Source organism: Amblyomma americanum, chromosome 2 (genome assembly GCF_052857255.1).
Source record: "Amblyomma americanum isolate KBUSLIRL-KWMA chromosome 2, ASM5285725v1, whole genome shotgun sequence".
Classification (NCBI taxonomy): domain Eukaryota; kingdom Metazoa; phylum Arthropoda; class Arachnida; order Ixodida; family Ixodidae; genus Amblyomma; species Amblyomma americanum.
The window spans coordinates 155,659,166-155,731,254 of NC_135498.1; positions in this window are offsets into that span (position 1 = coordinate 155,659,166).

The following is a 72,089-nucleotide window of genomic DNA, read 5'->3' on the forward strand; positions in this document are numbered from 1 at the left end:
GTTTCATTTAGGGCAGGGATGCACGGGCAGCAGATTGCTGTTGTTGCTTCGCAGGCTTAGTTGCTTGCGTCTACGTAGACAACAGTGGATTCTTCAGGCAGGCAAGCATCTTGCTCTTCAAATTTCTGGAGAAGCAACTATGGCGAATTAGCAGATGTTGGTCGCGGATTTTCTTTTGCCTTGTTGTCGCTGAGCTGTATAAAGTTCCCTTGGGGAAAGAACTGGCGCTGGCGGGTAAATAATGAAGTCTGACTTTGCATAAGCCGTCAGTACGTGCCTGCAGATAGATAGACTGGCCTTGAGGTTGCAATAATCACGACGCTGGTGCACCAGCTAATTAATAGTGTTGAGCTGCGCATTCTCTTGTAAAGTTATGACCGGTGTCATGCGTGGAAGCTATGTAATGGTCCTCATACTCTCTCGGTTACCGCCTTCAAGGCAATCGTTTGGGGTCATGTATGATGTTCGAACTGGGTTTTTAAACTGGGTTTGATAAACAATACCTGGCTGCACAGTTGCCCTCACCAACTGCCGTGCAACGAACGAGCTAGCACCACCTGTTTCTGGAGCAATTCTTCTAATCAAACCAAAAGTCTCAATAGCTTGCCTTCTTACCGGTGAAAACAATGCAGTCGCCCATGTAGTATTCGTTTTTTTTTTGGTGCACTGCATGTATCACATTGACCGTTTTTCTCGGACCTGGAAAGATGGAAACAATAGAAACAGCGAACACCGGCGGGAACAAGGCGAAGGACGAACACGAGCGCACACCACAAACTTCATTTGCAAGCAAGCCTTCGAGTTTGACCCCGTTCTTATAGGCGTTTTTCCCCTTTTCACTTGTTGTGTTGTTGCTGATGCTTAACATGCCTCCATATAATAGAAAACTATAATAATATCTTATTACTCGTACATTTAATGTACAATTGCTGCGCGCCCACCTTACAGTGCTTTTGGGTGGGTGGCAGATCAGTGTAGTCGCACCGGGAAAAATGCCTCAAATTCAAAATAAATTGAGAAGTGCTAAAAATACGACCATTGTGTGTCAAAAGCAGCACATTGCAAGAAAGATTACAGTTCAATACATATAATAGTGAAGGTACGTTTCCTAGTGTAGTTTTGTAAGCAAAGGTTTAAATAAATGTGCCGCAGTTATATGCTCGTTATTATAAACAGGACAAAGTAACGAGGAATACAACACTAAGGATATTTGCACAAAGTAGTGAAAACGCGCGTGTAGAAAGGTTACACCTTATGAGCATGAAAACACACACACACACACACACACACACACACACACACACACACACACACACACACACACACACACACACACACACACACACACACACACACACACACACGCACGCACGCACACACGCACACACGCACACACGCACACACGCACACACACACACACACACACACACACACACACACACCACACACACACCACACACGCACACACACACGCACGCGCACGCGCACGCGCACACGCACACGCGCACGCACGCGCACGCACGCGCACGCACGCGCACGCACGCACACGCGCACGCACGCACACACACGCACATGTTTATATATATATATATATATATATATATATATATATATATATATATATATATATATATATATATATATATATATATATATATATATATATATATATATATATGCGCATGCTTATTTAGAGCGCACATCTAATCAACGCAGCTGTAAGGAAGAAAGATATACAGACTTTACTATATAAACAGAAAAACCTGCCTTTGTTGCCTGGAATGAATGTTTGGAGTATATCATGTGTTGGAGTCCTTAATTACTCAATGCTTTTAAGACATATTTCTTTAGCCATATTTTCGCTTGGTTAAGACTATTAAGTCACATGTACAGTTCTCATTGGAAATGAAATAAAAATGCCACAGAACACTTTCTTGTTATTTTACCGTAATTCTTAGCAACTCGAGGAAGGTGGCACAGATTCGTGTGTCCTGAAGTTTTCCTTTGATCGCCGGCGTTTTGTATTGTTCATTGTAACAGCTGGTAGTAATGAAAACATAACTGTTTATCTGTTGTATATTGAGTTTGCTACTCTTTTGTCGATTGTTCTGTTTTTGCGTCTCGTAATTACGTTTGGAAAGCTGAATTTTTTACTTTGTCAGAGTAGTTTATCTATGTCTGGTAGCTGAACATCTATCGTATTCCTTACGCTAAATACTTTCGCCTAAATAATCGTGCACACGTGCCTAATTGGCATACCTGCGCCCTCCAGACGCCTATAATTAAGGGCCGTAAGACCGTTGTCTTTCTGAAACGTTTGTATGTTGATCTCTGTTGACGATTTCTTCTTTGTGCCACACCTAGTATTTAACTGTTAAATTGAAACCTAATGGACGGCAATTGCCATCACTATGGCAGTTGCTACGCAACAGGTAACAGTCAAGTTGAACATGCCTATATCATCATCAACCAGACTGCGCCCACTGCATGGCAAAGGCCTCTCTGATATGCCTCCAAATAACTCTGTCTATATCTGTAGGTAAGGTAAATGCGGAAGAATTCAGCAAACTTCCCCCTGATTACAGTAAATGTAATTTATCTAGAAGTATATAACGACCTACTGCGTGCAAGCGTTTACCATATATATGAACGGTGCGAAGCATATTTTATTATCTTTCAAAGCTGCATCAACTGCATCGTTAAATTCCTCTTTAATATTTTTAAACTTCTTTCATTCTACTCTGTTTAGGACAATAACGAGTATAGGTGCCCGTAAGTTTTCGGAAAGGCGAAATCACTAAAAGCCTCAATTTTCTCGCTGCTTAGAGGAACAGCCAGACATTAAGATGTGGATTGTGTTGTTTGCGAAGGAAAGTAGAGAGCTCATCCGTCAGTTCGTACATGCATTCTGAATCTGCTCAGAAATTAAGTTTTTTCTCTAATTTCCGTGTTCCGAATACTTCTGTGGGCACTTGTAAATATTACAAAAACCGGTTATCATCATTGAAATAAGTTTTTTTTATAATATGCATACGAACAGATATCACTGCAATTCGCCTCTTGTTCCTATTGACATTCTTTTCCTTGATTATGTAGTAATTTGTGCCGGATTTCCCCTTGTCGCAAGAACACCGTTCTGATGCGAAAAATTACAGTACGGAAGATATATAATTAGTGCAGAGGTCGTGAGTCCTTTCTTGACCTAAGCCTGATGGCTTATAAATTGGAAATGACATTATAACTGCTAAGTCTACCGACGTTATATCAAGAAAAACGTCGCATCTGCAACACTCCTCTAAGATTGAAACAGACTTGAACTCTTCGATGTAAACAGCTTTTTTCTCGTTCAGAGACGTGTTGGAGTGAGAAAACCGTAGTTGATTGTGGAGAGCGCATTTTAAGATATAAAGAGCACGCGCTTATACCGCCACCAGGTTAGGTCCATGGTCGTCACTGCTGAGGTCACAAGAGCTGATGACTGGGGCGGCATATAATTTTAAATATGCAGAGCAGTGTTTAGCTTGGCGATGCAAAGGGCTTTTTTTGCACCAAAAGATAAAACTGGGTAGGCGTGAACATGATGAATTATAACAAAGGCTTTAAAACGAAATGTCGAACGCCAGCCGGAGTGCAAAGCGTTTAGGTAAACAGAAATACCAATTAGGAACACCATAGGAATCATTTTTGAGATAGCGGAATTGTTAGATTCACCAAGCGGCACATACGTGGCGTGGTTTGATATCCAATTGAAACCTCAACTGTTCAATATTTGTTTCATTCTCTCCATCTTTGTCTAGAAGACACGCATAGGTAAGCATAACAAATAAAAGAAAACATAGCGTTTGGCGAGAAGATATTGGTCAAACTTTTAATGAATGAAACTGATAGTTTGTGATAGTCTTGTATAGAAAGGAGGCTTTCCTTAAAAAGGCAACTTTTTGTTAGTGTGGAAGCGGGGAATCCTCTTCCAGCCATTACAACTCGTGGGTGCTAACAGCCTGGCTGCGTACAAGACACGGTATATCCCAAGAAAAATTGAAGAAACTAAATGAAAAGGAAAGCAGGAGCGTGATATAAGGAAATTGTACACGCGATCAATATATATATTTTAGGACAGAAAGGCGTGTGAAACGTATGACTAGGAGAGGATGCCAGCGATTTATCGGAGATCTTTTTTTCATCGCGTTTTTTTCTTTTTCCTACTGGTATGGTGGCCCACATTACGCTAAAATACTTCACATCCAATTCATATAATACGCGAGATTTTCATTTGGTGCAGATTCTGGAAAATTATCTCTAAAAACTTACAATTAGTATAGGTGCCGACAACCACCTTTTTTGATGTTGCTCACGCGCGAGGGACATGTTAATCAACGTGTAGAAATTACACCAAGTAGTTTATGCACTTCAGCTGATTAGATTTCTTTACCAGCACAGTAGAGTAATTCATTTTAACACTGCATTTATTTCTTAAGTCACAAAAATTGGCTTCAGTTTTTGTTTCAGTCAATTCTCATTCCTCTTTGTTGTCCATTGAGACGAAGAAAAGTTTGTGAAAAAACCTTGTTCTTTTAAACAATATAATTCCCGTCCGTTCGTGTAAGTATAATAATAATTCACCAAGCTGATTTCACAAATATGACACATATGTCACGCATGTGGACGCTGTGTAGCCGCCTTATTTTGATATGCATCATTAATTTTGCGGCCAGACAGTGCGAAAGATATCCTAGTCGCCTGTCTCTGTCTGAGAACAAGCCGAAGACCCGCTGATGGAGTGCACATGTGCACGCTACGTGCGTGAAAGGATAGAAAAGTTTCCTTAAAGCCCCAATTCGACCGGCGCCATTCACTGCAGGGCTCCCCGGAGGGCTGTTCTGCGATTCGCTCCGTACACAGCACTCGATAGGCTTAGGCTTCTCTGCATCCACAAGCATTTTGGATGCTGCGCAGCATGCCTGATTTACAGCCTCTATATATGCCAAAACACTCCTCCTCTCAAATTTCGGAATTAGAATATTGAAAGAACATTTAATTACGCTTCAATCACGCGGTAGGGCACACGTTTAAGGCAAAGTTCGCTGATGTAGATGCTGCAAGTTGTAAAATCACAGATTTTAATGTAGCAGGTGTAACGTTTGTTGGTAAATATGTATAAATTTCTGTGAAGAACGCGCAGTGCACTTGCACTGCTGTAGCTGCTCGAAATCTTCCTCGAATACGGGCTAAAAAACCTACACGAGCAACAAGAAATAAAAACATTTCCCTCTTTATTACTAGTTCCAATGGCAGTTCGCTTCCTTCCTATGCTTCAAAAAGCACTAATTAATAGACGAAACTTAAGATCCTGCCACTGTTATGAACTCAAATGTTTACAGACCCAGAAGAATGAAAGTTTCGGGATTTCGATGCGTGATATTGCGAGCAAAATTAGCGTGTGAATAAAAACACGCCGGCAAAGAAACGAATAGGATGAATGCTAAATTTAAAAATTCTTATTTGTTCGTACGTTAGACGGTTGACGCGTTTTTTGTCGTCGTCATGTACTATCAGCAACGAATAAAAAGCGAACAAGAAAGCTGAGGTGGCAACACAAAAATACCAACACACTAGCTAGTGGAGAGGAAATAAAAACAAAGTTAATAAGCACTTCTTAAGAAGAGTCTTCGCGCTTTCGAAGCAAAATTACCCTTCGAAAATACCGGGCTTTTGTGGCTGAGAGCTTGTTATTTTGCTCTTCATGGTTGAATTGAGGTGTTCGTGTTTCATTTCTTGCTGATACAACAACCCATTTTGTAATCACCCACTTTGCTATTGCGTTTCTGTTATTATATGTTTCCATATCACCTTTTATTATTCACCTTTGCCCAAAGATAAGGTGTAAGAGAGCCTGGCGTTCCTAATAAGCTAATGTGCACCTCATCTTATGTACGTTTTTCTGCCAGTTACGACCTGCTTTTCAGTTACTACTACATACTGTTTTCCCATTGTCTCTACTGCGCGTCTAGTAGACACCAATAACTTTCCAGTTTGTGTACCTCGCAGCCCCTGACGGCTCAACGCGCAAGTCTGCCGGACACGTGCTCATGCACGCTTATTTGTTTGAGTACAGGCCAGTGCACTTGGAGGTGATACAATTGCGAATATTCGGCCGGTTCATCACCAAGTGAACTAACTACGAAAGTATCCGCGGTGGCGGTGCGTGATAACCAGAGCATGCTGCCGATCGCAGTTGGGTGCGAGCGCTGCTGCGACACGCTAATGCTGCCCATGGGCATAGTAAAATGGTTGCAGCGGTTCATCGCAGCCACCGAGACGTTCCTGTGCTGCGCCTCGGGAAACGCCCTCCTTTTTGGCCATGCAGCGAAGGTCTTCCGGCGATCCGCCCCGAGAGGAAGGCTGATGTGGTACCCGCAGTGAGTATCAGTAAAACGACGAGTTGAGCGGGTTGGTACATATTTAAAGAACAAAAACAGCGGAGCAAGATGGACACGGAATGTGCCGTCTTCTTTCTTGTACCTGATGCTGCGCGGATTTGTTCTTCCGCAGTGAGAGGCTGCGTGTACCGCAGCCCGTCACCGTACTATGTTAAAATTCGTTTAGCAAACGGTCGTCCATAGGAAACACCGCGATCTTATGCGCGTTGTTGAGCTAATTTTCAAGGATAGCTTTTCTACTTTCTTTAAGGAAATAGCTGCGTCGTACCTTTGAGCGTTGCTTTTGGCCTCAACTTAAGCGGGGTTTATCGCTGGAATTTAGGGTTTAATTCATATGGCATTAGCATTGCTCGTAAAATCCATACCTCGAAAGCGTGACCGTCAAAATTTAGATATCTGCCTTGGATGGAGCGAGTTCTGCTTTTATTTGGGAAGTTCGATCACGTGTTATTGGTGTGAACACTTGAAAGACCAGTCCAAGTTGCTATCTCTTATTCATCGTCTTTTGATAGGACATGCTCCTAGTCAACGCACTGTCTCACTGCCGTTTCCATTTGAGTAGTAAGGCATTTGTGTAGTACGTTGTTTTTATAGCTAACATTTTACTTCAAAAAATTGGTTATGGTGCTCGGCTGCTGACCCGAAATACCGGCGTTCGAACTCGGCCTCGGCGGTCGCATTCCAATGGTGGCGATAACCTATAGGCCCGTGTACTGTGTGACGTCAGTGCATGTTAAAGAGCCCCAGGTGGTCGGAATTATCCGGAGCCCTCCACTACGGCTTCCCTCATAGCCTGAGTTCATTTGAGGCGTCAAAAGCCATAAACCGTAAACCATCTTACTTCCTCGAGTGTTTTCATGTAAATGACCAATATAATTATAAAACCGGCTTCTAGTGAATACGTGGTGGCTTACGCGAGTCGCACCCTGACAAAAACGGCAGTTAACTATTCGGTGACACAAAAGAAATGCTTGGCCATCATCTTACCGATCGGCAAATTTCGGCCTTACGTCTATGGCCGCCTGATTTATGTCGTGACTGATCATCATGCACTGTGCTGGCTATCTTCTCTGAAGGATCCGTCTGGACGTCTTGCTCGTTGGACCCTCCGCCTGCAGGAGTACGACATCCAAGTCGTTTACCGCTCCGGCCGCAAACATTCTGACGCTGACGCCCTTTCCCGTTCCCCGAATCCGAGTAACCCGTCTACTCCATCCCTCGCCGCTTACGATTCGTCGTCCCTTGACATCTCGGACATGCCGACCAAAAAGCACAAAGACCCTTGGATTGCCTCCATTATCGCTTTGCTGTCTACTTCTCAACTTTCTGCTTCCCGAAATCTTCAACGCCAAGCTCCTCACTTCGTCGGTCGCGATGACCTGCTCTACAGCCTTAAATATCTCTCGTAAGGGCGCAAATGGAATACGGCTATTCCTCGCCACCTGCGCTCTGACATCTGCGCCGGTTTCCATGCCTATCCGCAGTGTGCTCATGCCGGTGTGTTGAAAACACATGCACGCTTGCGCCTGCGGTACTAGTGGCGAGACATGTACCGCTTTTTTGCGACAATATGTGCGCTCTTGCCCAGTTTTCCAATGCCGGAGCGCACCGCCTCGCCTTCCCACCTCCCCCATTCAGCCACTCACATGCCCTGCCCGCCCTTTCGACCACGTTCGGATTGATGTTTACTGTCGCCTTCCACCGACTCCGGACGGCCATCGTTACGTAGTCGTCGCTGTCGACCACCTCACCCGTTATGCGGAAACTGCGCCATTGGCATCTACATCCGCCACTTATGTTTCACCTAACTTCCTTCATCACCTCATTCTTCGACATGGCTCACCCAGAGACATCTTAGTGATCACCGCCGCGTCCTTGTTTCGAAGGTGAGGTGAAGAAACTTTATTTCCTCCAGAAGAAGATCCGTGTCCCTCCGGGTGCGCATGCAGGCGTCCGTGGAGGGGCATCGTCGTAGCTGCAAGACTCATCATCGTCATTATCATTGGCCTGACTACACCCACTGCTGTGCAAATGCCTCTCCCATGTATCTCCAGTTAACCCTGTCCTTTGCCAGCTGCGCCCACCCTATGCCTGCAAACTTCCTAATCTCATCCGCACACCTTACATTCTGCCGCCCCCTGCTACGCTTGCCTTTTCTTGGAATCCACTCCGTTACCCTTAAGGAGCAGCGGTTATCTTGCCTTCGAATTACATGCCCTGTCAAAGCCCATTTCTTCTTCTTAATTTCGACTAGGATGTCATTCACACGCGATTGTTCCTTCACCCACTCTGCCCGCTTCCGGTCTTTTAACGTTACACCTAATATTTTTCTTTCCATGGCTCGCTGTGCTGTCCGTAACTTAAGCTAAACCTTTTTCGTTAGCCTACAGGTTTCTGCCCCGTATGTGAGTACCGCTAATATACAGCTGTTGTACACTTATCTCTTGAACGATATCGGTAACCTGCTATTTATGATCTCAGAGAGCCTGCCATATGCGCTCCACTCCATTTTTATCCTTCTCGTTATTTCCCTCTCATGATCCGGATCAGCTTTCATTACCTGCCCAAAGTAGACCTTTACCACTTCCAGCAACTCGTTGCCAATAGTGAGCTGCTGTTCCCTTGCTAGACTGTTGAACATTGCTTTGGATTTCTGCATGTTAATTTCTCGACCCACCACACTACTGTCTAACTAATTGATCATGATTTGCAGTTCATCTCCTGAGTGACTCAGCAAGGCAATGTCATCAGCGAATCGCAAATTATTTAGGTATTCTCCATTAACTCTTATCCCCAACTGCTCCCAATTCAGGCCTCTGAATACCTCCTGTAAACATGCGGTGAATAGCATTGGCGAGATCGTGTCTGCTTGCCTGACGCCTTTCCTTATTGGAATTTTATTCCTGACATTATGGTGGACTATGGTAGCTGTACAGTCCTTACATAGATCTTCCAGCATTTTTACATGGAAGACTAGCAATGATATAGTCGCGCAGCTTTTGCTGCCAGATGGGGAGCGTAGCAGTTTATAGTAAGGTCGGCGCTTCTGAGTATGGTCTTCCAATTCCTCGGCATTATTAATTCTGCCATGTCCTGGGGCACTGGTGTATTTCCATATTATGTGTATGAGTGTAACAGTATTGCCGCAGAACTCGCAGACCTGCGCATCCCCCCTAGTATCACCTTCTGTCCAGCTCCTCCAGAGCGGGGATGCGAAGTTTCTATCCTGGAGTCTTCTCCAGTCACAGGGCTCAGCCGAGATAAGGGATATCTGCGGAGGAGCATAGATCCTGTTGCTCTTTCTCTGATTTTCTGTGATGCTATTAAAGGTGTTGTCTCGATGGCTTCCAAAAGCAAGGTGTTGGTTTCCTCTTTAGTGCTGAATTCGTCACTAAAGAGGAAACAAACACCTTTCTTTCGGAAGTCGCCGAGACAGTGCTCAAGCAATGTTTATTTATTGATCGCATTACATCTGCTAACCTTCCCGAAACTAACAGCTTAGTCAACGTGAACCGCCGTCATTCTAATTGGGACAAAATCCTTCCCTTCGTTACAAACGCGTACAACACCGCTGTCAAGCTACTACTGGGTCCTCTACAGTCGGCACCCTACGTGCACGATGGTAACTATCCTTCCTTACCACCCTGACGCTTGCGAGTCCTTGCCACTTTCCTGGGCTGCTCAGTGCGCCGAAGAGTGCCGCCAGCTTTCTCGTGAATTGACCACCGAAACTCAGCAACGCCAGCAACTCAGCAGATACATCTTCACTACAGCACCCCCCAATGCACCAGACCCGCTTGTCTGGCACTGGATCCCTCCCTCCACCCCCAGCCTTTCCACAAACTTGTATCCCGCTATAAAAGGTCCCTACCGCGTCATTGAGGAAACTTCGCCAGTCAACTACCTCGTCGAACCGCTCGCTCCCTCATCGGATCTGCGTCGTCGTGGGCGTGAAATTGTCGACGCCAACCGCCTAAAGCCTTACTACGACCATCAGGCTGTGTGCTCGTGTTGAGTCCCCAGAATGACTCCTTCTTTGCGTGAGGGCGATAGTAATATAGCAGACCAGCGCAGTTCCAGGGCAGGCAACTGCTGGAGAGGCGAATTTCGGTTGTGTTCAATGCGCGACGCGACACCTGCCTGGGGAACTGCCTTTCGGAACTAACTAGACATCGCGCTGACGCCGCCTTGATCACTGCCTTGCCGCTGCCTTCTGCCTTCGCCCAGAACTCCCGAGCCCCCTTACAATATGACAGACTGATTAGGCAAGCGGGAAAAAACAGAACACAGTAGGCGTCTGTGTCTAAATACAGCCTGCTGCTGAACTAATGTTCACGGAAATGTTCACGAATGGGTGGGTGTTTCATTACAATAGAAAGAGGAAACAAAAAAGAAAAGGCAATAAGAATACATAAAAATGCTTTCGCATTAAAAACACGTATGTGCTCTTATGTGCCTCCGATATATTTAGCTCAATTTATAGGCACGATCAACGCTGCAAGACGTCAGAAGCCAGAATTTGTCATCAGGTAAATCAATTACTCTCACCTACAATCGGCTCACCTTAACAGCGGAGAGCGTTCTGACGGAATCGTTACTTTTTTTATACCACAGCCAGGATCTACAGCCAGTAGTTTTGAAAACCAAAGCACACTATTATTAGTTTTCAGTGCTAGAAAGAACTGCAAGTCTTTTTTTAGGAAAGAATTTTTGCATCCACAAAAAACGGTAGCAGAAAACTAATAGTCGATTTTAACCGCAGTTTCAAAATTTTCGCCCTGTGAATGCGCGTCCGCATCGAAGTAAAGCCACGAAACAGTTCTGATATCGAGTTCACTCCAGCTCGGTTAGAACGGAAAGGAAAATGCGCTCCGTGGTGAATTCATTCAAAGCTCACTTATGAACTCACGAGTAAAAATGATGTCATGGCTCAACCGAGGATTATTTTCTGATAGCCGTAACACTTGTTGAAGCGCTTTAATTTGTGTTATTTTATATTTTGGAAGCATCTGGCCATTGTTCTCTCAGTGTTGACCGGAAGTATTGATTATAATTGTGAAGGGCTACAAGACCATGCTAAGGTTTTAACGCGATAGGGTTAAGCGCCCCGTTATCCAGAAAATCCGGTGCCAGCGTTGTGAGCGAAAAATCATGAGCATGACCCTGGCAGGTGTTGCTCAGAGATCAACCGAGGAGGCGAGTGGGTCACTCATGTCATAAGACCTTGCGGCGTTATCAGAACCTGAGGAACGGATAGTGTGCAAAAAGAAGAGAAAGGTGTTCTGCATATATAGAAATTAACCCAGTACGCTATCGCGTCATACCATTAAGGCGAATCTTAAGTGTTCCCTTCAATTTTTTTTCACCTTTCCATGCATCGGGAATACCCCGAAAAACAGTATTTTTGTATAGTTTTCAGCTTTTTATGAGCACTTCTATCACTGCTTGGGCAGAAAATATCACTCTGACACAGCTGGTTGAGACCAAATTAACACGGAAGAGTGAAGTATAGTCCAAGTTGAATGTCCTGAAGAATATTACTCTGAAAGTAATAATTCATAATGCGTGAGCGAAATACATGAAACCCATCCAACAAAAAATTTTGTGAACACCGAAATACTGCAACACTTTATGCGCGTTCTCGCTACACCCTTGTTATTGCGTTTACCTGTGTATGTGTACAATCATCTTGCTTGGCGGAGAAGAAGACTCATTTCGAAAGGGGAAAAAGTGGTATCCCTGGGAGACTCCAATTGCAGGTCGCTGAGGGGGCAGTCAGCATTAGCGGAGCGACACTTCTAGAGAACGACCGTGCGTGCTCACTTCACGGAAGAGAATTGTAGTCCCAGTCCGGCGCCGTGAGCGTGACTGATGTCGAATCGCAGTTTAAAGGCTGCTTTCTAAAAGCATTTTTTTCTGGCGTGCACGCGCCTGCGCGCAGTGTCATCGGCACAGATGGCGCGTTCGAGGTTGTGTGCCCACTCTGCACTGAACAGAAAGCCAACGGATCAGCGGGGCCGTGTTGCGGGCGCAGCGGACACAGCTTCGATCATACATGAAAGGGAAAGAGGTAGCAAGAGTGCGAAAATCAACAAGACGGCGTAACTCATTTCATGAGAGCAGTAACTTCTGTTCTACTCTTTCATCCTCATTGTACAAAAGTAGGCTAATTGCCATACCATATTTGCTGCTCAGTTAGGACCGCTCGAAGAATCTCGTTTGCGCGCTGAGCCTGTTGTCTCACCGGGCAAAGAAAACGTACTCTCAATGCAATGGCTACGCGTGCAAACAGATTGTGTTTTTCTCCTGAAGATGCGAATGTCAGAAGCCTGATTAATGACCTGACAGGATTCCCAGCAGGCTGAATCGGAACAGGGGTCCCAGAAACGAGAAACAAAGCTCGTTGAGGCCGTTCGCTACAATCGAACACGCCCCTCAATTACGGTCGCCGCATCTAGAAGGTCGGCCTCGTTCGCAGTGATAAATGCGCAAGCGATGAAACCAACAGGTCCGCTGTGTTTGTTCACCCAGATGACGTGCTGTGTCTCTTTTCTGATATGTGATTTGCGCCTTTTTGTTGGCGATGGTTTATTACAGATACCGAAAGCTGGCGATTCTAAGGACACGTTGTGACAGTTTGCGAAAGTACTTCAATAATAAAATTTTAGCAGAGCGCCACAGTGACAACCTAATTGGAGTGTGAGTGAGTGAATAAACTTTATTGTCCAACAGAAAAGGCTTCTTCCCTGCCCCTGGTCCTCCCCCCTAGAGGAGAGGCACCCTAACGCAGGTGGGAATCCGCTTCAGATGCTGGCCGAAATCCCTTGGATCTCGGCGGCCTCTTCAGCCAGTCGAACAGCTAGCAGCTGGTGCTCCGGGGATGGGCTTTCCAGCAAGGCCTTCCAGGCTTCCCTACTATTAATTTTGTTTGCACTGCCTGGGGAATGCAAACACTCCCATATTATGTGGTTCATTGTACCCCTCTGCCCGCAAACCCTGCAGCTCTCATCTTCAAAATCTGGGAATATATATTTATTCAAGACCGGATTTGGATAAGTATCTGCTTGCAGACATCTCCATGCCGTCATCTGTTTTCCGTCTAGAGTCTTGTCTGGAGGGGGGAGTTTCAGACGCTGCCTTCTATAATATTGCGTCACATCATAATACGACAGCAGACGCCCTTATCTGTTGTAGCCCTCCTCGGCTTGCTCATTCCGACCTGCTTGGCAGTAGAGATCTCGAGCCAGGTTGTGAGCAGCCTCGTTGCCACTTACAGATTCGTGCGCCGGGGTCCAAATCAGACTGATTGTCCTATCCAATTCTCTTTGTCTTAGAATTTTGAGTGCCATGGGAGATATCCTCCCGCTACCAAACTTCTGAATTGCAGTTTTACTGTCGCTCAACACATACGTGGCCTTTCTGCCGACGCAAGCAAGAGCTATTGCAACCTCCTCTGCCACATCAATATCATCACTCGGAACCGATAGTGCCGAGATCGGGCCCCCTCCCCCGTCCACCACTACCGCTAAGGTGCCTTCTCCTCTTTTTCCGCCCGCCGCATCCACAAATGCGACCTACTCCCTCGGCTTCTTTGAATATATGCGTTCCAGCGCCTCCGCCCTTTTCTGCCTTCTCTCTTTATTATATTCTGGGCGCATTTTCCCCGCCGGAGGGGGAGCTCTAAGGCACTCTCGTGCCTTCTATCCTATAGTGGCCTGGCTGCCCCTCCCCCTCTCCGGATTCAGCCCCGCTTTTTCCAAAATTGCCCTCACCACCCTTGTGGTGCTGAGCCTTTCTAACTGCGAGACATTTACCGCTTCAATCAGTTCCACCAAAGTATTATGCACTCCCATAGCCAACAATCTCTCCGTGGACGCCGTCATAGGCAGCCCCAGAGCCCTCTTGATACACTTTCTCATAAGCGCATCAATTTTCCCCCTTTCTGCCGCCTTTAAGTTCAAGTAAGGCGTCGCATAGCTCACCCTACTTGTAAAAAAGGCCTGAACCAATTTAATCAAATTTTTCTCTCTAAGACCCCCTTTCTTACTTGAGGTTCTCCTAAGGAGGCCCAAAGTCTGCATGGCGTAGCCTTCAAACTTGGAGAAAATTCCGGATCCGGGCAGTAAGCAGCTTATAAAAGAGCGCTTTGACATTGTATTACAAAAGCGTTAAAGCTATCTTCCTTCTATCAAGAAGTAAGCAGATTTAATATGTTATACAAAACCTTCAAGAAACAAAAATTATGATAGACACGCCGGTTTAGAGTAACAAGCTTTTGCGTCTCTACAATTTGAGAGCAATTCCAGGACGTCAAATGGAAACAGAAAAGACAGCCGATGGTCATCTATTAGAATTGAAATTATAGCTTCAGCTCGAATTATTTCCCTCGCATGTCACGCAAGGCTTACAGTTCATTTGCAAATTTCAGCCAGAACTTATGCGCTTAGTAAATGAAATATTCTGAACACCAAACGGCCTGCGCGCTTTCGAAGCAGTAGCAGTTATGAGTATAACGCAATGACACAGCAAAATGCGAGAATATTGAACAAACAGTGCCTATTATGATAGCTTTCTCAAACGCACCAATCAGAGCCTGTAATATTTTCGGATTTTGTGTGAAGTGGGCGCGTTCATTTAAAAACACCTGCATTTTTTCTTGATGCACGCCTTCTGCTCACCAATGCTGTACACACCAATGCCACCTTCTGAAAACTGCTTTCTTAAACAAACGACGTTAACGCGATATTACTCTTAGCATCCACTTTTTGGACTCATTATTCCGCTAAGCACTCCGAAATCCCGGTTGTAATAAGACAAGCTTTGTTCGTGGAGGTCACGCGCGAAATGTCTGTGCAGTTGCCGCCACGAGCACGCCGCTTGATGTATTGAGATAATTAAAGTAAAATGCTGAGCCACATCTTGTAAAGAATACTGCTCTCTGTTTTAGCAACATATTTCGATCATTTGCATTTATAGGGCTAGTAGTGCCACTTGGTGCAACACCATAACCAGGAATTCAAACAGCCTTTACGGCATTTGCACCCGTTTGGTCGGTGATCTGACGTAACGTAACCAGCCACTCTTAATCTCTTCCTGACACTGGCAGTAAGCCGTTGGTTGTGAACGCGCTCTTTCATTTTTGCACAACGTTCTTCGTCGACCTAGACTTCCATGGGCATGCCTCTATCTATTCAGATGGAACGTAGCTGAATACTTCTAATACAGTCTCTTGCATTCAGAACGAACAACTATCCGAAGCAAGCACACAAGGGGGGGGGGGGGGGGGGGTGAAGTATGAAGTATGTGCAGGGTAGTGCAGAATTTCCTGAATACTGCTGAACATTTTAACAGTTGAACTGCAGTACGTCAATTTCGTTGCACCATACAAAATGTAGCCAAAATTGTGCTTCCCGTCTAGTAGTTTGAGTAGGCCGTCCGGTACTTCCTCGGGAATTGCGACTCGAGCACTGCCCATTTTAAGGCTGTGTTCAATGTACAGTTGGCCACATCGGGCATCACAACCTCGGTCATCACAGTCATGCAGTCCGTTCTGGGAGCCGATCAGCCCAATAAACTGTTTTCTTTTAGAAGAACTTTAGGCTGCCTTCTCCCCTGCTTCGACTGCCGCCACCACTACGTGGCATCTGGTGGAGGTGCCGCGTACCTGCACTGCTACCGAACATTGAGGACGACGCTGCATCATCACCGCTCGTTCCTCCACAACCATGTGATGTGAGTGCATTCAGTTGTCTGCCCCATGAAGACGCCGAGAAATGGTTAGACCAGTTTGAGCATGTGGCTACATTCAACCGACAGGACGACCAAGCAAAACTAAGGTGCGTCTTTTTCGTCCTGAATGGCCCAGCTAAATCCTGTTACGAGAACCACGAGGCTTCCTTGCCGACGTTGGAGGAATTTGGGAAAGAACTCCTGAAAACATATACGAGCATTGTTTGCAAAAAAAAAGTGTACTACTGCTCGAGACGCGCATCCAACTGCCCAACGAGACCGTCCTAGTGTACGTCGAAAAGAGGTGCCGTCTGTTCCGACGCGCTGACCGTCACATGACAGAGGAGAAGGTGCGTTTCTTGATGCGGGGTGTTAGTGAAGAATTTTTCGCGGGATTTGCCTGAAACTCGCCCAAGGCTGTTGCGGAATTCACAACTGAAGCTTCTACGATCGAGAAGGCCCTCGGCATCACGGCTGGGCAGTTCGACTAAACATACCAGGCTTCTCTATGGGACATTCGTACACTTCAACGGCCACAAATTTCAGCTTACGTGACATCGTGCGTGAGATCGTCCGCAAAGAGCTAGGTGGACTGCTGCCATCCTTCCCACAGCCGCAAGCAGCGAAACTCATGCATATGACACGGGAGGAAGTGAACCAGGCACTTAGCACCTCGACTCCGAAGACCACAGAACCCCAGGCCATGACATACTCCGCTGCACTAAGCAATCCCACACCCTGACGAGACACCCCAAGTCCTATTAGACGGGAACCAGCTACACAACAACGAGGCTCCTAGTTCCCACACGCCCACTTTACGAGCTACGCAACGGTTATACGAAATGCAACGAGTAGAGGACTCCCGACAACCACCCACTGTGTTTCATTATGGCTATGATGGCCACTTGCTTCGTCACTACCCGTACAGAAAAAATGGCCTGCGCGGATTCTCCATCGACACCCTAAGACCACTCCCCGGCCAGCGACTTCAGGATATCGACAACTACCTGCGCAGAGGGTAGTACGTATCGTCAAGCAGTCTGCCCCACTCCCCGTCTATCGCATAGTTTGCGACGCCGGTTCGCAGCTACGCAGCGTTTGTTCGCTGAAAGTCCCCCAGCCCCCGCAGGAGAAACTAAGGAAAGCAACATTTGGGGGTGAGGTTGCTCACCAGCGAAACGACGAGGATCTTCCAGCGACCACGCTGTATGAAGACGCCGCACCCCCGTTGAACCTCCCTCACGCCCCCCCCCCCCCCCCCCCCCGTTATGGCCCTTACAGCAGATCGGCATGAACTTTCTTGGCCCTTTTTCGAAGTTAACCTCTAGAAATAAGTGGATCATCTTAGCGACCGACTACCTGTCCCGGTACGCTGAGGGAAAAGCCCTACCAAACGGAACAACAAAAGAAGTCGCCAAATTTTTCGTTGAGTGCATTCTTCTGCGACATAGCACCCCCAATGTGCTCATCACGGACAGAAAAACAGCATTCACGGAGGAAAGCCATTCTGCGTTACAGCCAAACCAACCACCGGAGGACAATTGCATACCATTCGCAGTCCAACGTACCGACTGAGCGCTTGAACAAAACCATCGGAGATATGCTCGCCATGTATGTCAATGGCGAACATAATACCTGGGACGACATCTTGCCTTATGTCGTCTTCGCCTACAACAATGCAGTGCAGGAGACCACCCATATGACGCCATTTAGGCTCCTTCATTGCTTCGAGGCCACGACCACACTAGACGCCATGCTGCCAATCGTTACTGAAGAGAACGTCGGTGTCCCTGCCTACATTCAGGGCGCCGATGCAGCCCGAAGACTAGCCCGATTACGGATCAAAGGCCAGCAGTGGACCGACGCCAGACGCTACAACCTACGAAGACGCAACGCGGAATACGTCAGGAGACCAGGTTTGGCTATGGACGCCCATTCGTCGCCGTGGATTCAGTGAAAAGCTTGTGCGCCGCTGTATCGGCCCGTAGAAGCTTCTTCATCAGCTAGGTGAACTGGATAATAAATTCGTCGTTTACGCATTGACTGCATCTCAGCGACGCCGCGTACGACCAGAAGTTTCCCCATGTAGTCCGTCTAAAGCCTTTTTATAGGTGCTAATGGACGCTCTGTTTCCGAACTTTGTGTTTATTTTCTCAAGATCCGCTTTATTAGTTTCCCGTTGCCTTATTTGTTTTAAAGCTTCGAGTAGACGTTTTGTTGACAGGGCATCGGGTCGATGTTTCTTTGATAGGGCAGTAATGCCAAAAATCTTTGTAGTGTTTGTTCTTTCTTGAAAGCTTCCGACACGCCGCTTATCATTTTGTTTATCGATGCAAGACTCGACCAGATTTGTGTATATTGGTCTCATACAGACAGAGCTGATTCTACCTTGTTCCAGAGCGTTCTAGTAACTTTACACGTTTTATGTCGAAAGTTCGATATCAGCTTTAAATACCGCACAGCCGAGAACGGCGGGCATTCTGTTCGACGAACTCCGTGCCCGCTTGTTGCTTTCACCGCCTCCGAGTCATTCAGTTGATTCTTGGCCCAGATTAGCCTAATAAACAGTTCTATTTTAGAAGAAATTTTGGCTGCCTTTCTCTCTGCTTCGACTGCTGTCACCACGAAGTGAAAATATTTGTTTCGATTAATTATCGAAAATTCAAGCATTCAAACACCCCTAGATTTTATGCTTGTTCAGTGTAGGAACTTGCAGCTAAGAATTATATTGGAACGTGGGAATAGTGTAACAGGTGAAAGAGAAATCCACATGTGATGCAAATCTGTAGTTTGTTACTTACTGACAAGAGAGAGAGAGAGATTACATTTGTGAGGCAACGTGAAGGTCACAGCACTTCTCGCGGCAAGCACTCATGCCGGGATATGATGACGTTTTCTGTCTACGCAAGACTTGTCAGAATATGCAGCAATACTCGGTGATGAAAGATGGAAGAGAATGCCTAGACGGCCGTGTCCATTTGGAGGAAATAAATACATGCGCACAGCTAACAGAGCGCATGAGTCGAGTGCGTGCGTTCGGCTCGCATTGATATTCAATGCACTGATTGTGATCTAACACTGACCACGTTTCCTAATGTAAGTTAATTCTTCTCTACAATTTCCTGTGGTCTAAGGAAATAATTATCGTTCGGTTATTGTCAAATAGGAATGGATCTGTAGATTAAAGAGACACATACATTGAGGATCTTATCCGACGCGATTAAAAAATTACTTAGCTGGCCATTTGTACATTTTTTCTTTCCTGCGACTTATAAAACCATTAGATGACTGTATTCATCTTTAATTAACAACATCTTAGAATGTGGATTACTTTGTTTTGTTTTTATTTTTGTTCGAATCCACAACCCTTCCCACTACCATCAGTTGTTGGGTTTACTGGGACGGCGCAGTTCTTGACAATGCAAGAGGGCTGTTTCACAAACGAAGAATAAAATTGCTAAATTGCTGAAAGTTCTAAACTATTCAACTTTACAGATCTTTACACAGAGCGACTGATACGATTATAGTGTCTAACTAGTTATTTTCGACTATCTTTCCCACACGAAACTAGCAGGAGAAGGAGGAAAGGAAGGGAGATCAACCAGAAGAATAAACCGAAATGCTACCCTAAACGGCAGAGGGGGGGGAGGGGGGGGGAGGGAAGGTGTGAGGGGATAAAAAAATGAAGGAGAAAAGAGAGTAGCAGGAAACTGAAGTGACTATGCAAAGTAAGCAAGAATCCGGTAAAGTAAGCCTACCGTGCAAGCCAGAAGTTCTCATGAAGCGGAGCAGTGCCTTGGTGGCCTTCACCGCCGACGATCGCCGTGGCCAGTCACCAAGAACCTTCATCCGTCAGTGGGCATGGATGTATAGAAGCTCCAGCTCATGGCACGGACACTGCCTTTCGGTGCTGTAGGCAGGGCACTCACAAAAATTGCGGGCTATAGTCTCGTCACACACGCAAATGGCATATGCAGGGCTATCAGCCATACCGATTAAGAAACAGTAATGGTTGGTGAAAGCTACTCCAAGCGACAGGCAACGCAGCAAAGTATTTTCTCGTCACGGTAGGCCGGACGGAAGCCGGAGCGTCAGATCAGGGTCCAAGGATTTCAAACGTGAATTAGAAAATTGGCCTGAATTCCAAGCGGCATGCGTGATCTCCCGCGCAACTCCGCAAAGCCTGTCCGCTGAGTATGATAGTGAAATGGGGATCGACACACAATCGCCGTCATGGTGAGCAGTTCGCGCGACCTCCTCCGCGCGGTTATTTTTTTGCTATGCCGCTGTGTCCTGGTAGCCATTGGTAGATAATGTCGTGCCCTTTATTGATGGCAGAGTGATGTAGTTGCCGAATTTCCGTGACGAGCTGTTCATGAGCTCCACTGCGAAGAGCAACTTGTAAGCCTAGGAGGGCTGCTTTAGAATCGGTGAAAATGGACCCCAGCTCGGGGCCCTGCATATTGATGTGTGCAACAGCAGCACGAAGAGCGGTGAATTCTCCACTCATCGAACAAATCTGGTGAGCTGTCCTAACTCTGATTTCTGTAGTCCTCACAGGGGTGACCACGGAACCCGAAGAACTGATGGGGCTCACTGAGCCGTCGGTGTAGACGTGCACCCGGTTTGCGTGGTGCAAACTGCAAGCTACAAGAACCCGCACTCCAGCCTTTACGGATCATCGGAACTGCGGGAAACTGACAGAAGAGAGCCTGTAATGATAATTTCTGCGGTAGCTTCAGCGGCACACACTGCTCAATCTTCATCTCTGCGCAATTTTTCTTGTAGGCAGCAAGTATATTTCCATCTGGGCTACATATTATCTTCTTTGATGTCTCTGCTGCACGCCGTGGTTAATTTTTCTGTGCTCGCCGGTACTGTTCGCGACGAAGTGCCCGCGGCAAAGCTTGTTCGCCTGCCGGGTTAGGTATCTCCATGGGTATATGAGTCGCCGTCATTTAAGGATGTCTATATCCAGTAAAATTATTTCGCCAAGAGAAACACTGTCTACCTCATTTTTATCCAATGATGGTCGTACGCGGTGCCGTGTAGTTTGTTAAAGGCTTTTGTTTTCTTACCGGTGCACTAGACTACCCAATAACACATGCTTTAGTAATGTGCTTTCAGTAGTGGGTATGAGCGGAAGACGCAGAAAATGTATATATGGTGACAAGACAAAACATAGGTGCGGTTCAGCTACTGCTAAATCTGGTTAGAAAGCAAAAGCTGTGATGTGTCGAGGAACTAGACGCGGCTTGGCGTTTGTAACATTAGTGCGTTCCGCACACTGAATAGGCAGCGCGCCACCCTGGCAGGTGGCAGTTAATGGCTGATCGCAAGAGGTTCGTCACCCAATGAACGCTGCGGCCTATTGCTGCAGTACTGCGTGTCTGCCTCAACATTGTCAACGCTGAGACTTGCAGCTCATATCTCTCTCATCACTGCCACGCGCCTCAAAGAGCGATTGAGGCGTCCACTGACCCAGGGAGCTAGTTATGCGCCCTTCCTTTCCTGAAAATCATTGGAGTCTAGAACATTGTCAACGCCAACGCCAATAAACACAATGAACGTCGACGGCCTGTAGCGTCAGTGGTGGCGGTGGCGACTGAGTGACGTTATAGCTGTCACGTGGTTTCTCTTCGGTGCAAGGTCCAACTAGCACACACGGGGAGGAACCTAAGGGTGAGAGTAGTAAAAGCTTTCGTTTTTAAAAGATATGAAGGAGGCAACTGCTTGTAAAAGTAAACATAGTCTGTCCTAAATATTGCTGTACAATGCATCAGTTTTCAGAAATGGTCGCAAGGCCACCGCGGTGGCTCAGTGGTTATGGCACTCGGCTGCTGACCCGAAAGACGCGGGTTCCATCCTGGCCGCGGTGGTTGAATTTTGATGGAGGCGAAATTCTAGACGCCAGTGTACTGTGCGACGTCAGTGCACGTTATAGAACCCCATATAATCGAAATTAATGGGGACCTTCAATACGGCGTCCCTCATAGCCTGAGTCGCTTTGAGACGCTAAACCGGAAAACGAAAAAACAAAACAAAAAGGAAATGGGCGCAAAAGTACTTTCATGAAGTGATACGCACTATGCTGAATTTTATACACGTGAATCTTATTCTTGATGTAATATGTGTTTCTTCTGCTTCAAAAATATATTCGTGACATTTGCTGAAAGAATACTTTACCAAACGGACCTATCACCTCTTTTTTTCGAAAGGCTGCGTTCAGCGTTGTAGATTGGTAGCGCTCACTGCGGACTCATGTCATGATTACGCTGCTCTTGCCTTTGTGCTGCACCGTCTAGATTGCGGAGGCCTAATGTATTCGGTGCGTTGAATGGGACAGATACAAATGTGCAGTGATACCCAGGTCCCCTCAGTAGGTACACAGGGACGGTGGCTTCGCCAAGGAAATTTGGAACGGTGAACCTGTTCCGCTCCTGCACCGAAGGCTAATAGCAAAAATGAATTACGGCATGAAACACACCGTATGGGTCAAATTACTAATTTTACAACAACTATCAGAACCCACGCTTTGGGTTTTCGCCTTCCACATGCAAACACGCCCAGAAAAGAGCACCCCGCAGCAACACAAATCCACAATTACACCTGGCACGAAGTTGAGGCAGTTTTTCATAGAAGACCCTTTCGTGCCGATGGCAAATAAGGAGCAGACTGGATTAGCGGTGCATTGAAAATCTCGGCAATAGCTTCGTCGGTACCGCTCGGCCTATGCAAAAATGCTGCTCTTACCGTTATAACCGAAACTCAGTATCTTCTAGGAATTTCAACTGCAGGCTCGCTTAGCAACCATGCCCCTTTTAGTCCGTGTACCTTCAGTAAAGACTCCATGAGTGACAACTTTTGTGAAAAACACGAGGACGCTGATAAATTGCTTTACGCCCCAAAAGGAGGAAGAGCTCTAGCACATAAATGACAGAGCACCCCGAATTTCGGGCTGCCACACCGGGCTTTATCTCGTAATAGGCCCCTGTGACCCCCGTGTGTACGGGTAGAGAAGTACTTTTGAGGCAGAACGCTGGGCAAGTTGGTGTTGATGTAGGGAAGACATAATACTACAACTACACCACAGGGACGAGGGGAGAGCAGAAGACAGAAACGGTCGATATCAACTAACTTTTACTGTGAAAGCATTACTAGTCTGTTACCTGTGTTTTTTGGCCGCAAAATTTCTCCGAACAATTACGTCAATCTGAGAAGTTTAATTTGCAAATCTTTGATTGCATTAGTGCGTGACGAGACCTTGCTGCGGGAAAAGTTTTTTGATGAGTTGGAATAAGTTAATTAGGTAAACACGAAAATTTCACAAGTCAGAATAGCCACCGACGTTTACATAATATCTGGAAGTCAAAAAAGCCACGGACGTCGACATTACGCTCTGTTCCGTGTTTTGTGTCCGCAAAGCTTGTCCGCATGATTACGCCGTTCTGTGACGATAAAGGTGAAAAAGTTTGTGTTAGCGCATTATGAGATCTCGCTATGCAAAAAGCTTGGTTGATGAGAAATCACTTGTTAAATAATTAAACATGAACATTAGACTTAGACATTATAATAGCCACGGACGTCGACTTAAGACCTAGACGTTGCCCGATGACGTCATGGAATGCGTACTGGCGTCGTGGAAAAACCCCGCGTTCTACAAAATTCCATGACGTTACATCCGCTGACGTAACTATATGTCTATACATAGAAGCAACGTAATGCTTACGCATTTTTCTAATACGAGTCGCTTCAGTGATCTCAAAAATTTATTCACAGATAACCACGCAATTATGCACGCAAAGAGCTTTACCCTGAAAGGTATCACAGACTAAACCAGATGCGCAACGCGCAATCCTATTCAAGAAATTCATATCCTTGTCAGAAAGACAAACATTCGGTTTTGTCACGCACGGCTGCCTTTCCACGTGCATAAAAAATGCTTCATGTACGTTTCGCTCTTTTTGGTCCACCTGTACAGAAATAAAACCTGTTTGCAAACAGAAGGAAGCAAATTCTTCCTCATTGTGTTTACACCCTCTGCAATGAGGCACCAAGTGTCCAGATCATGGCATTACCGTTATAACCACGCCGTGCTCCATGAGCCGAACGTTGATACATTTGCCGAGTTTGGAAAAGTACTCCTTAATATGTTTAAAATTATTTTTATTTCACTAAGCAAATCAATATAGGAGCAGAAGTTAGTTCTCTTACACTTCGAATACACCCGATTCTGACGGTGAACCACAGAACGCAACTCAGCATAAAGCCATGGTTTATCATTGGTGCCCTTACTTAATGGGACTCGACTTACACGAACACATCGCGCAGACAGCGCACCTTTCACAGCTGCCACAATGTTATGATCGCTAATTCCGGGCAAAACATGCACATTCGGCAAAACATTCGGTGTATAGCGTAGCAACAAGTCGAGAACACGGATTGTATCGTCAACGCCTGAGGCTTTGTGTAGATGCTGTACAAATGTTCAAAAGTAGTTAAAACCAGGGTATAAAATACGTTCCTAATAAGAGGCGAAATCAAAGAAATAATGGTGTGATCGTTTTTCGGGTGGTACTGGATTCCGCGCCGAAAAACTGCAAAGTAAGGTGTTCGTATTCTACACTTAGAATTCAATTTCGGTAGTAGTAGGTTAAGTTTCTCTACAGATCTAATGAGCCACTACGCAATTTAGCCGTTTCAAGACTGCTAAGAGCAATGTGATTACTAGACCTAAACGTAAACCTTATTACTGGACTGTTTCCTTTCCAACAGAAAAGAAAAAAAAACATTAAGTTTCTGCTTGTAGAATTGATTTTCAAATCGATATTATGGCACCAAACATATATTCAGGAGGACAGGTGTTAAGTTAGCGGTTAGACTAGGCACGTCACTATAGGATGCAAGAACGTGACTTTCGTCGGTATAAACAATGAAACTAGCCTTGCTAACTAACCGTAGTAAGTCATTAATGTACTATCAGCAACAAGTGAAGCACGAACAATACAACTGAAATGCCAAGACAAAGCATGAACATATTATCGGCTGGAGACAGAATACAAGCAAAGCTTACTAACACTACGAGAGCACAGTATTCGAGGCGGCGAAGTGTTATTAGCCCGCTTTACTATTAATTAGCCTTCCAACAGCTCAGACGTCTCATTCTGCTATTCTTTTTCAATTGGCTTGAATAATGTGGCGATTGGGATCTTCGGTATTATCTGAAACAATGGTAGTGCACAAAAAGACGCGGACGGCCCTTGACAATTCGTCTCCGTCCTGTCTTTTATGCGCGGCGGTTGCTTCAATTTTTTTCTTCATGTTTCATTTATTTTCGATGGTGCGCCAGGAAAAGGCCGGGCCCTAGATTAGATCCCTGTCAACGCCAAAATCTTTTTGGGTAGAATATGCAGAATCAAATTCCTTCGGATTAGATTAGGCGCGAGACCACACACGCATGAAAAATCAGTTTAGGAAGAATGGTGATATGGCGGATCACGGTATAATGCGCTTCTGCTTCTGCTAAATCAGTAAAGAGGAAACCCATAAAAGGGCCCAATCAATCAAGCGGTCAGCGTGATCAGTGAATCCTTTCTATGCATTTCCTGTAGAGTATATAGGTCTAAATGCGGAGTCGGTTGGTGCTAAAAAATTCATTCTGAAATGATTCTGTTTTGCATGATCAATAACCATTTTTTTAATTCATTTACTCAAAAGAGATGGCATGGTATGACAGTTGCTTATAATTTTTGTCACCTTTCTTGTAAACTGGTATCAGGTTTCCGCCTTTTATTTGGCCAGGCAAACTTCCAGTTTTCAACACAGAATTAATCACGTGCGCCTGTAGAGGTCCAATTTCATTATGAATAAGTTTTAGTGTTGGTAAAATCTATCCGGTGTAAGACCAAACCCATTATTTGTGTTCAATAATCATCGACAATAGTTTTTCCGAGGATGTCGAGAACAGAAAAAAGAAATCAGGGCAGCGCGTGTAATTCTATGACTCGTGGGAATGATAGTTTTATTTGCGGTATAGACCGAATGCTTCGGGGGTGTCTCGACGATCTGAAAAACGTGCCGTGCTGTCCCTGTGGTTTTCCGCGCTGTCTCTGCTCGCTTTTCAGGTCTCGCACGCGGGACGAACTTTCGGTGGCCTGCACTTCACATAGTGCAAGAATTTTAGAGCCAAACTGGAGCACCATTTTCTGTGGCTCTTTAAGTGGCGCAAAAAATTTTTTTTGCAACATAGACCATGAAGCAAAACATTATTAGAGCGAAAAAATTATTATTGCTTTATTTAATTTACCTTCTGCTGCAAATAAACAATTATTATATGTTCATCAGCAGCTGAAAACAATAAATATACTGCGAGATAACCTATTCTGGTAATGGAGCGTAGGCTACGGACTGGAAACATGCCGCCTCTTCCTGCATTGACCCTGCTGAGAATTATGTTTTCTCGTAAAACCGTTTCCTAGTGTAACGATTATGTCTACCTAAAACACAATTTATGCTGAATATTCTTTATTAACTGTGTATTTCTAACACAACTTTTAACTCTTGAAGTCTGAAAGTTGAGAAAACGGCAGTATGCATGATTACAAAACACTAGTCAGGCGCGTCTTGTTACACAAAGCTTCCCCGGAGAAAGGAATGTGCCAGGCGGCGAGGCGCACCATCGTTCAGCATAGCTACTTCGCGGAATGACGCGAACACGAACGTCCCCCGGTAATCTTCCTTTCAGTGCCACAAACGCTGTCGCCGAGTATAGCAGTGTACACAATCGGCCACGGCAGCGGTGGGCGAGTGGTTGAGCATACGCCTCGCATGCAGGTGGTGCGGGGTTCGATCCCCATTGCCGCCGTGTACCCACCGGTGATACAATGGGTACAACCTTGCCCCTGGTCTGGTGCTCAGTTTATTTAGAATGAAATCCGTGGGAAAAGGGTGTTTGACCCCACCTTGGCAGTCGAGAATACCTGGTGTCATGGCGCTCTCTGGCCACAGATGCTCTTGCGCCATAAAAAAATCATAATCATCACAATCTAGGCGACATCTAAATGCGACAGCATTAATGATCACATTCAGAGGAAAATGGCGGTGCTGTTGTGACGAACTCAAGTCACACGTGTCTGTTTGGAGCGAAAACAGAACTGGAAACAGGACTTTTAATGTAAACTAAAGGCCCGCGTATATATCAGATGGCTTCTCCTTATGAAATAACTGATTTTACTTAAAAACAAGTTAGACTAATGTAGTAGAGATTACAATTCGCTAGCGTTACGGCGCCAACCTGGCACACTACCGACTAGACAACATAGTCACGTTGATCTTGCAGAGGTCCAAAGTGGACAAGAGGATGATTGCAGCGTTGACTTAATTTGAAGCTCAGAAATGTGGTATTTAGTGGAGTGAGCTACTGACGTCCTAATTAGATAGATCCTTTTTAGAGTAATATTCAGTGCGCAAACTTCACTATGGAAGAATGCGGTATCTGCTTAGCGATAATGACGATAAATGGGTGGACGGCAACATACCACAGTGAGTGTGTCTTGAGAAACGGCAGAGGGAGCCATTAATGCTGTCGAGTCTTATTCTCAATAGCGGAGCTTAACTGTGTCCCTAATCTTTCAATGACCTCACGTTGTCGAGGAGAAGTTCAAAAATTATATTGGTTAATATTTTAGAGCGCCACTTGTTTAGTCGATAGCTCGCATGCGGAGGCGCATGCGCAGTGGTGGCTGCCAAAATCAGGCGCTCGCACGTTCAATTTTGAGCGAAAAAAAGAGATGTAACTGCCGCACGTCTCGGTGAACACCTCTGTCGTACAGTCAGGAAGAGAAGGAAGGAGGAGAAAAAATTGCAGAACCCTCAATCCTAGATGTTACTATAGCTGTACACATACCTAGAGTTGCACCTTTGTTTTCGCTGCGTCACTCGAGCCTCTATTGGCCACGATCACATGGCCGAAAAGCGCCCATGGTTGAAAAGCATCGTTTAGCACTAGACTGTTGCTGACAGTATATTCGCACATCTACTGTGCTCGTGCTTTGGGGCACTTTTTTATGCCAGCGCAGATATCCACTGGAAACGATGTTTTCTCTTCAATAACACGCAATTTTATCTCAAGCGTTTTGCCGATAGTTAAAAAGAAAACATTTGCGATTTGTGGCGTTTACACCAGATGGCGCACCCATCCATCACAGGGAGAGTATTTTGTTCGCAACTCAGTGCGACAGGCCTTGGTGCAGCCGAGGAATTACTAGCATGCTTGCAATTTAGTTCAAGAGTATTATATGCCTTGAATAAAGCAAGTTCGACATCCATAATCAAGCGGATTGAGCCTGCTTTGCTCTAAGCAAGGTACCAAGTCCGCCTCCTGCATGCCAGAGTTGCGGCTTTCTCTCATAATTAGTGTGCTTAGGGGAGCAGTTACTCTAGATGTCACGAAAGCCAGTGCTACCTGGTTGTGCGAAACGCTTAACCCGTTATATTGAATCGCCTTCTCGTTTTACCGAATGCCTCATTTTATTTTTGTTATGCTTCACGGCTGCGAACATCCCTGCCTTGCCAAATCACTACCTAGCCTGCAGCTCGAGGACGATTCACTCACTCACTCACTCACTCACTCAATCAATCAATCAATCAATCAATCAATCAATCAATCAATCAATCAATCAATCAATCAATCAATCAATCAATCAATCAATCAATTTATTTTTCACATAAGAAAATACAGCGAAAAAAGGTGACTGAAGAAAAAGCCGCTCTGTTGCGGCTTGACTAAGCTCCAGTCACCCATCACCCATCAACAGTGACAACGATGCTCTTACATTAAAAAATACAAGCGAAAAGAGAAGGAAAAAAGAGAAACATACAACGTGAGTAAATAGTGGAACTAAAAAAAAAACAAAAAAAAACAACAAACATGGCAAATTCCATCAGTGAACTCTGCAGTGGCAGCAGCATACAATATTTATATGAACAGTTCGGTGATACGTTTAAATGATAGTTTCTCAATGTCAATTTGTGATGGTTCCGAATAGTGATTTAATATTGTTGGTAACGAATGTTGAGTCCTCATTTTACCGTAATTAGTTCGTGATGATGGAACTAGCCAAGGTGATTGATGAAGAAATCAGTCGTTAGCGAAAGGTTTTTGAGTTGCGCTAAATCAAGAAATACATCTTAAGTATCTTTAATGGCCCTTTTGTATGTGCACAGTAATTTATGCACGCACATATCTTGCACCTTAATGATCTTGTGTTTGTGAAAAAATTCCTTGGGCACTTCCCGACATTGTGTCTCAGGGGCCTGATGAGGTATACTTGGGAGGAGAAAACGGACGCTGGTTATGTTGGCCATTTTGTTACATCACTGTCCAGGGGCAATGGGTGAGGGGATGGGTTAAAAGGGAGGGCTTACGTAGTCGGTTGCGTCTCAGTCCTCGCTAGCGTGACCCATATGCGGAACTAAGGCTTTTAGGTGGGCGTTCAGGCTGGTGTCCTCTAACAAGTCCACTAGCATCCCGCAGGGGTCAAAGACATCATTCTGCTCGGAGTGCTCTCTATGTTGTTGAGCTAGGACGGACGTGGTAAGAGCGCAAAGAAAAGTGAGATAATCTTCTATGTCAGCTGAGGTGCATAGGATAGGAGTACCAGACAGGTGATCAGTATCGTTGTAATTATTGCCAGACTGGTACACGATGGTGACGTCGAATTCCTGCAGCCGGAGGCTTCAAGGCGTTAGACTCCGCGAGCAAAGTCGACCACAGTACTAGCAGGGTCGCTCACAAGTCCAACGAAAAGTTGCTCTTTTGAACCCTCGTATTAAGTGACGCACTTGCTTCGCTTCAGACACCTTGCCAGCTGGGGATTGCGGACTCGAGATTTTCCAAACCAAGCCTTGGCGTCGTATTCGAGAGAAAAATAGACATTGCGTAGCTTGTGGTGCTCGTCGCGCAGGTTAAACGCAGCGACCGTGTCGCAGCTGGCCGACCGGTTCTCCACCTGTTCAAACTTGTCGCCATGAAACGACGTGGGCGTGCGAAGCGCATGGAGAATCAGCGGTGGGGAACTGAAGGGGTTCTGGATCGTCTGGCTTGCCGCCGTGGACGTCGTGGTGCGAGGTAGAGTCGTAAGAGACAGGCACTCGGCATAAAAACCTCGCAAGCCTTTTGGACAGGTGTCGTATGCACGGGGTGTAGCTGGCCGTCGTAGGCACCTGGGAGCTTTTTGTACATGCGGAAGTTACGCAGCGCCTGCACGAAAACGTCGCCAAGACTCGGTAAAGAGTTAGAAGAACAGCAGCAGGGCATACCAAGAGTAGCAAGCCAGGAAAAGACAGCCAACCCACGCTCAAGCATTGGAATGCAAGGAAGACAGGCAGGTGTCGTCGCACTGCATGGGACTCCAACAGAGGACAACAACAACACGGCCGGGAAGAGGGTCAATATGTACGGCATGCACATAGCTAGTGTGCTAATGTTCCCGTGTCAACGCACGAAGGCAGGGGAGGCAAGGGAGGCGGCCAAGCCGAAGACAAACTTCCTGGTAGGCGTCTACGAGTAGCGGATGTGGAGACGCAGACAGAGGCTCGTTCGCGGCAGCGGAGCTTGTGCGAAAGGCGGCGGAAGGGCCGGCCAGCGGGGATGCGTCGGTCGGGATGAAGAGCCCTCATCGCCTGCTTTAGATGTCGATTTGCGAAGTCGTATGCTACAACTTTGTCGCAGGCGACCCATTCGTGCCGGCCACCTTGGCTAGGACGTCGGCCCCGTCGTTGTAATGAATGCCGTAATTACCGGGCACTCAGTGTAGAGACAAGTGGTAGCCGGATTTCTCCAGATTATGGAGGCGGGCCCGAAGAATTCAAGCGGACAGCTGAACGCTATGGGGCTTAGGAGCAACAGGGCTGGCCGAGAATCTCACAGGGCAGCAACCCGCCCAGGTGGAATGATGGGCCTAATGAACTCTGCTGACAAGTGGAGACCAGCTAGCTCTACGCCAGTGGATCTCCCCGAGAAGGAGACCCTGCAGGAGCGGGTCTGCTCCAGTGGAAGTACTGCCAGCGCCGCCGCCACCTGTCTCGTGTATGGTAGCCCCGAGCCATCAGTGAAGAGGAGATGGTTCCATTGCACTCTTAAAGGAAAGCATCGGTAGCCTGGCTGAGGGAAGCAGCAGGGGAGGGACGCTTTAACATGTCGTCAAGACTGAGCGTAACGTGCACGGAGAGGGCGGGTTGGAGGGGGTGGGGCAGCACTAAGTACCCTGGGGGTGGGCCGATCATCTCACTACAGGCGCCTTAAATCTGTCCATCCTGGAGTCGGGGTTTTTGTGGAAATGCGCCCGTAGGGCACCACCATCCGGGCTGTGATGGAGATGGCTCATGGGCGTAGGCCTCTCTGGAGGAGCAGGAGTTTCGGGGGATTGGCGTCAGCCTCCGCCAAGGTGGCCAGAAACTGTGATCGCTGCGGGACACTCAGGAGACGAAGGATTTATCTCTTTATCTCCTGCGGACTCTCCAGGTGTTTCAGGCAGGTTGACTAAAGATAAACGAGGGGCAGGGCGTACAGGATGGTTGACGTGGCCCCTTCCTTGAACAAGAGGATGGCCCACGTGATGGTACAGCCGTTGCCCAAAGCAATGAGGCGTTGGAGTACTCGGCCGAAGTGATCCAGATGTGGAGGCCTGGCCCACATGAATCCAGATGAGGCAGTAATCAATGGTGAGGTCAAGGTATTCACCTGGGGTTTCCATGGAAGGTTGATGCCCGTCTATTTTGAGGGTAGCGCTTTGATCTATGGCTTATTTTTCTTTGAGTGGACCAGTAGGGCCTCGTGTTTCGCAGTGGAAAGGGTCAGGTTTATGGATGCAAGGAACTGCTGGGTAGCACTGAGGGCATGCTGGAAGGGCTGCATGGCTAAGGTGAACCGTTTCCTTGGGGCCCAGATGCAGAGATCCGCGTCGTCCGCGTAAATGGTCATGTGGCGACTGCCTTGTTGGATAGAGACAGGGAGGCGTGTTAGGATCAGGCTGCAGAGATGAGCCAGGGATTGGGGACAGAGCTTTGAGGTACTCCTCACACTCAACAGAACTACGTTCTATCATTTCTCACTCTTGCATGCAGCAACAGAAAATGTCATCTGTGGTTCAGTTTTTTCGGATAACATTTCTTGCAAAAATCATCTCTCTAAATAGAGCTTCTGGCATACGTGTAGCTAAACTTCCGATTACAAACATAATGAGATTGCATGGCATGCGCATGTGACCACCAGTGTAACGACATTCGGAATTGAGAAGCAAAAAGATGAGCAGTTTATTTTTTACTAACACTGATTCGCTGGCTCACCAACTAAACTTTTGCATCGTGCAGGACTTCAGCCGTTATCTAGCCGGTCTAACCTCCATCGCTTGATATTCCTATACTTACTTCGCCGAAAATCCTCTAAGATTAATGCCGAGGACGAAGTCGGAATAAGCCGCTCCTCAAGGACCGATCACAAACGCACTCCCTGTGTAGAGAAGTTTCTTTGTAGGGATAACGATTTTTTACTTTTCTTTTCTTCTGCACAGTATGTAAACAGAACGCACTAGAGGACTCAGTTATAATGCAGTGTATGACCATTAAATTTTTAGAACTTGCCGAGCTGGTGGTTTTAAAGCAGACCGATGTATTTAGTGTTAAAGTATTAGTGACGTTGGCATTCTATTTATTTAGCTCGCGTTTTTGCATGTGATGTTCTTTTTGTTTTAAACTGTACGCGCCCCTTTAAATGCTCAATTGATATCATGTTGCAATGAGATTTGACGGGCTAGTTTGTTGATTCCGATGAAGGGTGTAACTGTTCTAAAACGGTTAAGACAACACGTGGGGCCTCACACGACAATTAGAAGCGCATGCTGTCAGCGTTATTGCTCAGTGAAATATTTAAGCGCCTTCTTTGATGCTCTAATAAGTTGCCAAACATGTTATCCGCAGGATAATCTCCAAGTTTGCAATCTTCGAGAACATAAATCATGAAAAGTGTGAAGTGAAGCTATCAGTGGGCTGGCCCTCACAATCGGAAGGCGAAAAAATGCTTTCCATAGCATGCATGGGGCCTACTTGGCTTTACCAACACAAAGAACAGATTTCTTAGCGCACGAACAGTAATGCACCTGATGACCACATCATTTGAAAACACCTTAAAAAAGAGCACCAAGTTAAAAGGAAAAATGCTAAAGCAGCGTACAAACCGTGCTCCATATCAACCGACTACGTCAAATTAACAAAGGTGAAAAAGGTTTTACTGTTTTAGTGGTTTAGAACCGGCAAGAGCGGTTTTTCGATACCGCTCTTCAATCCCTGAAAGGTTTCATTTAACTTCTCAAGTATCGTTCAACGTGGTTCGGCGTTCGTGTCTGAAGTTACTTCGACATTGCACTGCGAGTGACGGTGTTTAAACTTTGGCCTATGATTGGTATAGCTTGGTTTACCTACATTACGCATGATTAAAATGTCGACGGCGAGATTTGTCTTAACTTTTTTTTAAATTTCAAGGACGTTCTTGACAGGAGGCCAAAGAAAGCAAGCAGCACTGTTTCGAATTTATCTTTTATGAGATTTTGATACAGCAGACACCAAAAAGACAAATGTTACTATGGCAACCTTTATTCTCATTCTGTAATTGTTGAAAAAATCTTTTTTCTCAGCCCACACTACTAGAACTGCTCATGTAGAACCTGCAATTAAAAATCAATAGCCGGACACAGGCCGCGGGACATGTACCCAACTTCAAGCCCGGCCCGGCCTGGACCCGACGAAACAGCGAATTTTTAAATCCGGCCTAGCCCGAGCCTTTGAAGTGTTCGAGTTCCGCCTGCTTCTGCCCTACCAGAAAACAGTTAACAGCGAAGTCGGCAAAGGTAATATAGATCGAAGTACTAACGCGGTTTGCTATCCAACCTGCGCTCTGTGTTGATTACTTCTCGAATTTTCAAGAGCCGCGGCCCTCCTGGTTGTTGTATCTTCCAATATAACCAGCTAATGTGGCGTACCGGGTAGGGCGAGCAGGCTGTTCAAAGAATGGGCGCCTCCTAGCTCTGTCAGGGAACGTGAAAATGAGGGAAAAAAGCTTTTCCTACAAGTGTACGCATGACATCGCGCTCAACAGAGGGGAGGCGCTCTTTCCAGCACACCCCGCGTGTGTTCGTATTGATTTCCTATTAGCCGAACCAGCGGCGCGGGAGCGGCTCAGTGGGTGGAAAAGTGGATGCGAGCGGAGAAAAATACGTCCTTGTCGTTGGTGCTGACGCGCCGACTGCTTCCTGCCGCTGTCAGAGACATCGGAACAAGCTCTCCTCCTCTCGTTGGCGCCCGCCTAAGGAGCACGGATTGACGCGCTGCGTAGGAAGGACCTCTAGGAGTAAAATATCAAGATCACTCCTGTCCAGGCGGGTGCCTTTATACAATGCAAGAGGCGTAACAGCGCGCATAGATCGAAACAATAAACTCATCAGCGCCTTCTTTTCAAAGCAATTTTATTTGATAAATACGTTTTCATGTTAGCAGAAGATAAGGATATTTCTTTCTCCGGTGCGTCTCCGTTTTCTCAGCAATAGGAAAAGTAGACGCAGATAATTGGGTTATATGTGCAGACGAGGGTAGCGAATTGAAGCGGTTCTCATGCCACACAAATTAAGGAAGCCAATAGTAACCGGAACCTAACAAATCACAGTGAAATGCGGTCTTCATGTTTTTTCTTACGGTGACCATCAATGAGAAATTTAGTGTTATTACATTACGTCAGTTCTAGTGTTAGCGTTATTACGTTATGTCCTTTCTGCTGCTCAGTACGGATTCGTGCAATTCAGAGGCACCCAGATTCTTCCTGAAGATTTCACTGATGCTCTGTATTTTGCCTTTGAGTCGAACCAGCGCGCTATGCTCGCTATTTCTCGATATAAGCAAAGCGCTTGAGAGCGTCTCCCAATGGCTACTAACTAAACTTCATTTGTTAGAATTTAGAGGATGTTTTTGCTATTACTAATTTCTTAAATAACCGGCGCCAGCTAACCTCAGTCGCCAATTTCCGCAGCAGTGTTGCTGATATTTTTGCTGGACTTCCTGAAGGCTCTATAGTTAACCCTTCGTTTTTAATATCTTTGTTCATGGTCGAGTTAAATCCGTACCTTGCCGTTTATTTCAATAAATCACGATACAATTATTTCCAATGAAAATAACTTCTCAGATGCCATTGATGGTCTCCAATGTACTTCAATAAAATTTCTCGACTGGGTTGCAAACAGTCTTATCAATATTAATATACCCTAAACTCAGCGAATATGCTCTTATAACCCATTAAAGAAACTGAAGCTTGACCGTTCTATACATTTACGTATATCTTCTTGTGCACCACTAGCTTATGCCTCCCGTGCAAGGTATCTTACAACTTTCACTATATCTTGCGCCGTCTTAAATAACAGCGGTTATGATTTACAACATTCAAAGGAGTATAATGTTTTTAGCTTTCTAAGGCTTGCAAAATTTGATTTTGTCATATTTGGAACAATTATGCTAAAATATTTTCGGTCAAGTGTGTATAAAGTTCAGTACCTTCCTAATAGATGCCTCAGGTTTAAATATAGATATATCGCCCGCGCTGTTCCACTCGTTTTAATAAAAGCGCACGGGCTTTCCTTGTACCGTCTCTCTTAAATGCGATGCTGTCGAATACATCCTGTGTAAATAGACCTTATAAGCTAAATAAACTATTGCGTTCATCAGTTTTCACCTGACGTTTCTATTTTCTGCTGGAAATTTCTTTTATGTAGCATTTGTTCGCCTCCCTCGTATCGTCGGTCCTTTCATGGTCACTTTTAAAGCGAAAGCTTTACTGGCCGCGAACTTGCGATGTCTTTGTCGCGGTGCTCCAAGGAGGCACATCACGTAACAACGCGCGCCTCGGCGCGGAGCCGAGCCGGTCTGGCCGGTCCGGCGGAGGATGGCGCACTCGGCGCGAAATAGAGACATGCTCGAAGTCTCCGCCAGTGCCGTCAGAGTGCGCCAAAGCCGGCGAACGCGTCGGCGGTCAAGCGCAGTCGGAGGGTCTCGCTTTTGCCGACGTGACGTCGCCGTGCAGCGCGCGCATTACGCGGGAGTATAAACGCACCTTAACAGATCCTGCGCTTAACCGGTTACCAACGTATTCGGTGGCGGCGCCTATGCGAGCCACTGAACCCCCCACACACTCACTGAATAAAAAAAAAAAACCTCTGCCGAGGCTAGGAATCGAGCCAGGGTCCTTGGCGTTTCAGGCGGATACGCTAACACTCCGCCACGACGGCTCAAGCTTTAACCAGCCATATAGGCGCATCTAGGGAATGCACTCTTCCGATGCATAAGTCTCCGCGCTTTCCCTGCGTATATCCGGGTCTAACAGAGCTAGTCATCGGCAATTTTTTTTCTGCGCTTTTACTCCCCTGCAAGTGTTGATATACTGTTGGTGTTTGCGTCGCTTGGCCCATCCGGCTCTTTTTCAGACAGTCAACTTTGGCGAGTTAAACCTAGTTTTATGTATGCTTTTTGTTATATACTTATTTATCCTGCTTTATGTATATAAAGAACTGCACGCGAATTTCTGCTGTCTGCCAGGAGCTGCCATACGAGGCCATTGAGGCTTCCTGTAGAGTTTACAATAATCTGCCCTAAACTGCCCGCCTGCCCACCGGCCTGCTCGCCTGCCTGCCTGCCTGCCTGCACGCCCGCCCGCTTGTCCGACCGTCCGTCCGTCCGTCCGTCCGGAGTGACGCGATAGCTACAGCTGGCCGAGTGGAACTTGCTCATTTGAATTCCAAAGTGCCGTTGGCAGCAGCTCAGCACCCCGTTACCAACTAAGTGAGAGCATGACGGCGCAGCCACAGGGTGGTGGCGCCGCCAACGCCATGGCGCCGCCACGTTGAAGGCTCGAAATGCTACCGTAATGTAGCAATCGCTACAAAAAATAACCATTTGCCGCTAGAGATATCCGTCTCCACTGCCTCCGATGTCGTGAGTTCGCATGCTTCCGGCGGCGTGTGTTTGTAGTTCCCTGTGCTGTGTCAGTTCTCTTTAGGCTATAAATTACTTTTGCCAATTTTTAAGAGCGTTAGCTCTTACTCATCACGTTTGGAGATTTCGTGAGGTCTGCTACCACCTTTGAATACAGCGCCATCTGTGGCTGCAACTAGAATACAGCGCATCTCGCATTGAGACATGTAGCGCCATCTACAATGACATTGTAGAAACAACCACCTGCCGCGTGCCAATAGAGTCACGAAACAATATGGTGGATAGAGGTGCAATGATGTGAGTATGACGTCAGGGGACGAAATGGCGGCATTGTTTCGGCGTCTTAAATCTAAGAAGCGGGCATTAAATTTCGTTGTGCCCTCTCATCCCTTCCGACGTAACCAAAAATATATCCTAAAACGGGTAGGAAAACTGGGCTGTTACGGGACCGCTACAGAAATATACAATAGTTCCGCTATATATACTCAGACAACAACGGGCACCGATCGGGAGACGGTTCTATAGCGAATCTGGAAGGCAAATAAAAACCTATGGGTTGTGGTATAGAAATAGAGCCACAATGAAATAATAGATAAACATTGCATGCACGCATTTACTAATTGAAGCGTCACCATATCACACCAAAAGCCGAATTCAAGGCCCACCTTGACCCCCCAAACGAGCAAATTCCGTTCGGGGCGTATCTTGAGTGGGGTGCAACTCGACAACGGGTAGACGTGCATCGTAATTTCTCTGATAGATGGCGCTAGGCGGCGATCACTCCGCTATGCGGCGTGCGTGCACGCGTAGCCTCGCATGGTGGCAATCCACCCTGTTTCAGAGGGTATTATATTTCGTTTCTTGACTGAAGATTCTTTGTCCTGTATAAATTCAGCTAACTTTGTTTATTTTGTCTTTTGCGTTGCTTCCTTTACTGCCGAGTGTGCATATCGTGTTTTCTGCCAATTGCTGTTTATTATCGTTGCATTGTTTTTTCAGTATTTGCTATTTCTACTGTATAACTTTTGTTTCTTGTTTTGAAAGTGCGTCTTTTTTGTCCGTGCGGCCACTGTTCGAAGTATTATTCGGGGTGTAGGCCTCGTCAGGAGGTTTGCCTCGCCTTCCTCCTTTTGCCTCACCTCGAGGGCATATTGTATTACATGGTCAAATAAAAATACTACTACTACTACTACACGAGCGGCGCGTTCTTCTTCCCTTTCATCATCTAGTAAACCAAACAGCTAACTCTCGTTACTTCGTCTTCCAGACGGTGGCGGCCTTTTTTGTTCCCAATGGTCAACACCGCAAGTAAAGAAATGAAAAATGCCTTAAACATGTCAATTTTTTGTTCAATGTTTGGTTTCGGTGCCTCCTGGCTTCCTTTATTTGTATATTATTTGTGAGTATCATGTAATGCAGCTAGTTTCATTTCGTGCCGGCAGCATGGAACGTAATGCTGTTCGGGGAAACATACCTGAGACTCAGATACTCTTCGAGCAACTGGCAACTGCGGGGTTCTAATTTCCGTGGTTGCTTAAGATGTTCACTCGCAGCCGACTCTATCTATTTCTCCTTTGCTAGCCTGGGCTTTCATCCAGCCAACATTTTTGTGGTCGAATATAGTGCAGGAACTGATAGAGTACCGACTGGCGAGAAGGTAACATCGCAGGAATAGTAAAGATATACATGGCAAGATCTGAAAGAAAACAAGACGTCTCAGGGCCAGTACGGGTCCCTTTATTGCATAATGCGCTGTATGGAGCCTTGACCGGTTGTGCATATTTAAAAATTGCGCTGTTAGCAATTATCTGAATTCTGGAAAGTACCGACAACTTCTGTTACCAATATGCTTCTTGTTATGCTTCGTCGTTCCACTTAACGCACTGTGTGATGAAGGGACTGGTTGTTGGGACTGTGTTAACGACACTTTAAAACCTGAGAATCCGTAAATAAACTCAGAGCATGTTTATCATTCTTATTGATGATAGTATTGATGAGTATTAAACAGTTAGTGGTCCAATGATTTCTGATGCAAGATAACTTTACGTACAATGTAAGAAAAGAGAACCACATGCCCTTAGTGGAATTCGAACCCACTCCTCCGTAAGTCGTGTATGGTGCTCATGCTTTTAGTTGTTTTCTTGATATCTTTCACATTTTTTCCAAACTAATTGTTTTGCACTTCTCTTCTTGGAACCAATCGTACTCTTACTTCTGCAGTGAACGCAAAAAAAATTAGGAGAACAAAGCCTTCAGAGGAAAGCTACCAATAACAAAAAAAGATCGTGCTTTTAGCTCCTATCCAAGGAACAGTCAACTGCTTGGTAACAAAATTTTGACTTTTGTTGCACTTACCGTTAGAATCGAGATTATGCTGAAGTGCACCTACATACATTCCGTAAGGTAAAGGTATAGCGAAACTTATTGCAAATTGCATGAAATGCAGTGGTTCAGAAAAAAGGAACTTGTAAATGATGTAATGCAAAACGCGTGTTGAAAACCCGCCGCAGACAAGGCCTCATTGCTTCCGGGAGCGCCAGGGGAGGGCGACAGCAAAGAGGAAGTCCTGGCGGAAGGGACGCCACCCAGGGAGAACTGGCCGGCAGTCCTGCTTTGCTGGCATGGCCTGCTCGATCCTGCGCTTTGCTGAACAACGGATCATCGCAATGTTCTGCCGGTGCCATTTGTTTTCTCCAATTCGGTCATTCTGGGAGATAAACTGGCGGTATGCAGCGCACCTTGACTACGTACACAGGATATGTTATTTCATCAATATATATTTTTAGGTTATTTTATTTTCTATTATGCCTATAACCTTTTTCCCTTTTTAATTTTGTTCGCATCCATGCTGAGCTAGAGCCACTTACAGCACTGTTTTATACCCATGCCGCTTTGGCATTTCGCCGTTGTCACAACGTGGTAATGCTTCATCGCATTTCGACGTTGTCGCTCAGCTCACCACCTTTCTCGGCGACGGCAACCAAACGGCCCCTTGGGAGCAACAAAAGAAGTGACGCAGACATCAGCAAAGTGGAGCTGTATTTTCATGTATGTATTTTCAAGTATCAAGGCGGAAAGTCGTGTCCGACGGCACCGTCCGGTGCCAGCATTAGACGTTTTTAGCATACCGCAGACGTACTACCGGAGACTTATACCGGTTTACCGGACCCCTCTTGCGCACGCGCAGTGGCTCCCCCTCACCCCAACAATGCCACTGCGCATGCGCGAGAGGGGTCCGGTAAACCAGGTATAAGTCTCCGTTAGTACGTCTCCGGTATGCTAAAAACGTCGGTCTCCACCGCCGTGCACCGCCGCGCCTCCGCAAAGCGTCCGCGCCAAGCCACTTTTTCTGCGGCGGATCCCTAGCGGCGGCGTGAGAAAAGCGTGCCAAAATTTATTGTTCCCGTAAACAATAAGCCCTGCGATAAAGGAATGTCTAAATTGAATCCTATTTTAGGATCACTCATCCGTACCGAATATCTGGGAGGAGTGATAGCTGCAATATAGTTCTGTGCACAGGCGCGTTTAAACAACACTATTTTGTCTGTGCGATCGAGACCTACATATTGTCACGGTGTTGGTGACAAGAGAGGACCTGTTAGAAGGCAGGGCTCGGCAGCACGTCCTTCAGTTGGCGAGACGGCGAACTTCAACGTCTTTCAAAACGAGAGCACCACGAGCGTCGTCTTCTTTCCGAGCGCCACGAACGCCACCTGGCATTCCTCCCCTCTTAAAAAAAAAAACACGCGCAGAAGAGCGCGCGAACACAAGCACACACACAAGCACACACAAGCACAATTAATCACACAAGAGAGGCACGAAGATTCTGGGTGGGTCCCCGTGCCAAATACGGCTTCAGGCGCAAAACATGGACGATCTCTGGACGGGGCTTTCGACGGGTTCTCTGCTGGGAAAGTTCAGCGTCCGGTTCTACCTCGTAATTAACGTCGCTGACGCGCCGCAAGACTTTGTAGGGACCGAAATAGCGGCAAATGAGTTTTTCGGACAAGCCGCGTCGTCGAACAGGTATCCATACCCAAACCTGGTCGCCGGGATGGTAGGAGACTTGTCTGTGCCGGAGGTTGTATCGCCGCGAGTCTTTGTCTTGTTGCTGGGTGATGTGAATACGGGCTAGCTGACGAGCCTGCTCGGCTTCGTGGGTAAACTCCTCAGCGTCAGCAGAAAGATGGTCATCGGTTGCGCAAGGGAGCATTGCGTCGAGCATCGTCTGAACTTCCCTGCCGTAGAGGAGGCGGAACGGTGTGAAACGGGTCGTCTCTTGAACTGCTGTGTTGTAGGCGAATGTCACGTACGGTACGATCGTATCCCAATTCCTGTGTTGTACATCGACGTACATCGCCAGCATGTCCGCCATAGTCTTATTAAGCCGCTCTGTCAGCCCATTTGCCTGCGGGTGGTAAGCAGTAGTTTTCCGGTGGGTCGTCCCGCTTAGCTGAAAAATTTCGGCCATCATCTGGGAAGTAAATGAGGTTCCTCGGTCGGTAATGACGTAGGTCGGGGCGCCGTGCCGAAGTACGATCTGATGCACGAAGAAATCCGCAACCTCGGACGCTGTGCCACGGGGTAAGGCTTTGGCCTCGGCGTATCGAGTGAGGTAGTCTGTGGCAATGATGATGTACCGGTTGCCACCCGAGGACAAAGGGAACGGACCGAGAAGGTCAATGCCGACCTGATCGAATGGGGCGCGTGGTGGTGCAATAGGTTGGAGGAGTCCCGGAGGCTTGGCGGTCGGGGCCTTACGGCGCTGACATTGCCGACAGCTCTGCACATAGCGTTTGACAACAGTGGCGAGTTTGGGCCAGTAGAACAGCTGGCGGATTCTGGAAAGCGTGCGAGAGTATCCTAAATGGCCAGTGGTTGGTTCGTCATGGCACGCAGAAAGTATTTCCTCCTGAAGTGTTGTCGGCACGACGAGGAGATACGCGCGCGAACTGGAACCAGGGTTCTTCTTATAGAGCACGCCTCGTTGCAGGGAAAACGACGACAGGTGTCGAGAAAAACATTTAGGAACGGTGGCTGGCTGGCCTTCCAAATAATCGATGAGGGGTCGTAGCACTGGATCGGCGCGTTGTTGGGTTGAGAAATCAGAAGAATTGATAGCCCCAAGGAAACTGATGTCGTCGTCCGTGTCGGGGGTTGCGAGTTCGACAGGCGCACGAGAGAGGGTGTCGGCGTCTTCATGCTTATGTCCGGACTTATAAACAATGGTGAGGTCAAACTCCTGCAGGCGAAGGCTCCATCGCGCCAGGCGTCCAGACGGGTCACGCAGGTTGGTCAACCAACACAAGGAGTGGTGGTCAGTGACCACTTTGAAAGGGCGTCCATAAAGATAGGGGCGAAATTTCGCAGCAGCCCAAATAATGGCGAGGCATTCTTTTTCTGTCGTCGAATAGTTCATCTCTGCGCGTGACAGAGCGCGGCTTGCATAAGCGATGACTCGTTCAACGCCATCCTGGCGTTGCACGAGAACCGCGCCGAGGCCGATGTTGCTGGCGTCGGTGTGTATCTCAGTGTCACCTCGCTCATCAAAATGGGCAAGAACGGGCGGCGTTTGAAGTCGCAGGCGGAGCTCGGCGAAAGCCATTTCTTGCTCGTGGGACCAAACAAAAGGTGTGGTGTCACGGGTGAGGCGAGTCAGCGGTTCTGCGAGGTCAGCGAAATTTTCGATAAAACGCCGATAGTAACTGCAGAGCCCTAGGAAGCGCCGAACAGCTTTCTTGTCACGTGGCAGTGGAAATTCCGCAACCGCGGCCAGCTTGTCGGGGTCGGGCTTCACGCCGGCGGCGCTGACGACATGGCCGAGAAATTTCAGCTCCTGGTAACCGAAGTGGCATTTTTGGGGTTTCAATGTCAGGTTAGCTGAACGAAGGGCTTCGAGGACCGTCCGCAGGCGATCAAGGTGTTGACTAAATGAGTCGGCGAAAACCACCACGTCGTCGAGATAGACTAGGCAACACTGCCATTTAAGACCAGAAAGGACAGTGTCCATCATCCGCTGAAATGTGGCAGGCGCAGAACAAAGACCGAAAGGTAGAACTTTAAATTCATAAAGGCCGTCGGGAGTGACAAAGGCCGTCTTCTCACGATCCCGCTCATCGACCTCAATTTGCCAGTAGCCACTTTTTAGGTCGATGGACGAAAAATAACGAGCGCGCCGAAGGCGGTCGAGAGAGTCGTCAATACGTGGCAATGGGTAAACGTCCTTCTTCGTGACTGCATTCAGCTTCCGGTAATCGACGCAGAAACGGAGGGTGCCGTCTTTCTTTTTAACGAGGACGACCGGCGAGGACCATGGGCTGTTGGAAGGCTGAATAACGTCATCTTCGAGCATCTCCTTAACTTGGGACTTAATGACTTCGCGCTCTGTAGACGATACCCGATAGGGGTGTTGACGGATCGGGTGTACGTCATCGTACGTCACGATGTGGTGCTTGGCTATGGTAGTTTGACGCACTTTCGACGAGGAGGCGAAACACTGTCTGAATTCGAGCAATAGTGCACACAGCTGCTCCCGTTGGCTGGTTGACAGCGCGGAGTTGACATCGAGGCTCTCGAGGGGAAAAGGAGGCTGCACTGGTTCTGAGGAGAAGCACTCGGAAACATCGGAGATGCGTTCGATAAAGGCTACGGAAGTGCCGCGAAAAAGATGCCGATGCTCGTGCGAAAAATTGGTAGCAAGTACCTGTGACTGGCCACTGTGAAGATGGATCAGACTGCGGGCCACGCACACGCCTTGCGTCAACAGTAATGACAGGTTGGTTTCGGCGATGGCGTCACCGTCTTGAAATGATTCGCACTCAACCGTAATGAAGGCGCTGGTTCGGGGCGGCAGGGTGACTGTGTCCGTAGAAACTCGAAGTGTCTGGCTTGGTCGCGGCGCGTTGGGGAGAGCGACAGCACTCTCAGTTGAAAACGTGACCTTGTTATCGCGTAGGTCAATAATCGCCCCATATTCACGCAGAAAGTCGACACCTAAGATGAGGTCGCGCGAACAGTTATTCAGAACAAGACAGCAGACGACAAATGTGGACTCCCGGATTTGAACTCGGGCGGTGCACATGCCGAGAGGTGCAATCAAATGACCGCCCGCAGTGCGAACGTGTGTGCCAGCCCATGGCGTGAGAACCTTTTTGAGGACGGCGGCGAGCTGGCTGCTTAAAATCGAATAATCAGCACCAGTATCTAATAACGCTCGAACGTGGCGACCATCCAGCATCACAGGTATGTCTAAGGAAAGCCGCTCACGAGATGCAGGCTCCGGAGAGGATGATCGGGCACAGGCGTCGTTGTCTGCAGGCTGTGCCACCGGTAGTTCGTCGGCGTGGCGTGTGCTTTCTAATGGGGTCAGTGCGTCGGAAGTATCGGAGAATGCGGGCGTCTGAATCGGTGAGGCGCCGTCATGTGTCAGTGTCGATGTGTCGAAGCGAACGGGTACTGCGGACCTCGGAACCGTCGAAGCGTCGTTATGTCGAGGGAGTGTCGCTGTGTCGGAGTGAATGGTGACCGCGGACTTCGGAACCCGCGAGGCGTCGGCATGTCGTGCCCGCGGCGATGGGGGGTCCCCCTCAGAACGACGTCCAGCGAGCCCACCCCCTAAGGTCGCTGGTTGCAGTTTTCCCGCCGTGGGCTGGGCGACCGGCCTTGCGCCGCCCGGGAAAAACTCGCGGTAGAAGGTGAAGGACGACTCCGGGGCGATGGGGATCGAGCCCGCTGGCGACGAGACTGTTGCCAACGTTGGTCTTCAAGAAAATCCGCGACGGCCCTGGGTCGTTCGCCATAGCGGGGTCGAGGAGAATCGGGGGGAAACCCTTCGAGGCCCAGACGGCGGTAGGGGCAGTGCCGATACAGGTGACCTGGTTCCCCGCAGTGAAAGCATAGGGGGCGTCTGTCGGATGTGCGCCACACGTCGGCTTTGCGCGCGGACGGTCGGGGAGCTTCCACGTACTGCAGCACGGGTGCAGGCGGCCCCGGCACTTCAGCAGGAGCCGGAACGAAGGACGCCGGTGCTGGAGCAGGGGACTGCAGGGCTTCGGCGTAGGTGAGACGACGGTCAGGCGCGAAAGGAGGAGGGGATGGACGAGCCTCACCGGCAGGTAAGGACGGCCGGAGCACTTGCTGCACCTCCTCGCGGACAAAGGTCGCCATGGAGCTTTGAGCTGTGGTAGGGGCCCCGTACAGCTGCCGGATTTCTTCGTGCACAATCGACCGTATGAGATCGCGTATCCGGGAGGCATCGGTGCCGTGGAACGGTAACTCACTGGAAACGGAGGCGGCGGATACGGGTCGATCGTACGCGGATGCTCTTTGCTGAAGCACCCTCTCGATCGTGGAAGACTCAGTGAGGAACTCGGCGACAGTCTTCGGAGGGCTGCGGACAAGGCCGGCAAAAAGTTGCTCCTTGACGCCACGCATGAGATGGCGCAGTTTTTTGTCCTCGGGCATTGCAGGGTCCGCGCGTCTGAAAAGGCGCGTCATGTCCTCGACATACGCTGCAACATTTTCATTGGGCAGCTGAACGCGAGATTGCAGAGCGCGTTCTGCCCGTTCGCGACGATCCGAGCTGCCGTATGTGTCTAGGAGCCGACGCCGGAACTCACTCCAAGAGACCAGCTGATCTTCGCGGTTCTCGAACCAAATCCGAGCGCCGTCCTCCAGGCTAAAGTAGACGTTCCGGAGCTGGGCGGCGTCATCCCACTGGTGCCGAATGCCGAATTCTTAGCATTTTATGATTATTTTCTTGATTTCGTTTCTGAAACAAATGTCGTCTATTTTCCGGTCGGGATTTCGATATTGATATAAGTACTATCAATAAAAAAACTCGATATGTTAGTCAGTTCATAGCATCAAATGAATATATATCAAATTAGACCAACATACTAGAATTGATACAGAATGTAAGTCTTTACTGGACCTTTTTGTCACCAATTCTTTATCATCGAACGCTTCATCCGGTTTTACATCCACCTGTATAAGTGACCACATCCCGGTATTTCTCTGCATTGAGACGCCAGAATTTTACAAAAAAAATGGCAGTGGCTTAGCTCAGAAAGGCCAGGATATATGTAGCGAGACCTATGTACGCATGCTTAGCCCTTCAATCTTCATTTTTACGCTGACGGGCATCTTCACGCCAAGCAACGATTTCGGGGTCGTCCGAATCGGCTTCGCGTAGCGGATGAAGATGCCGCGCGCAGTAAACGCGCTCACCGTTAGATTCTTCACACTTGGAGCAGCTCACTAGAAATGCGCATACCCTCAGGGCTTTTACACGTAAAGCTCCATAGCCAGGCGAAACTGCAACACCGGCAAAGGGCGCCATGGTTGCCATGGTTGCCATGGTAACGGCGCATGCGCGGTAATGAGGTGGGACGTCACTCATCGGCGCAGCGGTGGAGACCGACGCGGCGAATCGGCGAACACCTGTGGAACGGCGCAGCTGGTTGCAATGGTAACGGCGCATGTGCACTTTTGGCGCCAGCTGACTACGCGCAACGCGGATCTCGCTACAAAAACAACCCTGCAATAGTATACCAGAAAATTACCAACACAAACATTAATGCATTTAGGAAAGCTATCACAGAAGTGGACCGGAGGAATCGTGTTGGAAAACTTACAGATACCAACAAAGCCCATAACACGTTTGTCAATATTTTTAAACACTTCTATTTCGTTTATTTTAAAGTGAAGAGTTGTGAATAGGGTCGCAAAATAAGGAAACAATGGATAACACCAGAACTATACTCGGCAAAGATTACAAGATGCAAGCTATACAAACTCTTTCGCAATACCAGTACACAGAAAGGTCTTAAAATTTTCAAGAAAAATCGTTAGAAACTTATTAGAACAATGCAATCTGCGAGAACTGCATCCTCATGCCCTTCTATATGTGAAGTCTGGTCGCTCTGACTTAATATGCACACGCCTGAGCTCACTACTCCGCAGAAAGAATTCACATTAGGTGCCAAGAAACTTGCACGTCAATGGATAGGAGCTTTTAGAAAAGACCTTACAGCTGCATTTAATAATTTCTTCACCAATACGCCAATGAATAGTTCCTCGTCAGACGCTTTAAACTGTATTCGAACTAAAAAGATAAATGAATATTTCTGGAGCCAATAAATAAGCAGGAGTTAGTATCCACCGTCAGCAATTCGTGAATTACCGCCAGTCGTGACATTAATAGTTTAAGAATACGCCGATGTCACTGACGTTATCGCGCCTGTTGTTTCAGACATAAACCCAGAGATGGCTGTTTTTTTCCCATGGAGATGTAAAAAGCGACAGTAACTGTCGCACACTAAAAAGGAAGACATAAATGAACTAAGACACTACGTGCTACTTTCATACTGCCTGTCTTTTCGAAGGTCTTTGAAACAATTCTTAATTCGAGAGTATCCAGGTTTATTATCAAACATAATTTGCTGCCAGAATGTCAGTTCAGTTTTATAAAAAAGAAATCGACAGAGTTATCCATGCTGCATCAAAAGGAAAATGTCTTACAAAAGTTCCAAAATAAGGTAATGGTGCTTGGTTTGTTTGTGGACTTTTATAAGGCCTTCGACTTGGTAAACATTAATATATTGCTCAAAAAACAAACTTTTCATCTGTGGGAAAGCACCTAAGATAATAAAGTCTTAGTTAGCACAAAGGGCAACAAATAATGCAGATAAATGATCAAAAAGGTGACGTGAAAGTTTTGCATTGCGGTCTACCTAAGAGAAGTATACTACAGCTTTTGCTTTTTTACGGTATAAACTAATGACATTGTAAATATTAATCCTGAAGAAAAAAAATCAAATGCACAGTGACACTTTTTTCAGGAGCCGATATATCACATCTCATTTGAACGTGCAATAGCAATATCAAGATGCTGGAAAGATGGTCGTCATCGTATTTCATGCGTTTAAGTTAAGATAAAATTAGGCTAGTGAAATTCAGTGAGGAAAACAAAGTACTGATCCTAAACGGCCATATTATAATGAACTCGTGTAAGAATGAAATAGTCGACAGTTGCAAGTGCCTTGATGTGATATTCTGATCTAATATGGCCTGAATACAGCTTATCCTCTATATAACAAAGAAACTAGCCCAAAAATCTGGTATTATAGGTAGAATTAGATGCCTCCGGCCGATATACATATAAATATTGGGTTATAGAACACACCTTTCTGTTCCAACCTTATTTATTTTCATTTAGCTTGGGGAAGAGCCTCTTGCTCGAACTTAACGCGCATTAACTCTTTGCAGAAGTAATACGTCCGGCACATCTACCATATGCCATATAGACCTAATACTAGGAATAAGTAGTGTAAATCTCACATAATCAAGATATTTCATCTACATGAATGCCCTCTAATAGTGATACATTAACCTGCAGTAAAGAAAAAGTTACCTAATGTTAAAACTCTGACATTACTGCAACGTAAAGCAACGCATTACCCTACACTACATCCGGAAAAAGGGTTATACCTCCGATTCCTCTCTGTTCCCGCAAACTGGAGTTGAGCTGTATGCTACCTTTAGTCTTAAATGATTACCTAACGAAAGACATAAATAAATATGCTCCCTGTTATCACGAAATTGAATGTATATTTTTATGTGTGGCATGTAGCTCCGTAATGTCGCTTATGTTGACCAACTGTAAATTTTTCTCTTCTTTTTACTTTGTTATCGCACTAGTTTGCGTATAATTCCTGCAATGTGTGCTATCTTGAGAAATCTTCCATCATATTATATAGCGGCTACTTTAAAGCGGCGGGTTAGCGGGCCACTCAAGTTGCCAAAGGGCAGCTTTTTTTCCACATCCCTTTCATGTAACGCCCTTGCCAGAAGTAAGCAGCCTGCATGGTTTGTATGTCATTTGAATAGTACAGCCCTTACGGCTTCCCTAAAGATCAAAAAGTTCTCGGAAGGTGAGGACAAGGGTTCTCCTTACCATAAAGAGATTTAGAGCTTGAGGGCTGGCATTATAGCTATAATATACGACTGTGAAGCAAACCATCCAGCCTGATTACTTTTGGCAAATACTGTACCTGCGCACGCATCGCAAAAATAAAGACATGAGATAGCAGCTGCCGCTGCCGTGGCAAGCCCAGTCGATTACATGCTGGCGCCTGTGCTAAGGGGTCGCCAAAATAGATCATATCTTTCTTTTATTTTGAGACAACGGCGTTGTTTCTAAGGCGGTAGCATGAGCATATTTACTACAGCGCTGTACAAAATTAAAGCGCCTTCCGCTGTGTCTTCGAAGCCGACAAGGGCTGTCGAGGACCAGGGAGTAGCGTACTTCCAGAGCACCATGTTCCATCGCGCTCGCGGGGGCACTATTGCAGTATATTCGCGGAATTCGATGCTGCGAGCGTTGCCAATAAATAAGCATGAGTCAGTATCCACCGTCAGCAATTCGAGAAATAGAGCCCGTCGTGACATTAATGGTTTCAGAATACGCTGATGTCACTGACGTTATCGCGCCTGTTGTTTCAGACATAAACACTGAGATGGCTGTTTTTTCCCATGGAGATGTAAAAAGTTACAGTAACTGTCGTACACTAAAAAGGCAGACAGAAATAAACTAAGACACTGCGCCTACTTTTTCGAAATTACGCTGAAGGCGTAGCTTGAGCGCCGTGGGTCGGTGCTGCAGCGCGCGGTTGCTGCGCCGTCTAGCGGTGAACTCACTTCAACTCTACCAGTTTAGCATTCTATTGCCGTTCTAAAATTCTAACGGGTGCAAGTAGCCACCTAACTAAAATAAATGAGCAAATAATTTGCCTTACCTCGAGAATTTCGTGTAAGCATGCCTTTGGTTTAATTGAGTCATGTTTACACGCGTTACAATAAGTTGTTCTCCTGCTCTTTTATTGCAACAAGTGCGCAATAGCTCTTCGACGCGATTTAATTTTACATCGAAGCGGTATAGCTCTACCATCCAAAAAATTTTCGTGGTGTCGTAACGTGGCGCCGTAAGCCAAAAACGCTACCCTAAAGAAAAACGCGCTCAAAAATGCACTGATTTTGCAAGAAAGAAACCATAAATTTAGCGAAGTCTAGTGAGCGCTTTAAAATGTAGTACTTCAAATATTTCTGCATCTCAGGCGCTCCGTAAATTTCCTAGTTAATTTCTATGTATACAGTTCGAACACTTTCCGACGCGTTCCGGTAAATATTAGGGTTTGAGCTTCTTCGGAAGGGGCTGACGTCATTGGAAGCCCTTGTGTGAAGTGCAAACCGCATAATGTACGATAACAGCGTGGGCATAAGTGGCTACAATTAATAAAAAAGTGAAAAACAATTCAGGACATAATAATAATAATTGGTTTTTGGGGAAAGGAAATGGCGCAGTATCTGTCTCATATATCGTTGGACACCTGAACCGCGCCGTAAGGGAAAGGATAAAGGAGGGAGTTAAAGAAGAAAGGAAGAATAGGTACCGTAGTGGAGGGCTCCGGAATAATTTCGACCACCTGGGGATCTTTAACGTGCACTGACATCGCACAGCACACGGGCGCCTTAGCGTTTTTCCTCCATAAAAACGCAGCCGCCGCGGTCGGGTTCGAACCCGGGAACTCCGGATCAGTAGTCGAGCGCCCTAACCACTGAGCCACCGCGGCGGGGCTCAGGACATTTAAGCTTCGTGTTTAAGAGCGGGACGAGACAGCGTGTTGCAGCGTTGCCAGAGTCCATGTGACGCCATCGTCCGTGGGACAATTTAAGGAAAGGAAATGACGCCTGTCACACATATCTTGGTGGACACCCGAACCGAGCGGTTAGGTACGGAAAATGCAGTGAACATTTGTTTTAAGGAAATGAAATGACTCCTGTCTCACATATCTCGTTGGACACCCAAACCACGGCGTAAGGGAACGAATATTTCCGACGCGCGGTGTGCCGGCAATTACAACTACGCTACGGTAAGTTGTTGGCCGAGTTGGTTTCGATATTCCATGACTACAGCGCAACGAACGGGATGTAGAAGAAATACACAGGAAGGGACCAACACAGCGCTGTGTTGTGTCCCTGTCTGTGTCTTCCTTCTACGTCCCGTTCGTTCCGCTGTAGTCATAGAATAGAACTATGCGGTCCGGTAGAAAATAAGTGTGCAGCTGCTTCGAAAGAGGTTGACGTCATTCGAAGCCCTCGTATGAAGTGAAAACCGCATAATGTAAGATAACAGCGCCTGCAAACAATGCGAAGCACGTTCCTTCTCCCCTCGCGTTTCCCGGCAAAGATTACGGTTGCGTTTTCGGGTCGTTGTCGTACGCGAAATACACCAGGCTGAAATATCTCCATTGAAATCAGGCATACAGCGGACAGCTCAAGTACATTTCACCTGTCTTTGCTTGTCAAGTGATGTCGCAATGAGTAATTGGGTGTCGTTTTACAGCTTTGCTGTCCAACCGCCTTCATATCGTGGACTGGGCAACATATATTCTCCGCTGTTACTTACAGATGCACCTATGCAAAATATAGGTGCCAGTAGAAATTTCCGACGCGCAAATCTGGCGAATTTGTTTTCGCTGTTGACGGGCTCCTCAGTATAGTTGGTGACGCAGTTTTCTGTAGCCGCTGATGGCTCGAAGATGTACGGTAAGCGCCAAAGCTGCTCGACACAGTTTCAATAATTCATAATTTTCTAAATCAAGCATTCAAGCTGCCTGAAGCAACGCGCTATGCGACAACACCGTCGACTCCGGCCGGATTTTGATTGATTGATAGAACATCTTTAATTTCCACCAGAAAAGACGTTTCTCCGCGCCCCTGGCACGCAGGCCTGGGAGACGGGGAGTTGCGCGTCCGCGGTTAGAGGCTGGCTGGCAGTCCTTGATTGGTAGCGGACTCTTCCGCCAGATGAATGGTGTTACGCTGGAGATCAGGGTACGGATTTCTTAGCAGGGTCTAGGCAATAATACGCGTTTTTGTTTTGGTAAAAACCTGCAGTTTGCGTTCATTTATTTCATTTTTAGACAAGATATTCACGTTGAACTGATGGAAAACTGTAAAATGCCGCTTGGAACGCAATTTTTTTCAACGTTTTTCGATATCGACCAGCATTTGCTCACAACAAGCATTTTTTTCCTTAGTTTCTTATGTTTTTGCGCTCACAAAAAAATTGAATTTCAGGTTTTAAATGTGTGTTCCAAAAAGAGAAAGCAAATTCAGGTTCAGAATTATTTTTATATAGAATTCAAATGATTTTATAGAAAGTGTAGAAAGGTTTTAAATACTTTATTTTCACACAAAATATGTTTTGGGACACATGAATAAAAAATATATTGGGCAAGTTATCTCGTGTGGTTGGTATTGTGGCGCGGCTTAGAGCTCTTTCACCTTACAGATTAAAGGTTCTTATTTACAACAGACTCTTTTTTTCCAGCGCTATATTATTGTCTGCTCGTTTGGGGTACCACATCACGTACAAATGTTGAAATGGTTAGGGCGCTCGCCTACTGATTAGCAGTTCCCGGGTTGGAACCCGGCCGGGACAGCCGCGTCTCGATGGAGGTGAAACGCAAAATGAGCCCATGTGATGACAGTGCACGTTAAAAATTCTCATGTGGTCGAAATTCCAGAGCTCTATACTAGGGCACATCTTCCTTTATTTTCTCCCTCCCTTCCTTATCCCATCCCTTACGGCGCGGTTCAAGCGTCCACCGAGAAGTGAGACCGATACTGCGCGATTTTTTTTCTTCAAAAACCAATTTTCATTTTGAGTTTTATATACTGCATAAAAAAACATTTGTTCGAGCGCAATTTAACTGACCTTATAATGGCCACACATCAGGCTTGTTTGCGAAAGCAAATGTAATACCCGCGTTTAACCTCTATAATTACATGTTGAGCCAAGCCTTCAAGCGGAATGTAAAAGAAATTTATGGTTTCCTCATAATTATTTAATCTCACAAACAACGCACATACTTACGTCACAAGATACACAGAACAGAGGGAGGAGATCACTCCGCGAACGAATTATTCTGCACAAAAAATAACCCTTGTATACACTTTTCAAAAATCAGGTCTTGATTTTTATTGATCTCATGTACGAGCACTACGTGAATTTTTTGTCGCTGAATCTTTCTAAACTGATTGAAAAGAGTTTTTATGTATTTCTGTTTTTTAATTGTTTTTGTGCATATTTCATATGAACTGAAGTGCTATGTACGCCTATGTCTATTTAGTGCTCAATCGTCGCTTGCCTTTTAAAGGAGTCCGCGGACTCTAGTGAGGTCGCTTTACTCTGAAGTGAATTTTACCTGCAGTCTCCTCCATTACTAATGAATATAAAGAAGTTAATATTATTATCATTATTATTATTACAAATATTTCTGTATTGCTGAGAAAGAAAGCCCACAAAAGACCTGCAGGAGAGGCATTAAGTTTACTGCAGGCTAACTGCTTACTGATTAAATTTTCCTTTTAACTACTTTTTGCCTTTTGCTTTGCATTTTTTCATTCCTTCCCTCACTACAGGTGGTTGTGGTGAAAACTTTAATGGACACAGGGGAGTTTAGTACACGCAGGTCCTTGGGCCCCCGCACGGCTCCACTGCACTCAAACGTTCATGTCGCGGAGGCTCATGACGCTGGCAGCCCAGCCTGTGGCGATGGCTTGCTTGGCTGGGTCCTCGAAGCGCAGTAGGGTCTCCCAAGCCTTTCAAGTGGTAAGGTGCTCCAAGCTCCGCGGGGGAGGATCCGCGGGGAAGAAGAAAAAGATCTGATGGAGAGTGGCTTTGAGGTGGTGGCAGAGGGTACAGAAGGGGTTTGTGTCCAGGATAGCATATTGGTTTCTTGTCCAAGGTAACCTCCGCTCCTTTCGCTCCTCCTACTTTTATTCCAAAAGCTTCTCCAGTCTGGAGTTATAACGCAAGCACTGCCGGCAGGTGACTTATCTTTTGTCAGCAGAAGTGCTCCTGTTGAGGAATACATGTGCTGGTGACATTCTTTCAGATTCAAAGAGAAATTTTTGGGGTAGCGGGAGGCTGGGTTAATTTACGTGTTACTCAGGCGTCAGCAACCGCTAAGCCGAAAGGATTTCGAATGCCAATGACATCGTGCGAGTGAGGGAGTAAACGCTTTTGAAGAAGATGGTGGCTGGAACGCATGCGGATAGGCCCTCAGTCCAGGGTTCCGGAGGCTTCTGCCGACCTTCTGGCGATTAGAAGGAGCGTTGCCTGGTGGCCATGGCGTGCTCTTGTCCGCTTCACCTCCCACAGCTCTAGGGCCGCATTACGCAGATTTAGGTGGTGGGGTTTTTGGAGACATGCCCAGGTGATATGCGTTAGGGTTGGAGTGTCACTGCATCATGAACATTTGTCTTCATAAGTGTTGGGTGTAGGCGATATAAATAGTGTATAGCTTGGGATAGGTGCTTGTTTGAAGACGGCGTAGGAGGCATGAGACTTTAGAGCAGAGGGAGGGATGAGAGGTAGGGTTGAGTGTCTAACCAATTGCAAGAGAGCTTAGTTCTCTCTATTTTCCTGTAAGAGGCATACTGCGGGAGAAATTTCCAAATTTTTCTCAGAAAGCCAGGGGGACATAGTTGTCGTTTATGCCTCAAAAGTTTCTCCTCAGAATCGAAATTTTTATAAAGCAATCTATGTAGTGCTATAGGGTCCCTCAGAAATTGGTTTAAAAATAGAAACTTTGTTCATAAGTAGGCACCTTTCTGAGAGAATTAGATCTGTTCCAGCGGCTGCTGCATATAAAAAGCTCAAAAACTGGTCTCCAGCTTTTTTTAATTATTTTAAAAATGAACTCAGTGGATTTTAAGTACTGATAAAACCCACCCCTTTAAGCCTAAGAGCATTTTTCGCAATTTTATTTTTCAAGGTGCAATCCTTATTATAACCAGACATCTGCAAGGGCTCTCAGCCGCAATCATCATCAAAGGAGAATAGTCCGTTTGAAACACTAGAAATATATTTGCTTTATGTGCGTTATCTTCCTTGCTGCTTCTTACAATACTCCCGTGGTTTACCATTGGATAGCGCCCACTCCATGTCGAGAACAAAAAGTTTTTTTTTTTCCTTTTCCTCGAACGTAATAGAAAATTTACTCAGTTGAGGGTCAAGTTGGGGCAAACGAGGAGCAAAAGCTGTAAACGTGTTAAGGAAAAAGTGCACTCTTGGCGAGATTCTTCTCTGGCTAATAAAAATTTTAACAAAATCTTCACTTAACAAGCGCACTAATAATCGAGAAAAAACCACCAAAAAGATGTAACTTGGTAGTTTATTTTATTTATTTTATGGTAAGTATACAGATGCAATGTTAAGCCAAGGAGGATATGCAAGGAAAGATATGCTTCGCATACCTTTAAAGACTTTCGTTAACGGCGAATTCATTAGCTTCGCATTGTTTTTGTCTAGCATAGCTCTCGACCGACAAAAGCTGTAATCGGCAAGCTTGCAACTTGCGCAGAAGGAACAAGCGTCTGAAACTTTCACAAAAATTACTTGTAGGTAGGTTCAAAAGGCGTGGCGAACGTAGCAGAGGTCGCGTCCATTTGTGCCAGAAATACTTCCTTAACACTGGCATCCCTACCATAGCCGATTGCCATAGGGTCCTTAAATTTCTGAACTGCTGTGTGATGAAATCTTTAAAAAAAACTAACTGTGCGAAAAGAATTTTCGGACCATTAGATGACCCTGTGCCGCACCTTCTGGATTTAAATACTCAGTAAATGAAAGGCTCTCTCAGATCATGGTTCTCTGTTTGAAAGGAAGCTGTACGGAACTCAAGTTGAATTCTGAAAATTATAGTTTTGAACCAAAAGCCTGGACGGGGGCAAAGCTGCTCTGTGGTGCTTTTAAGACACGTGGGTGTGAAATCTCTCAGCTGTCACGTGCAGTGTTTGTTTCATCTATCAGCTTATCAACGACACGGTGTCCTTTACAAAAAGTTTATTAGAGTTGTCACCTGAAATTTCCCTAGTGCTGAAATGGTTACCAAGGTTGCTAAAGAAAAGCCGCAAAGGGCGTTAAACGTCGAGGTAGGTCACAACGGGCAAAAACAAAAGGATCAGTTCTATCTTTGCTCCCTTTAAATGCCTCAGAAAAGTCTTTGAGCGAGAGCTTTGCGAGCGCAGGCAGAGAGCACTGGGCGCATTCATGAAAATTCAAAAGGTCGTTTTTCGCTCATCTTCGCCTGCAGGAGCGTATGAACTTTAAAATATAAAGACAACGCATTTAGGGCCACGAAACAAGGTTCGCAAGTCATAAAAGAGCTATTCAGCGGTGGTAAATTCTTTTGATGAAGTTGGCTCTCAATGTATCGGACGAAGAGTTTATTGCCTGAATAAAACCCTTTTTTTCAAGTAAATTTGAACATAACCAAACGCATACTCAAGGAAAAGGTTAACGGCAAAGGCGCGCTTGCTCCACCGCAGCGGCCATGTTGTAGAAACATATCAAGAAATGGCGCACAAGCGCCAAAACTACTCTCAAAATGGAAAGAAGTAACGCAAAAATAAACGCCGTAGAAAAGGGTACCGAACTCACAACAACAGGCAGCGACCCTTGTCGAAGGAACAAATGCGAAAGCTGCGACCCTCATAAAGACCACTGACTCAGCAAGGAACCGCAGGGCTTGTCACCAAGCGCACTGGCCTTAGATGCGGCCGGCACCGTGCAGCTTTAACCAGAGCCCTTACCGACCGCGCGTAGCACCGTCCGAAGGGGTTGCAGAACACGAGACGAGGCGCCTTTATGGGTGCGGGGTGTGTTGAAAGCGGACCTTGGCCATGCCGTCTTCAGAACGTAGCGTTTGCCATGGTACCTTCCTTCAGTACAGGCACGCCGGCGTTCCCGGATTGCGGGTTGGCTGATGACGGGAAGCATGCAAGAATGCCTGAACAGGTTCGACTTTTGTTAAAGAGGGCACGAATGCATTTTCGCATCAATAGCGGGATGCATTAAGCGTGGGAGGCTAGACGCCAGTGCAGTGTCCCTGAAGGAGCCGCCATTTTTGGCAAAACGCAGATTTCATAGACGACCATGGAGATATGAAATGCGGAAATGATGCTGCTCATCGCCGAAGCATCTGGAGCAACATTTGACAGTGGTTCAGTCTCCTTTGCGCGGTACACCTATCAGTAAGCCTCGCATTGAAGTTAATGTGCGGTGAGCGTCATCAAGTCGCAATACTGAATGCATCAACAGTCATCTGATCGAACGCTAAGTGTTGTCACATCACATGGCACAGGACAACTTTGTTTGGAGCCGAATTCAGCTCAAACGGCAACATCGACAGGCACATGCATTGAACCAGTATTCAGGTGGACGAAGAATGTGGAGGCTATAACCATCTTATCAAACCAGTTTTTAGATCATATAGCCATTACTCTCACAAATGACAATACACCAGTGCTATCGACGATTAATGTAATGGCATTCAAGCAGCATTGGGTCTCTATAGCTATGGCGCTCGTCATTCGCATTACAACGCACGTAATCGCTATTCACTTTTTCAGTTTAGCAATAGGCGTGAGAGAAGAAGCGAACAATAACTTCCAACACACGGTTGAATAAACTGTTAATGTTCCAGGCCACATGATTTCCTTATTCAGCATTATTCCAAGCAGCGCTTGTCCCACAAAAGAATTTTCACACACTTTCACAATTATTGCAAAAACGCACCTTTGCATTGCATTACAGTGTTATCACGCAAGGTATTGTGCACAGTACAAATCCCGCCGTCTTTTGTGTGTCACTCTGCCTTCTAAGATGCGATACCTGTAGTCCACGATAGTTGTGAAAGCGCTGTTGACAAAGTTTTCGACGCCAGAAATTGTGTCTGAATGCACCATTATACATTAAAGATGCTATTTAGAACTAAGAATTTCTGAATTACTTCGTACTTTCGTGGCTATATAACGCCCACAGGTCACACTGCCTCCTGTGCCGCAAGACATACTAACCTGATGTGCACAGAATTTTCAAAATAAAAAGGATTATCACTTTTTTAGAGGCATGTTCCCGCGAGTAGGAAAATATTTAATCTTCAGTGATTTGATTATGTCCCGGATATCATCTTGCTTGTTACATATTGTATGCGTTCAGTTGAAATTTTAGGAATTGTTATTGGCATTCTAAGCGAACTTGTTAAAACTTAACCAACTTCGGATGTACAAAATTTTCGTGTGATAACCTCGCATATAAGACACGTTCGACTGTGACCTCGATTATAACGAACCTAATTATGCCATCTTGCATATAACGAACTTTTGTGTCTTTACCACGGATGTAACAACCTTGGTGCGCTGGGTTTGGATATAACATACCTAAGTGAACCACCTTGAATAAAACGAGCTGTAGTGCGTCAAACTCAGATATAACGAATAAATTGGCTGCTCACGCTTCCAAAGTACTTAGTTTTTTGCCATCTGGGTCTTACTCCTGTGTATATTTGCTGTTGCTCCAATGAGCAGGACTAAAACGGAATGGTGCCAATTAAATACTGTTATTTTCATGGGCTTGAAACTATTTACAGAGACGTACACCACACAAAATGCGGCGGAAAATCGAGACCAGTGTGTCTGACATCTTATACGTTTTCAGTTCAATATGAATCTTCGGTCCTGTTCCTTTCTTTTCCTCGCAAAGCAATGGAAAGAAAGGGTCCTGAGGCCTGTGCCCTCACGGATTCCCCCTTGACATCCAGCACTGTCCTGACAAGCACTGCCGTAGACCCTACAGCGCATGAGTGAATGCTACCTTCCAGATGTGGCGTAACGGCGCCTACCTACCATAGACTAGAACCTTAGGCGCTGCGCCCACTTTGCGTGAATGGCGGCATCACCGCACATCTGTCATTGCTAACCGCTCTGTCGTACTGTATTTCCAGGCCAGCCGAAACTTTTGAGTTCGTTGCCGGCTTTCTTACATGTTCAGCAATCTGCAGCGGCAGCTTGTCATTGGCACACTCACACGTACGCGCTAAATATAACCCCTTTTATTTAAGACAGTCCTATGTTGCACTAACCAGCCCTTTAAAATTGACAATACATGAAAATATTAGAGCCCTCCTATGGCTGGGCCTAAAAGCGCGGTCGGACAAAGAAGAAAATAAATAACTCGCCGGGCGATGCGCACGTGATGCCATGGCACGGCACTTCGGCTCTACCCCTTTAGGCGTCAGGCGTTATTATCTCTTCGTGCCCACAAGTGGTCACCTAGATCTAGGACCACCCCTTATACCGGCAACCTGTCCACTCATCTCCACGGCCTCAGGACGCCTCGTTGTAGCGGCTTCGCCTCCCACTCTTGAGGACCGAGAACCCGCGACTCTCATTTCCTTCAAGGCGACGGGGTCCGCGAGCCTTCGTCCCGTCCGATGAGTGACACACCAAGAGTCAGCATAAAAGACTCTGGTTTATTCCGGGCCAAACCAACGCATTCAAAGAGGCACAACCTGGAAAGTAGCGGTGGAGCAGAGAATTCTGTCAAGGGTCTCACCAGAGCAATGTTATGGCGACAAGAGAATGGACGCAATCACCTGAGCGCGTCGTAACAAAAACGCACTGAGGCACGAATTGGACCACGAGGTACAGATAAGTTCTCTAAGCGGTACAAGAAACCAGGCTGCTCCATAGCAGCCACTCATGCTAAGCAGCTAATCCATCCTCGTGGATGCCGCTTCATATTCGCTTTTCATCCATGTAAGATACCGCCGCGTCATCCGTGTGCGTCCCGACTGCTCGTGCTAGCCGCCGATAGCGTGACCGCGCCCCAGCAGCAGCGCTTCCGCCGGAATGTTCCGCGCGCGGCTTTTTCCGCCTTCATCAAGCCATCGCTCCAGCGACCGCATGCCACATCTCGCGAGCAACAGTTCGGACATGCACAGCTGCGCTGCACCCATACGCATCTAGGTGACTGGAAGACAGCGCGCGCAGTTTAAATGAATAAAAAGGGGCCGTCGAGCCCTACATGGTAGAGGCGCATTACAGCCTTCATCGCATCACCTTGGAGACGAAGGTCTTCTATCAAATCTTCTTCGAACTGCCTACCGAGGTGGCCAGCGGCCTTGCAGATACTGTCTGCTACTTAAGGCGAGGCACCCCGTATTAGTACCCTCATGAACAAGATACAGGATAGAACCGTGCAGTCGGAACGCTCTGCGATCAACAACACTATATCGGCTAAGACCTGGGCGATCTGCATCCCTGCAGGATGACCGGGATGCGCAGCGATCGTTCTAAACAGCTGGCCGACGAAGTTTCCAAAGTAGCCTCCCCTTTGGTCACCGCTGCCCCACCGTCGACAAACCCGGCCATTTCAAGCTTTGAGGCCTGCATCAATGAGCTCGGCGCCTCAGTAACCGCCCTACGAAGGCCTTCTCAGCAGCCCTCAGCAGCTTCACAACGTCGCAGCCATCGCTCCTTTTAGCGCATAAGCCAAGTTCGGGATCCCAGTGCTCAACGAGTTTGGTGATGCCACCGACGGATCCAGTATAGCGCCACGCACTGCAAGTCTCCCTCTTCTTAATCGGGAAACGGCAGTGAGATCAGAGATGGCGGCAGGTGATCTCGCTCCACGTACCTGCCGCCTTTTCATGTTAACCGGCAAGGCCTCCTTGCATTTGGTTTCTCACTGACCGGGGAGCAGACAGCTTGGTACTGCCAAACAGTGCTAATCGTTTCAAGGGGCGGACGGAAACGGACGCTACTTGCTGCCAACAGCTCTTCAATAGCGACGTACAGGCTGCGTTTGCTCACGCCTGCACTTAGAACTCGGTGGAACTTTTCGATGGGTGTTCGTCACAGATGACATCGTCATTCCGAACATCTGCTTGGATCGCCTCTCGTACTTCTTCCTGGCCGTCCGCGCACGGTGTCATCACATGGCAAATGGTTTGACTCCTCTATGAATTTCTGAAGTAGTGACGAACCTTGTCTCTATAGTCATCTGTGCGCTAATACTTCGCGGTGACGCGTAGGGGAATTTGACGCTTGCGGCGCTCGGACTGAAAGACGTGAAGTACGCCGGCTCTCCTAAATGACGTGCTGCCAGGCTGTCAGGTATATTTCTGTACCGTGAAGCCGCGCCGTCTATTTCTTGTCACCAACACAGGGACAAATCTGGTGTAGTTGAAATCAGAAGGCCCCTACCCAGACGGTTAGCAGGAGTTCCAGCCCCATATCCGTGCGCACACCAGTTTACCATGCCAACCTCTGGTTACGAGGCTTACCATCTGAGCTTTCACCATCGGGCATGCCCAGGGAGTGACTCGGCGCCGCCACCACGCCTGGCGCGACTGCCACGTTGCCTGGCATGCCCACCCGCTAATTCACGCTACATAATCCCCGAATTCCTTGCAAGGCGACATCTTTGAAGATGTGGAAGACTGGTTGCGGTGCTACGGGAAAGTTGCCGCGTTCAAGCTCTCAGATGACGACGCCCAGCTCAGGAATGTTTAATTTCGCCTTAACGACGGTTGCCCCGCCGCGTTGGCTCAGTGGTTAGGGCGCTCGACTACTGATCTGGAGTTCCCGGGTTCGAACCCGACCGCGGCGGCTGCGTTTTTATGGAGGAAAAATGCTAAGGCGCCCGTGTGCTGTGCGATGTCAGTGCAGGTTAAAGATCCCCAGGTGGTCGAAATTATTCCGGAGCCCTCCACTACAGCACCTCTTCTTCCTTTCTTCTTTCACTCCCTCCTTTATCCCTTCCCTTACGGCGCGGTTCAGGTGTCCAACGATATATGAGACAGACACTGCGCCATTTCCTTTCCCCCCAAAACCAATTATTAATAATTGACGACGGTGCTCAGACGTGTTTCGAAAAAAACCACGAAGAGCAGCTCTCTTTCTGTAGTGAGCTCCGGCGTCGTCCCCTGGAAACCAACGGCAGGTCGTATAGTCCGAACGCGCAGAATGCGCTCTGTAGTTTCGCGTTCAGTTTCGCGTATGCCGAAGACAAGACGACACGCCTCTGCAAGTGCGCGGACCCTACAATGTCCGGGTGAAAAAAGCTGTTCCACCTCATGCGTGGTGTCAAGGAGCAGTTTTTTGCCGGCCTTGTCCGAAGCCCCCCACCCCCCTAAAAAAAAAACTGTGGCCGAGTTTCTCACTGAGCCTGCAACCACTGAGAAGGTGTTTCAGTAAAGAGCGTCCGCGTACGTTCGTACCGTGGCCGTCATCTCAATCTCCGGTGAGCTACCACCGCACGCAACCGACGCCATTGTATTAAGGGATCTCGTCCGTTCCACTGTGCGCGACGATCTGCGGCAGGTGGACGGAGCACCTATCAGGGCTCCCAGCTTCGTTGCGAGAAATATCCGAGCGGGGGTGCCGAAGACGCTTCGGCCGCTCTTGCTCACCGATGAATACCGCCCGTCCATTCTCCTTCCTCGTCTCAATGTCGTCATCTCGAGAGCGCCGAAGCCCTACGGCGCCCTGCCCCTGCCTCGGCACCCTCCTTTCCGGTGTCACGGCCGCCTGTACACGTTCTGCAGTACGTGGAATATCCTCAACCGTCTGTGTGGAAAGCTTCGTGTGGCACACCCTCAACCCCTGAGGGACAGTAGGCCAATATATGCAGTCTATTTGTGTCCTGCTAAGGATCCCGTCTATTTTGTGTCACCATAACCTTGACAGTACCGACGTCTTCGTTCGAGAAGATCCTGGGAGAATTTATATAGTTGCTAAGGCCGTGCAGCTTTACGCAGCTTTCTAAGCATGTGACAGCGCACCATTTCTTACCCACCGCCCACCAGTCGCAGCATGGCGGTGCTGTGTGATTGGCGACCACCTGGTTGTTGCCAAACATGAGAATTCGGCCTCAGCAGCTCGGCTTTATACGCCCGTCTTGCAGCGCGTGGGCTTCATCGCTGCATCATATTCCCAAAAAAGATCCAGGTGACTGGCGTATGTGCGGGGACAATTGACCGTAGAACGCTGTCACCATCCACGACAGCTCTCCAGTGCCTTCCCGCATCCAGGACTTTACATTCAACCTTGATGACTCTATCATACATAGCAAGGTGGACCTGGTCGAGGCGCACCGCTACATACTCACTGAGGACGCCGACATGCCTAATAGAGCCCCTTACGACGACGTTCTGATTGGCCGAACACGTGCGGGTGCCCTTTGGACTCCGCATTTCTCTCAAACATGCCAGCGGTTCAGGTTCATCACCACTAAGGTCATGAATGGACTTCCGCTCTGTTCGCAAGCATCGATTGTGTCCTCATCGCCAGCGCCACGACTGAAAATCAGGAGCGCCATCTGCGTAACTTCATCCAGCGCTTGAAGCAGTACAGCCTTGTCGTGAATGCAAGCAAGTGTATCTTCGGCGCATCCCCATATCGACTTTCGAGCCGTCATATATAACGGCTCTATATTTCCTTCTACACGCCATGTCAATACTATGCAGGAATTTCCCTAGCCTGCTATAATTTGCAAGTTGTGAGATTTCGTCGTGTTGACAGACTGTTCCAGACCTTTCGAGCCGCACTGTGCAGAGCTGCACTCCGCCCGCTCATCGGTCGGTGGCCCGTCTACTTCCATGTCCTAGTCACAAGAAGCACAGGCCGCCTTCGCCGCTGCCAAGGAAGCAGTTGCGGACGCCCTGTTCGTCATCCATTCTAGAAACAACACTCCGACTAAGCTGATGGTAGATGCCCCCGCGTGGCAGTCGGAGTGGTCTGACAGCAGAACATTAACTCCGATTCGCTGCCTTCATCCTGCTACACACGGAAGGTGCAGCCTGCAGAGAGTTGCTACAGTGTTTTCGCGCAAAGCTACTGGCCTTGTACGCTGCGATTTCCCTCTTCTAGGAATCACCCATGCACGTATTGACTGAATAAATACCGGCTTACGCTTTTCGAACAAACTTGTTAACGTGTCTCGAGAACTCCGCCGTCTCGCGTATATCTCGGAATTCACTTCGGACAATCTCTATGTGAAGAGTGCAGATCGCCGCTCTACTGACGCCGTATCCCTTACAGCTGCGGTCGAATCTGCACTATCTGTCGTTGACTGGATCCATTCTCTGCCGCACAATAGAATGACAGTGAGTTCGGCACGGCAGTTTGGTTCTAGCCTGGACACGTGCCAGACGTCCCTTTAGCTTCGCCCACCCTCCTCCCCTTCTGCCTACAATATCAAGAGCTGAGATGGCAACAAACCAAAACAAACCACCTGGACTAGAAATGCCGGAGGTTTTCGTAGATTGCTGTGAGAAATGGTGAGGGTAATATGAAACTATGCTCTTGTTTAATAAAAAAAATATTCCATTAGGTGTTTTCACAGTGATGCTTCATAGGCGTCTTTACCTGCGATTAGAGACGCGAAACCCCAAAGACGGCTCTGTTATTTTGGAGACACGTACATGGTGTCCAGTCACCCCCCCCCCCCCCCGTCCACCAGACAGCGCTTACCGCTGGCGATGCCATCAGGGAGTCGGTCTACTCAGAATGTGGGAGGAAGGTTGGGGACGCCACTGAGAACTGTGAGAAGCGATGTCTGGTGCTACCAGAATATATAAAAGGGCATGATTGTCCTATATCTGTGACCACCACATATGTTGAGAAAGTTCAATAAACTAAATGAAAAGGAAGGTGGCGGAGGTGACTCCTGGCAGTTGTCTGAGGACAAACGCGTGTGGACGAATCAGGGTAGTGTGGAAAAGAATGCCGTGCAGCCTGGGAACGCTGTGCCACTAGAGGTAATATCAAAATGAGAAATTTGGTTTGGGTTTGCGCTCTCCTAATTAACTCCTTATTTTTGACGCCAGAGTGAATTAGCTCACAAGACGACGCATTGATACGGGCGGGGTGGAGGGGGGGGGGAGGCAACATCCTCACGGAATGGGGGCACGTCCAAGCACCCATGCCAGAGATAGTGAGGCAAGAGAAGGAAGGGCGAAGAGGTTCCTCAGGAGATGGAATCGGTTTGCTAGCCGGCACTGGGGCAAGAGAAGAGGAGGTGATAGAAAGGCGAAGGTTAAAAGAGAGCTAACAGGAAAATGAAGACAGTAAGAAAATACCATGGGGCAAAGTTACCGCTCAACACGAAGACCGAACGCCCTCTAGGAAATAGGCATTGCGTGGCAGGGCGTCGCCGCCGATGGCGGCTAGTCTGTATGTCCTGTATTTGAAGAACAAATAATTTTTGAGAGATTTAAGGAAGGACTGTGCTTAGCCAGGCGCCCTATGCTGTTTGTGACTGCGTCGGAATGTCCAAAAAAGTTTTTCGCGTACGATCTCGTGAGCGAGAATGCGTTACGCCATAACAAGATATTCAAGACACGTCATGTTGATAAAACGTTATTGTTGATGAGTGCAAAATCTGGCAGACTCTATTACAAGGAACAAACTACTGTTTCAATGAGAAGAACAGGTGCCTACGACTGTCCTTTGTATAAGCCATTGACACTTTACTCCTAGTACCATGCGAAACAAGTTTCGGCCCTAGTACAACCACAGTCGTTCGACTTCTGGGTCGTCGTTAGTAGCAGCTGGAGTAGAGCGGAAACTGGTCCTTCGCGACTTCGTTACAAAAAAAAACGTTCTGTTATTCGCTGTGAATGTGTGCATTCACATAAGAAGTGGATTGTTGGGGCAAATTCCAATAAAATAGAGGATAATTTCTCTTTCCTTTGGTAGCGACGCGCCGACGGGGACAAATATGTATGGGGCATGATTTCTCGTCACACTGGCAATCATTTTTTCATGGCTGCCTGCAGTATGCAGACCAGTGGAAGTGACAGAAGGGACATAGTATAAATTACCGGCACAGGACATGTCGCAGTAGCCACATTGGAAGCGGGAAGAAGCTGACAATGGTATGTAGAGTATCATATATGATTTATTTATTCATGCTTTTAGCCCTCATTGCAGGATATCTGACAGGAAGAAATAAAACACTTAAATGAAAGACAAGGATTGTAATGGGTTATCAGCTTCTGCGGAATACGCATCTCTAAATCATTCTGAAGCGTGCATGTACTGACATTTAATAACACAAGCTAAATGTGTGTTCTTCCATTCTACTCTGTATAGTCCAGTTGATCAGTCAGGAATCTCCACATGACTGGACAGTTTTCACCGACTATAAAGGAGCCTTTCAATGCCTCCAAGCTGCACTACGCCGCGGGTCGCACGAACCACTCGTTGCAGAAATCCGCAATTTGTACCACTGCGCCACATTAAAAGTAAATATCAATTTTCCAGTCGCTGCCAGGGCCCTGCGGTATTAAGGGAAATCACTAGGCAGATGGGGCTGCCCGTTCTGCGCACAACGACAGGATCCCTGTCAATATCCCTGTAACGAGAGCTGACGCAGGGTGTGGGCTTCGTTCTTTGGCGCTGGAGCTCACACTTTTAGCGTGGAACACGGGAGAGTTCTGCAACCGTCACCTCAGAGCACTCGACCCCGGACTGCACCTCCGTCTTCCATGGGACATAGCGCGTCGCGAAGCAACGTTGCTGTGCTGTTTATGGCTCGGCGTTGCCTTCACAAATCAATATGCATTCCGGATCAGGATGGCCGACAGCCCTTCTTGTGAAAGCTGTGTCTGCGAAGAGACAATCCGTCATCTCCAGTGTTAGTGCCCTGTCTTTGTGAACGAAAGACGCAAACTGCGTTGTGCTCCGGAGCTCCTTGATTCTCGCCCTTTCACAGGGACAAGCTCCTCGGTCCATGGCTGCAACAGTCGGCGTCAAGGCTTACAAGGCACTGATTTGTTTTTTTACGAACGACTGGCTTGATTGACAGATTGTGATGGCGTTTCCCGTTCTTGCTCTTTTCTTTTTTTAATCGCCTCATTCCCTTCCCCCGTGCAGGGTAGCCAACCGGAAGCCTCTCCGGTTAACAATCCTGCCTTTCCCCCCGTCTTTATTTATATCGGGGGGGGGGGGGGGGGGGCACATAAGGTCCACCTCAAAGATGTGACGCGACAGAGTTAATGGGGTAATGCCGATATATGCGGAATTGGTCATTCTGTACTTTACATCCATAGATCCCCGGGAGTTCTCAAACCACTCCTGGCGCAGAAGTGCAGAGAGAGGAACAGGGTTAGTCAAATGTTTAGGGGAATCCCCCAAGGTGGAGTAGATAGCCTATGGTTTGTAGTTCGTAGCCGTATGGCTGCGCTTGGGTGGATGCCAATGAGTAACTACTTCCTTGTTACAAACAGAAACATGTTAGCCTGAACGGTATGACAATGGTCTGTTTCTATAGATCTCCCCTACCGGGCGCTGATATAGAAGTTCATCGAAACAAGTTGTACTGTCCATTTATTGTTTTGAAAAAAATGCAAGTGGCTCTTCTACATACAGATGCATTCCACAAGATTGCAGCATATTTAAGTCGCTGTCAGTTTTGTGGTATTCAGAGAAAATGTTCCCTACAGCTTGCATCTTAATTCGCTCCAATCATTATTAGGTACTGGTACTGTGCGCTTTAGACAACTGACGTGTATTTCAGTACGTATTTTACAAATTTTATGCACGCATTAAACTGTGCAGTTTTCCTTGTTACCATAAGAATTGTTTGAATTGCTTTTTAAAAAAATGCACATTTTGATGCGCTTGCGCGCATTATATCCTGTATGTTTATAGCCTTAAAAGTTTCGATTATGTTCGCTCTTAGGTAACTGAGCTGTACTCATTTCTGGAAGGACAGCCTGCGGCTTTATACTCAACTAAAATTTCTTGTTTGTCCTAATGCATGCGTATATTGTTTGATTACGCATTATAGTATCGCTCTTTGCGAGAGAGAAACGTTACTTTGTTTACGTACAAAGCTTTGCGACCGCCAATACTACAATACCTTTTATTTTGATGTCTGGAGTTTATTTGGACATTAAATACTTTGTACAACATGCCCACGAGGTGTGGGAAAAATTGCTTTAATGCTTCTTGACAAAGCCTAGAATGACAATGATAAGTCATTCAATTTCCTTTTCCTTGTTCACTTTCGAGATTTATCTAGTATATCAAAAATCTCTAGGAGGACGTGTATGGACTGTCGAATGAAAGTTCGCAATATATATTTTATATAGCGCATGTTATGAGAACACGTGGCTCGGGCTTCACATTGAGCGCGCTGTATGTACTTAGCATTTCCCTTTGGAGTAAGGTAGTAAACTATTTAGGGTATATTCATGCCCAACATATATAGACAAAAGCATTTATGAGCGGTAAACCGTTTATTTACGCAATGTTTTTCATACAGCGTAAGATTTCACTATAACAACCACTTTATGCGCTGATACTCCGACCGCAGTCTTGCATTTTTTCTAACGTTTTTTCTATCGTCAAAAGCGCTACCTATTGGTTTTTCCAAAGCAGGTCTTAACTCTTCGATGCGATCAATAGAAACACTAAGAGAAAGATTCTGACACATATCACAGGAATGAACCGTTGACTTCATTGTTTACATAACAGTATCTTACAATTTTCAAGTTTCAAAATTTTGGCCTGAGATTGTTGACATGTTAAGCGCACCTTAACTGTTGGAACTGTTCGATGTGATAGTGTATAGGGTCCTAACGGTCTCATGGTAGTCCACTGGAGCACACCTTTGCAGACGACGGTGTGCCTGTTGCCATCACAATCTGCTTTATTACACATCATTGCCCATATTAATCGGTGACACTTATTAGTGACTTCGAATAACTAAGAGTACGTGAAACGTAATTCGTCTACTCTGAGGTGTGTGGCATCGTACACTGCTTTCGTTTATCCCAGTGAGCTAACGGTCTTCAGTGGAGTAGAGGTAGCGAGTCTGGTTCTCGGACAGGCACGCCGAACGATGGTGCGTACGCCGGCTCCGGGATTCGGCCTAAAAGGAATTTCAGCGGTATCACGAGAAAAAGCTCGCTGCGAAAGCCACTGAGGCCCATATCTCTTACTTCAGGCTCACCACAGAAAAAAGCGGTTCAGATAATTCTTAGATATGTTCTTCACTCATTGGCCTTGCTACGGACCCAATAATATAAGATTGTTTTCGAAATCAGCCATTTGCGCAATTTTAAACTAAGCAAAATCATACTGCAATGCTAAGCAACTCCATACATTTCCCTCTGAAGAAATTCCGGTAGCGAAAGATGCCCTATAACACGCAGAACTCTGTTCGCAAATCCTACATCAAATCGAAAATCATCCAGATCTTGCTGATGTACGGACCAACATCAAGGAAATACGCTCGTTAGAGCTTTCACATATTTATGCTGAAAGCTTGCATTGTATTGAGCTTCATTTAATTTATTCCTTCTCTAGTCTTTGTTCAACTATCGCCTGCGAAGGATATTAATATATCGCGACAAGCTCTGTGAGGAGAAGACGGACATAAAGAAGAGATAAACAGCTGCGTCGCCAAGAAAGCAAGCGTGCACCGCTGCAACGTTCAACATTAATATTTTACTTGGTATCGGCTTTTAAATTGGTTATTCTTCAAAATAAGACACGTGACATTGCTAGCAGTTGTCCTGTCATTTTTTATTCTGTCTGCGGCCGCCATTTTGTTACTATTAATAAATTGCGGATAATATAGTCAAGTAGAATAAATTTTACATCTCATACACCGTTGATATTTTATTCTTTCACTGATGAAGGGGGAAGACAAGAAAAGAAGGCTGACAAGAAAGTACATATGAAAGAAGCCTGGTTTACTTTGTTGTGTTGGTGAGGCACCGCAGTGTTGCTTCATAACTATTTATCAGCCACATATAAATGAACAGAGCCTAAGAAAAGCTTTGTAAATAATGTTTTTCCAACAAAACTTGGCCAAGTCAAGAGTACCGCAATCAGAAGTGCAGATTCTAAAGTTTATATGCTTAAATTGACCGCATTATTGGCTTAATATTTTACTACACAGAGGTGAGGAGTGGATCGCACTGGCATGTAAAGCATATCATATAACAGCTTGGATGACACTGCGGTACCAGTACAATAAATTGCAGCGTTAAGGGCCTCGTTGATAGGAGAACCTGTCGTCAGCATTGGCGTGTCGGTGGCATGTGCCCCACCTGCCTCAGTGTGCAGGCCTAACCAGCATACCCGGTTGTGAGCACCCACCCCAATCCCCTCGTTGCAGGTGGAAACGAGATAACTGAAATAAATTCAGTTCAGTTGCCACCTTTCCCACGTGACAACGAGCATGACCCTTGTTGGAGGTCGGGAAGAGCAACCTGGGTTTCACACACGCCACCGGTGGCTGGGTTTGAAAAAGCCAGCTGCCAGGGCAGTGGCGCATCGCTTAACCGCGACACCACAGCGCCAGTAGTAATACTTCTCCCCGTGATCTATGAACGTAAAAAAATGACCAGTGCCGCATATATGGGCGTGCAGCGAGAACCTAGGCGGAAGAGAAGTAGTACTCGCGTGGGAGAGACGTTAAAGAATAGTGCGAAGGTGCAAGAAAAAAGAATGTCCCTCTCTGCGAAGTGATATGCAAAGAGGACCACAGGCTGCGGAAGGCACTCATTAACGTCATGGCGTCATGCTCTTGGGTCGGAGCTTAAATGTCCCCCATGTTTTGTTTCTTTTAGTCTCTGCTGAGGAGGAACTGGCTCATTTAGGAAAAAAACAACCATTATATGGCTCTGCAGATTTCAGCTCATTTCAGCTGACTATGTCTCTAAGAGATGAGCCTGCGTGTAAATTTATCAGACTTATTTTCGCCAGAGGTCACACATGCGGACGACTGCGACAGAAAAATTAAACACCCCCTTGACCAATGTACAGAGTTTCGTATTGAAGCCGGGGTTTGAGATGAAAAAAAAAGTATTTTGGCAGTAAGTGCACTATCTCGTAAATTCTGTGCAACACAAAGCGTTGACATCATTCTTTGTAATTCTCAATGCATTCCTATTTCTAGCAGAAATATCTATCCCTGGAAACATCTGACAGACAACACTGCACTTATAATCAAACCGGTCAAAAACGCATATCATGTTCTTCCAAGAACTACTCTCACCCATTGCCTGCCAAGTAAAGGAATCATTTTACCCGTGGCGATTGAATGTTGATGCTGGAGAAACGCAAAAACACCCATGTACAGCGCAATTCAGGCCACGGTAAGAATCTCAGATGGTTCAAATTAATCCGGAGACCACGAATACGTCGTGCCTCGTAGCGATATGTCACTTCAGAACGATTAACCCCACATGCTGCTTAACACGTAAAGGAAACAAAGATTTTGAGCAATAAAAAAATAAACGGTTATACTAGAATGGCCGCGGCTGCACGCAGACAAGGGTTTCAACTATTTTTTTACGCATTTTTCCGTGTAACTGAAATCCCGCACATCTTTTATGCTACAGCCTGTACAATATAGCAGGTGTTTAGGGTGTAGCCCGCCGCTAATTTTTTAAAATATTTTTTTTTTCAGATAAAGAAAAGGCTTCTGCGCCAAAGTAATACAATTGTAAGAGGATGTGCGATAGCAAGAAAGTTTTGTTAACCAGTGGAGTGATTTTAACTACAAACTATTACCGCTAGGCGCCAGATTTTCAGTACAGATATGTAGCTGGTAGTTCATAACAGCCATATCACAATTTAGAACCTGTATATTAGGGCCATTCCTCATGGCATTCGAATGGCGCGCATTTGGAGACAGCGCAAAAGGACGTCAATCAAATCGCGACACTCCGTGAAGCACGTCCAACATGACACTCTTGGCCCCATCCGCGCCGCAGCAGCCATGAAGTGGCGAGGAAATGGGCGCCACAGCTCAGTGGGGTAGACAATGTCACGTGGTGCGCACGTCATGAAGTGCCGGTATTTGAAGGATGCCCCTTCGCGCTCGCTGCAAACGTGCGGTTTTCAAATGACGCAACAATGGCCCGAATTCGTTGACTCACAACGGCGACAGCAATCGGGTTTTCGAAATTTTAAAAACTGAGATGGCAATTACTGACTGCCAGGTACACAAATCTC